This window comes from Bidens hawaiensis, unplaced genomic scaffold, assembly GCF_021521415.1.
Source record: "Bidens hawaiensis isolate Kalapana, Puna unplaced genomic scaffold, B.hawaiensis_p1.1 tig00036023_1, whole genome shotgun sequence".
Taxonomy (NCBI): domain Eukaryota; kingdom Viridiplantae; phylum Streptophyta; class Magnoliopsida; order Asterales; family Asteraceae; genus Bidens; species Bidens hawaiensis.
The window spans coordinates 127,000-192,513 of NW_027505393.1; the positions used below are offsets into that span (position 1 = coordinate 127,000).

The 65,514-nt window shown below is 35.8% G+C and overlaps 4 protein-coding genes and 3 pseudogenes across 8 annotated transcripts; 5 read left to right on the top strand and 2 right to left on the bottom strand.

Annotated features, from left to right (window-relative positions):
* Positions 1 to 3,891: 3,891 nt before the first annotated feature.
* On the top strand, positions 3,892 to 8,807 carry LOC143612912 (uridine kinase-like protein 4). Of its 2 annotated transcripts, XM_077086771.1 has the most exons (14): positions 3,892 to 4,057; positions 4,833 to 4,924; positions 5,054 to 5,123; positions 5,228 to 5,340; positions 5,453 to 5,549; positions 5,737 to 5,816; positions 5,944 to 6,138; positions 6,381 to 6,464; positions 6,569 to 6,629; positions 7,255 to 7,315; positions 7,392 to 7,485; positions 8,079 to 8,151; positions 8,247 to 8,329; positions 8,616 to 8,807. In XM_077086771.1, exons 1-14 carry the CDS (start codon positions 3,901 to 3,903, stop codon positions 8,763 to 8,765), a joined length of 1,410 nt encoding a protein of 469 aa, XP_076942886.1. In that variant the 5' UTR covers positions 3,892 to 3,900; the 3' UTR covers positions 8,766 to 8,807. The 2 variants fall into 2 exon arrangements, with proteins under 2 accessions (XP_076942886.1, XP_076942885.1); XM_077086770.1 differs by lacking the exon at positions 3,892 to 4,057 and having other exon boundaries at positions 4,803 to 4,924.
* Positions 8,808 to 11,472: 2,665 nt separating this feature from the next.
* LOC143612907 (uncharacterized protein At1g08160-like) lies at positions 11,473 to 12,458 on the bottom strand. The gene has a single exon (XM_077086764.1). It carries the CDS (start codon positions 12,381 to 12,383, stop codon positions 11,523 to 11,525), a length of 861 nt encoding a protein of 286 aa, XP_076942879.1. The 5' UTR covers positions 12,384 to 12,458; the 3' UTR covers positions 11,473 to 11,522.
* Positions 12,459 to 33,756: 21,298 nt separating this feature from the next.
* Positions 33,757 to 36,880, top strand: LOC143612914 (BTB/POZ domain-containing protein At1g55760-like; annotated as a pseudogene). Its single transcript, XR_013150022.1, has 4 exons — positions 33,757 to 33,875; positions 35,459 to 35,604; positions 35,800 to 35,918; positions 36,278 to 36,880. The product of XR_013150022.1 is annotated as a BTB/POZ domain-containing protein At1g55760-like (transcript).
* Positions 36,881 to 38,850: 1,970 nt separating this feature from the next.
* On the top strand, positions 38,851 to 40,660 carry LOC143612905 (uncharacterized; annotated as a pseudogene). The gene is made up of 2 exons (XR_013150021.1): positions 38,851 to 38,880; positions 39,983 to 40,660. The product of XR_013150021.1 is annotated as an uncharacterized LOC143612905 (transcript).
* A 1,531-nt stretch (positions 40,661 to 42,191) lies between these two features.
* On the bottom strand, positions 42,192 to 49,400 carry LOC143612915 (protein DNA-DAMAGE INDUCIBLE 1-like; annotated as a pseudogene). Its single transcript, XR_013150023.1, has 15 exons — positions 49,335 to 49,400; positions 49,188 to 49,220; positions 47,697 to 47,829; positions 47,505 to 47,638; positions 46,907 to 47,023; positions 46,291 to 46,356; positions 46,135 to 46,197; positions 45,625 to 45,669; positions 45,195 to 45,256; positions 44,960 to 45,053; positions 43,816 to 43,908; positions 43,667 to 43,736; positions 43,468 to 43,555; positions 43,263 to 43,347; positions 42,192 to 42,320 (listed from the first exon to the last, which is right to left on the bottom strand). The product of XR_013150023.1 is annotated as a protein DNA-DAMAGE INDUCIBLE 1-like (transcript).
* Positions 49,401 to 51,204: 1,804 nt separating this feature from the next.
* Positions 51,205 to 57,703, top strand: LOC143612903 (general transcription and DNA repair factor IIH subunit TFB1-1-like). Its single transcript, XM_077086761.1, has 19 exons — positions 51,205 to 51,307; positions 52,132 to 52,210; positions 52,710 to 52,771; positions 52,859 to 52,919; positions 53,113 to 53,236; positions 54,555 to 54,630; positions 54,827 to 54,922; positions 55,018 to 55,062; positions 55,149 to 55,205; positions 55,305 to 55,460; positions 55,551 to 55,616; positions 55,690 to 55,813; positions 55,917 to 55,973; positions 56,071 to 56,198; positions 56,269 to 56,562; positions 56,655 to 56,732; positions 56,817 to 56,864; positions 56,974 to 57,042; positions 57,617 to 57,703. Exons 1-19 carry the CDS (start codon positions 51,227 to 51,229, stop codon positions 57,701 to 57,703), a joined length of 1,788 nt encoding a protein of 595 aa, XP_076942876.1. The 5' UTR covers positions 51,205 to 51,226.
* A 2,214-nt stretch (positions 57,704 to 59,917) lies between these two features.
* Positions 59,918 to 60,397, top strand: LOC143612902 (uncharacterized). The gene has a single exon (XM_077086760.1). The coding sequence runs from the start codon at positions 59,918 to 59,920 to the stop codon at positions 60,395 to 60,397; it is 480 nt and encodes a 159-aa protein (XP_076942875.1).
* The last annotated feature ends 5,117 nt before the right edge of the window (positions 60,398 to 65,514 follow it).

A 65,514-nucleotide genomic window follows, 5' to 3' on the forward strand; every position in this document is an offset into this window, starting at 1 on the left:
CGGAGGAAGACTTCACCAAACCATACCGACCCGCTGCGTTTGCGGAAAAGTCAAAGTTCATCCCGCGAATAGCCACTGCCCCTTTCCCAACAAATATCAAGATCCCGAGCAATTTGGGAAAATACAATGGGATGATTGATCCGAGTGATCATTTGCTGAACTTTACAGCAGTCAGGGGAGTAAGCGGATAGACGCTCCCCTATTGGTGTCATATGTTCGTTTATTTAAAAATGGACATTTGTGTTCGTTTGTTTAAAATCTAAATGAGCATAACCGAACAAAGATAAGCGAGCATGTATAAATAAATGTAAATGAACATAAATATAAACGAATTTAAATGAAAACACTTAAATTAACACAAATTAACAAATATTTTTCATTTAAGTAAATGACCTATCCATATAATATTAATTATTTTATATTAATACATAAACGAACATAAATAAGCAGACATAAACGAACGTCATGAACATAAATGAACGAACAAAGCATGTGTTCGTTTAATTAAACGAACACAGATTTTTTGTTCATGTTCGTTTGTTTATTAAATAAATAAACATAAACGAACTTCCAGCCGAACGATTCACGAATTGTTTACCGAACGTTCGGTTCGTTTGCAGACCTATGAACCAATGCTGGGAGCATATTCAATGAGAGGTTTTAGTCGCTCACACATGTTGTCACCCACATCAATTTAAAAGGGGCCTTTTTGTAGGAATACGATCTAACAATAATCACGAAATGAAACAATTCACTTCAACCGGTAACCATCTCTACCAGTTTTGAAAATTCACAACCGACCGGCCAAAATTGTCTATCTCCCCATCACAAATCTTTGACAAGAAAAATATTATCCACTTGATCCCGCCCTATCTATAACCAATTATCCGACATTTTGTTGAAAAAGGTACCTTATAAATCAAATCAATACAAAATTCCGCAACTCCAGTGTCTCGTGATCGGAACAGTACCTGCATTTTCCGAATATTTGTCTTCTTGTTCGATATCAAAAGCTCGCGACTCATATCTCGCTCGAATAAAACTAGTTAAAAAAACTTGATTTGAAACGACCTGGTCCAAGCTGGCTCATTTTTGTAACCAAGCCAAGCTCAACCCAAACTCGGCTTGGCTCGACCTTAGCCTTGTTTAACTTTAAGATTGAGCTCGATCCTAGCCGAGCTGCCTCGTTTAGTTTCAAGCTCAAGCTCTAACCCACCCTGCCTTGACTTGTGAACAACCTTACTTGTACCCAGCTCATCCCCAATGTGCATAAAAAAACAATGTTGTTGAGACCGAACCGGTCCGACCGGGATTCGGTCTATTGACCAGTAGTTTTGGTTATGTGTAGTTCGCTCGTTTCTCAGAACCGCCCGATCTGATCGGAAAACCTGACCGGTTGAATCGGTTTTTTACTATAAAAAATATTTTTTTTTGAAAAAAACTTTACTTTCAGCCTTAACCGTTATTTTTTGGATGAAAATTGTTCGGCGGTTCAGATCGGCTCGATACCAGCTACCCGTCCGGTTCACCGATCCGGTTACGAAAACATTGAAAAAAAAAAAATAATAATCTGTTAACAACGCCAATGGTTTTGGACCTTTGATTACTGTCGCGTGGAAACAAACAAAATAATAATAATAATAATAATAATAATAATAATAATAATAAAATGGGCCCCACAACATCTACTGACCAGCCAGCTCTGTCATCATCATATTATCCTAATTGACGCCACGTCAGCATTTTCACGGGTCTTGAATAAATCTAAACCGATCATAATTTCCCCCCAAATTTCGTGCCCTAATCCAAAATAAGCACGCGCCTTGTCTTCTATAAATATTATTATCATGTCTCCGTTACACAATAATAATCTTCACTCAAATTGAAGTTATTAACAGTATTATTACAATTACAACTCCTTGAAACCTAATTGAGCACAAGGTATGCTTGCTATATATACATATTTATGTAAGTTTCGTTGTTAAATAATCATTTGACTGACTTACGATGACTCGTATTTTTTTTAAGCTCGAGGTTCGGTTCGGTTCGGTTATTATTTATTAAGTAGTTGCCTTTGGGACGTGTGTTGTGGCGGACGGTTAAGACATAAGAAACATTATTATGTAGCGGTGCAAAAGTATTATTAACGAACACGAATTAAAATATTATTAAAAACTGTGAGCAGTAGTCTAGGGGTGTAAACAAGCCGAGCCTAGCCTTGTTTTGATTTACGAGAGTCCAGGCTTTTTAAGTTTTTGTAAGCTTGAGTTTGGCTCGTGAGTTGTTTTTCAAGCTTGAGCTTCGGTTGGCAGACGGTATTAACGAACATATATTACAGATATTAAAAACGTTATAATGTAGCAGTGCGATAGTATCAACGAATGCAAATTAAAATATTAAAAACTGTGAGTAGTAGTCTATGGGTGTAAACGAGCTAAGCCGAGCCTTGTTTTGACTTACGAGAGTCCAGGCTTTTTATAAGCTCGAGCTTGGCTCGTGAGTCATTTTTTCAAGCTTGAGCTTCGGTTGGTAGACGGTTAGGTAGCAGTGCAAGAGTATTAACGAACACATATTGCAGATCTTAAAAACGTTATAATGTAGCAGTGCGATAGTATTAACGAATGCAAATTGCAAATATTAGAAACTGTGAGTACTAGGGGGTGTAATCGAGCTAAGCAAAGCCCGAGCTTGACTAGGCTCGTTTGGCTTGTTTTGACTTATGAGAGCCCGGGCATGAGCTCGAGTCGGCTGGTGAGTCATTTTTTTCATTTTTCAGGCTTGAGCTTTGGTTATTATTTTCTTACTAGTGGCTGCGCGTTGCAACAGTGCGATACTATTAACAACATAATGAGTACTAGGGGTGTGGAAATAAGCCGAGCCGAGCCGAGCCTGAGCTCCACTTGGCTCAAGCTCGGCTTGTTTGTAGTAGGGTGCTCACGGTTTGGGTTCGTGGTCAGTTCGTTCTCTAAGCTTTCGGTCGTTCGGTTTCAAAAGTTTAATGTTGTAGCATGTTTGTAAAATTCGCACCTAGGCGCCGATTAATAGCTATTTGGTCAATAAATTGAAAGTGTTCATATGTACCTTTGAAATATTACATATAAATTTCAATATGATTAATCCCTATTAATCTCGATTCCTGATTAATCGCTAGTCCCTACCCCACTGCCCAACTAGCGCCTGGCGAGTTCTACAACACTGAGCCGTAGTAAACGGATTGGTTTGCAGTTTATACCAAAAACCGACAGTATAAAACCGCGCCGGATTTTAATGTTGTAAATTTATATTTTTGTTTAATATCTTATATTACGTATATTTAAGTATTTATATTTTGTATTATGTTTTGTTAAAATATAACTAGTTCAGGTTGATTAAAATGCAACAGCAGCCCATTCTATAAGCCCATCTGTCATGCTAATTAAAAATCCCACTGCATTTCAAATTATCCATCTAATTTCTAACCTATATTGTTTTATTTATTTTTAACAATTTTTTTAGTTTTTTATTTTGTCTTTTATAAATGACTTAATAAAGACCCAACCATGTAATCAAACCGGAACCAAACCCATATTGTTTTATATTTTTATATTATTTTTTATATATTTTGAGAAAAATGTTCATGAGCCTGGGCTAGGCTCGAGCTCGTGTACAGTACCTTAACTTAGCTAAAGCTCGGCTCGAGCTCGGTTGTGCAATGTTGAATACATAGAAGTCCAAAAGATTTAAAACTTGAAAATTCACTAGGCTTCTCAACAAGCCTAAACCATCTTCCCATACGCTCAAGCTCGGGCTCGGCTCGTTTTTATCGATTTGATATCGAGTAAGCTTGCGAGGGGCTTAGCTCGTTTGCACTTCTCTGGTGAATTTGATTGCTCGATTTCGTGATGCAGATTATCATTGTGAATGGGATCTAATTCAATGAAGGATTTAACTGAAGCATCCTCAAGGGTTCACTTCTCTGGATTACACGGAAATGTGGAGACACCAAATACACAGGTTGAGCACGAATTGACTTCGATGACTGGAAAACCGCATAAGCAGCCGTTTATCATTGGAAAGTGTTGCAGACAAGAACACATAGATATTATAATATATTAATTGTTGTTATTCAAAATAATAGAAACTTTTCCTTGTTTATAAGGGTGCGTGGGGCATAACTCGCAACCATGCGAGTAAGCGAGTACCCTCCCCAGCACACCAGCCCGACCTCCTCAAGTAGTGCAAGCGAGCAATTGCTGTGAGTTGTAGAAATCATGGCTAGTATGACTAATTCACTACTCACTTGTTCATTCATTTAAAATTGATATATTATAACAATAATAAAAGAAATTTTTTTAGCAGTACACATACTATTATTGTTTTATGTTCATAAAAAAAGTATATATTATAAATCAAAATTCTTATTTTCTTTAGTACGATATTATATTTTAAATTTCGAATAAAATTGAACATACCCGATCTGTTGAACACACTTGAGCATCTCGGTTGTTTTTGGTTTACTCCGACCGATGAAGTCGTTGTCGATGATATCATTTCGGAGTTGTGGTATCAAGAAAAGCACTATAGACTACGATTAGATCTTGTGGAGCACATTGCTAGCATATCAAACTTGAGCATCCTCAAGTAGTTATGTTTTATAATTTAGTATTTAAGATTTTTTTATGTTTTTTATCGTTAATTATTGTAGTTTTTTTTAAATTAATGAAAACATGTTTTTATATGTTGAAATTGTCCCCCCAGGAGTACCCTCCCGCCTTTATAACCGTTGATGAGGGTTATTGTTCAAATATCAAGACTTGTTTATCTCGATATATTTAATTTTAATCACCAAGCAGGGGTTGCTGGAGGTGCATCATCTGGGAAGAAAACAGTAGTTGATATGATCATCGATCAGCTTCATGATCAGCGTGTCGTACTAGTAAACCAGGTTCGTTTTTGTTTATATTTTTAAATCTTTTTGTGGTCAATACAATTCTCATATATCACCTAGTTACTATATTTAATCACTTCAAAAGCTGGCTATCTAATTCATACATATTTATGTGTGTATTTGCAGGACTCATTTTATCACAGTTTGACTTCAGAACAACTTCAATTGGTTCATGAATACAATTTTGATCATCCGGGTCGGTTTTGTTTCCTTAATTCACAGATTTTTAATAATTTGTGAATCATAAATGACACATAAGTTATGCTAATGACATCATGCTTCTATGGTTTTTGTTTTCAGATGCTTTTGACACCGAAAAGTTATTATCGTCAATGGAGATGTTGAAGAATGGAAAATCAGTTGATATTCCGAAATATGATTTCAAGAGTTATAAAAACACTGCCACCCGAAGGGTTAGCTCTCTTAATTTGCTATTATATTTTTTACAAGTTGCTGTCGTTTAGTTGCCAACAATAATATTAATTTTTATATTTTGATCAGTTTAAACTTTAAACATTTTGGCAGGTGAATCCTTCTGATGTGATCATTTTGGAGGGAATTCTTATTTTTCATGATCCACGTGTACGCAATATGTTGAATATGAAGATATTTGTCGATACAGGTTTCAATTATTCATCGTCTGGTTTTTAATACTATATCCAAAATTTAACTCCCCAAGTGTCCTTTCATTTTGTTTTAATCCAGTGGGACTTTAGATATTTGACCAATATACAGGCATTTTCACTGGCCCGTGTGTCGAGTCAAAAGTTTGACCAAATTCAGTCTATAATATGTCGACTTTAACGCAGATGCTGATGTACGTCTGGCCAGAAGAATAAGGCGTGATACAACTGAAAAGGGAAGAGAGATTGGTATGGTGCTTGATCAGGTTAATTGCTTAACCTTTTACTACTTGACCTATTTGGCCAGTTTGACAAAAACACAAGCCAAGTTGACCCATTCATAAGTCAACGGGTTTAAATTAGCACTTTTATTGATTATAAACTTATGTGCAGTACTCGAAGTTTGTGAAGCCTTCGTTTGAAAACTTTATACTCCCAACAAAGAAGCATGCTGACATCATCATCCCGCGTGGTGGAGACAACCATGTAGCTATTGACTTAATTGTCCAGCACATTCGAACAAAACTTGGTCAACATAATCTATGCAAAATATATCCCAATTTATATGTTATTCACTCAACCTTCCAGGTAATATTTCGAAGTGCAAACTGTATTATGCATAATCAGCTTTATAAATTAAACATAAAATAAAAGCCTTATGGATTTTAACTCATTTGAACTATTTTGCAATTAAATTAAAGCTGGTTGCTAAAATCGTAAAGAAGTATAAAATTCAATTCCATTTCATGCAGTTTGCGCTTTATAAATCTCCAAATAATCTTATTGTCTCACTTTCTTTTATAAATCATATCACTTGTTCTTTTATGTAGATACGAGGTATGCATACGCTTATACGTGATGCTAAAACAACAAAGCATGATTTTGTGTTTTATGCTGATCGATTGATTCGTTTGGTGAGTTTTTTTTTCTTTTATCTGTTTATTTCTGTTCTAGTATGTGCATATATGTTGTATATATGCTGTAATATTTAATTTAAAAATTACTCCACATGCAACAGGTTGTTGAACACGGTTTGGGGCATTTACCTTTTACAGAAAAACAAGTGACAACTCCAACCGGTGAGCTTCTGCACTCACTAGTGTCAATCAATCAATCGTACCCAGTGGAATCCCACCAATAGCAAAGCTATAAGTAGGGTCTGGGGAGGGTGGGATGCAAGCACACGGTACCTCTATCCCAGAGAATAGAGAGGTGGCTTCCAGAGAGGACCCCAGCTCCAAAAATCATATGCATGAGAGGGTATAAAAACAAAAAATCAAAGCTCAGCACTAATACAATAATAATAATAATAATAATACATAAATAGATAAAAATATAACTAAATACAAAATAGAAATGTGTGGAGATGTAATATGAAAAGAAATAACATAATGGGGCGTGATCAAAAAGAATGTAAGGAGAAGCCCCTAAGATATTACTTTATCCCTACAAGTCTTTAACCTTAATTCTACGTCTCCAAGAATTCCTATCCTCAACCATGTCCTCAGAGAGGTTCAAGTCTAGCAAATCATGCCTAATCCTCTGATCCCAAGTCAATTTAGGTCGGTCTCTAACCCCCCCCCCCCTCTTTTCCCTCTATAGTGTAAACGGGTCATTTCTTTAATTAATTTTTTATATTATGGTGACAACATCCATCATGTAACCATGAAAATTCCATAACGATTTTGTTTTGTGTGAACGCAGGGTCGGTTAACACAGGTGTTGACTTCTGTAAGAGATTATGTGGTGTTTCTGTTATTAGAAGGCATTTGACAAACTCTCATCTTTGAAATGATTATATTTTGGAACTATTTTCAGTCTAATTTTCAAAATATTTGCACTGGTGAGAGTATGGAAAACGCATTGCGAGCATGTTGTAAGGGTATTAAGATTGGAAAGATTCTTATTCATAGAGAAGGCGACAATGGTCAACAGGTTTACCAATAATTTAACTTTTAACTAGGTGTGTAAATGAACTGAGCCCGAGCTCGAACAGAGCTCAGCTCATTTTGATTCAGTCGAGCTCGAGCTCGGCTCGTTTTGAGCTCCTTTTCTAAAGCTCAAGATCGTCTCGTGAGCTGTTTTTTCAAGCTCGGACTCAGCTCGCTGATTATTTATTAATTAATTCTTATACATATTTAGTTATTTTTATTTATTTTTATAAAAATCTTAAGCGGGCTGTGCAGTGTGAAATTAATACATAGAAGTCCGAAAGTGGTAAAACTTAAAAAGTACAAAAGGCTCACTAAAATCGACGAGCCTAAACGAGCTTCCCATACAAGGCTCGAGATCGGGCTCGATAACTAAACGAGTTCTATTTGAGTCTCAGGCTCGAGTTCAAGCTCGAAAAAGCTCGGTTCGTTTCAAGCTTTTTATCAATCCAAGCCTGAGTAGCTCGCGAGCGGCTTGGCTTGTTTGCACTTTGCACCTTGCACCCTTACTTTTAACCCCATAAAGCGATAGTTTTTCGTTTTGATAAATATCAAATATGGGTCTAAATTAAATCCTATGAAACTATGATGATGCAGTTAATATATGAAAAACTCCCACAAGACATTGCTGAAAGACATGTATTGTTGTTGGATCCTATACTAGGAACAGGCATGTTTAACAACTTCCATTTATAGAATTTATGCTATATTATATTGGTTTTTGACATTTTTTATTTTTTATTTATTTTTCATTTTTTTTTGCAGGCAATTCTGCAGTGGAAGCTATCAAATTACTTGTAAAGAAAGGTGTACCCGAGGGGAACATCATATTCCTGAACTTAATATCCGTAAGTCGGTCAGGCACTTTGTACTATGTTTGGTGACAGTGGCGAAGCTTGGACAAGAACACAGGGGGGACTCAAAATGTATTAAAAAAATCATAAACGTGGGGGGCTCAAATTTTTGGTCGGGAACTGGTAAATTTCACCACGTATAAAAAAATTCGGCCGAAAAACGGGTAAATTTACACTCGTGCGCAAAAAAGCAAGGGGGGCCCACCCCTGGCCCTAAAGAAGCTACGGCAAGGTTTGGTATCCTTAAAAAGTTAAAACTAATCAAATGTTTCGTCCGCAGGCGCCACAAGGAGTGCATGTGGTTTGCAAAGAGTTTCCAAGAATAAAGATTGTGACATCCGAGATTGAAACCGGGTTGAATCAAGAGTTTCGAGTTGTTCCCGGAATGGGCGAGCTTGGCGATAGATATTTTGGTACGGATGATGAATGAAAGCGTGTTTTCAGGTGGTCAGCGAGTCAATGGAGACGGTCAACTCTTATAGGATAGTCAGTTGCATATAGAATTCTAATTACTATTTATGTTTTTATTTGTTAATTAAACTTATTATTACTAGAACAAATAAGAAAAATGACCTTAAATCTGCGCTTTAGTATGAGATTACTGATCCTTTCGCTAGTTGCTATTAACGAAAGGCAATCTGGTAGACGCGTGAGAAAATGATAAAGAGGCGCAAAAAAACCAGGTTACGGACCCAACCTGGCGGTTCCTACCCGGAACTGGACCCAACTCTACTCGCGGGTATGAACTGAGGTTTGGGTTTCTCCCCGGAACCGACCCGGACCGCTGGAGGCGGGTCCGCCAATACCCGGTCAAAATTGACCCAACCTACTTGAAAAAACCCCGCGGAACGCTGGAGGCGGGTTTGCCAATACCCGGTCAAAAATTGACCCAACCTTGAAAAAACCCTGCCCAAAACCTGGTCAAATACCAACTATACCCGGCAATGCTTTCATAACCATATCGAACACTGAACTGGTCGGGTTACCGGTTTAACCAGTCAGACCGGCCGAACTCAAAAATTATGGAAAAAATGTTAAATGAAAAACATTTAAAAATTCCATAATAAACCGGCTGAACCGGTCCAATTGGTTGAACCAGTCCGATTTTGCGGTCGAACCGGTGTACCGGTTCGGACTGGCCGATTTTTTGAGAAGCGAGTGAACTATATCGACCGGTCCGGTTTTAAAAACATTGATGGCTACTGGATCCTACCCGACCCGGTTCCGGTTCCTGAAAATACCCGGTTTTCTTGATTCGTTTAAGTATAAAATTGCAAGTTATTATCAACTTATGCAATATCCGGTTCCTACCCGATCCGGTTCTGGTTTCTGAAAATATCCGGTTTTCTTGATTCATTTTAGTATAAAATCGCAAGTTATTATCAACTTATGCAATTTATTAGTTGTCACATTAATTTTCCAAATTGTATCATTTGAGTTTTTAGTACTGCTAGTTACATATAAAAGGGCATTTAGCTTTTGTTTGTGCTTTCTTTGCATTTATGTCATAATTTGATTAATTAATTCCATAAATTAAAGATGGTATCTGTCTTTATCAAATGAAAGCCTTTTATTATGGCAATTAGTACCCTTTTGCATTCTTTAGTTTTAAAATCAAATACCAACTCCTGCTGCTGATTTCTGATCCAATAATTCAAACTTTGCTTTAAAATCTTATTTATTTTTTTAATTTTTTATTCATGCCATGCATAACATAGTTATACCTTGTCTGTTATTCATGCCACATATTAGAATAAGATTACACTCATTTAAATTAAAGGGTTATTGAATTTTAATAATATTAACTTTCACATATTGGCTAGAATTAATCTCAACTTAGAAAATTATAGATAGTCCCAACTTTGCACATATTTTTCTCCAACAATCCCATAGAAACTGAAAGCTAATTCCACATGAGCAGCCACTAAATTTGTTGTAAGAAGACACATATTTTTTTTGGCATATGCAGCCCACGTCATCAAAATACGTTAAAGACAAAAAATGCGTATTTGTAAAAATTTCTTCTTTATAACTTACAAGAGTTGAAGATGGTCTAAGTTTGTTTGGTAAATAGGTTTACTAGAAAGTTTACATAATAGAAATTAATTAGTGTTTTAATCTTTTTATTTGAAAGAAATACTAAAAGAAATCTAATTTTAGAATTTTTCTAAAATTATTGTTTTAAGTTTTAACTTTTAACCCTATCTAAATGAAATATATTTATTTGATATAGAATTATAAAGCACCTTATCACAGCATCATTAATTATTACTAATTAAAGTATATCAGACAATTATTAGTTGATACATATTTGAAAACCTAAAAGACAAATTACAATTTTAGCCTGACTAAAGTATTCATGTGAAACAAAAATTGGCCAAGTCATGTGATGGAAAGGTAAAATGAAAAAAGTAGTCAATCAAGCAAATTGCTTTATTACAAATGGTCAAAAAAGGGGGTGGTAAGTTGTGAACAGTTGTCAAATACAATTTATGTAAAAGGTTATTTTCATGACTTGAACCTGTAACGTTTAGGATATATATATGTCGACAACCTTAACATTGGTATCATGGCATTCTATGAGATTTTGACCGTCCTGGATGAGTATAAAAAAAGATCCTTATATATGAAAACATTTGAATGATCGATGATAATTGTGATAACAATAAACAAAAACAAAGTTATTTTAGCAATAAGTAAATACACAACAAAGTTTAACGAAAAAAAAAGTTAAATGAATCAAAAGGTCTCCTAGCATTTTTTTTATATGTAACTTTATAAAAAAAACAAATCAAGGCAACCTTATAATAGCGGGCCCTCGGTGGTAGCCAAGGCTTGACCTACCTTGGAGACGGCCCTGATTGCTACAAGGTTCACTTGAATAGCAACAGTGGTTTGAACTTAGAATAAGTATTTGACATTTTTAATAAGAATTATTGTTCATTTGCCATAACAAGTATGATGATGGCAAAAAAAAAAACTCATCCTTAAACCCTAAATTATGATTTAATAATTAATATCCTATAACTACTTAAATGTACCATTTCAATGTATCCCACATGAACAAAAATTAATACCATCAAATTGAGGTAATTCAGACCTCAATTTGAAGACCCTTTTAACTCAAATCATAATATAAACCAATCAACCAAACAATAACATCTTGTCGTGACAAGGCTCGTTTAATTCATTGCTTCGTCTTGCATGTTCGAGCCATAAGCGGACCGGATGGAGGGCTGCTCATTTGCAGCTCACACCATCCATGCAACCAATAAGTAAAATGAAGCCCACCCAAACTTGCTCTCACCTTAAAAGTCCCCTTGACACTATACAAAACCTTATTACTCAAAACTTGTGTTTGAAGTTCCTTTGCATGGCTTGGTGGCAACGAAACCAAACTCGATATAAAGCGAATCACCACCACACCGGTGTCCTTTGGTCTTTGGCTAAAGGGTTGAATTGATTGGTTTGCTATCACGTCGTCTTTAAATAATAATTGCATAGACGCTTGCTCGAATTTAATGTTAAGTTTCTTGTTGGGGTTGGAGAAGTTGGCTATAAAAGTGAGATCACCATTAAAGCGTCCTGGTGAGTCGAAGTATATAACGTTTAACGTTGCATGACTCGTGTCAAGAATGGGCGTTTTCGGCTTGACAACAAGGAACATGATTAAAATAGTTACACCAAGGATAATAAAAAGTAGGGTGAATATTAAACAAATTATCGCGCAACACCACACGGCTGGATTCGTGCGACGTTGTTTTCTAAACAAGAGTCGATCGCGTGTTTTCATGGTATTATTTTCGTGTGAAAACTCGGGTGTTAACATATGTGATGATATTGTGGTGTTTGTTGGTTGTTGTCTTGATAAGACATGTTTGGTTAAGGGTGATGGTTTGATGCATGAGTATGAGTGTTGTCTTGAGAGGAAAGTGTGGGCGGTGGGTGACGGGGTGGTGGCTTTCGATTGCGGTGAAGGTGTGCAATAGACCGATGGCGGCTCGGGTGGTGGTTCGGATTGTGGTGATTGGATTTGGAGGTGTGACATGTTAAGAAAACTAAAGGTGTTTTTGAAGAGAAATAAACACCAAAGGAAACAATGACAAAAGGAAAAGAAAATGAATGATTGGAAGATTAATATAGAGAGTGTAATTAGATGGGATATTAAAGAAAAGATAAAGGGGAAAGTAAGTGCTTTTTTGTTGATTGAGACTAGACAATGGTGGTGGGGCTTGTGGGTGGGTGGTGTTTTTGATGTACAAGAAATGAGAGTGGTGGAATTGTGTTTAGGTTCTGATTTTGAATTTGAATTCTTATGTTGTTCGGGGCACGTAAATCGGCCCACGTCAAACTATCTCAGGTTCATTATGTGAGAAGTAAATCAGCAAGAAGGTAATTGACGCTTATGATCGGTTTCGAACCCACGACCCTAGGTTATTGTGATTTGGTTATTATTAAAGTTTGTATGACAAGGGTGGACGAGACATCCTACTCGCAAGCGAAGCGAGTGTCTGTCACACCCTCAAAATCCACTAACGGGGTTTACCGTCAGAGGGTGTGAACTAACAGGATCGGATTCATTAGTTATAATCAAACCATAAAAACGTTTACGAGTAATTAAATGCGGAAGCGTAAAACCATAGAAACCAATGTTGCGTCACGCGAGACGACTTAAAACCCAATGATAACAGTTTAAAATAAGTTTGCATAATTAAAAGTGTTTCAAGCAATGCATGATCCTAAACCGCGCGCCCGCCTCGGCTACCTGAGAATAACATACTAAAAGTGTCAACACGGGGTTGGTGAGTTCACAAGTTTATATAAAATAAAGCGTTTAGCGTTTGCGTTAAGCGTTCTGCGTTAAGCGTTTTGCGTTCAGCGTTTTGCGTTAAGCGTTTTGCGTTACCAGATAGTGTTATGTCAATTATATATCTATAGGTAGCTAGCCTATAAAACAAGTATTACTAAGTGTTCGACACCGAAGCTGACTGTTTATCATTTGCCTTGCCACCAGGTCTATCCCGACCATGGTATGTGTTTAGCCAAGATTACACCCACTCGACCTCCAGTCGAGTTTAGCGTTGGGTGGGGTTTGTCAAACCCAGTAGTACTACTCAACAATGACTCGCTATTATCCAATATTAAACGGTTCGATGTGAATGAAGGACTTTAGTTAACGCGTTTGCCACTTAGTCTTTACAAGTGATATATAATTTATACTAACAAAATCTTAAATGCGTTTTTCGGAGTATGTTATCTCCCCAAGTGAAAAGCGTTTGAAAACAGTTTAAAAGGGGTAAGTGAACTCACTGTTTGCGAAGTATTCCCAAAAATAAATCACCAAGTGTTGCGTGTCGCAGAAAACTCTCTCTAGCGTTCTAAAACAACAAAGAGATTTTCTAAGTATCGGAACTAATATCGAGTCTCTAGACCCGGCACATAATTCCTAAGCACAAGATACGTTTCGTGTTTGTTTGTGAATCGTGTGTGACTTAACAAGTACATTTGTGATACAATACGTGCGTGAGCAATTATTTACGTGTCATGTATTAAAAATGTACATCACTAGCAATTACTCCCCGTAAGGGCAATTTGGTCACACATAACAATTAACTAGCAATTATTCCCCATAGGGGCAATTTGGTCAAAACATAGCAATCAACTAGCAATTATCATGTTTCATGCATTTTCACAAAATTCAGCAGCTAGTTTCACTGAGACAGAAATTCTACTTGAAAGATTGTACTATTCCATCGATCATAGCATCACAATTAATTTACCAAAAATCATCACAAAAGCATATATGTCCTAGGTTTCCAGAACATATTTTATTATATTTTTATTCCACATAGGTTTCTCACAATAATCAAATCATTACAGCAAACTCATAACAGTCAAATTCATGCGCAACAGAATGTTATTTGAAATTCCCGTTAAACGAAAAATCCAATAAATGCAAGACCACTTGGGTTAGGTTCCTAACTCAATAAGTCAACTTCCAGAAGTGGAACCAACCCAATTGGTCTCGTAGTTCATTAGATATAACATTTACAAAACAACCCAACAGCAGGTCTAACAACTCAGCTTTGCACAACGTTTTTGTAAAATAATAAAGGTTAACTTTTACACGTCCAAAAATTGCAAATTTACATTCTTTAGAAACTATACTCAACCTAGTTTACTGTAGTTTCAATTATCTCAATCAATTTTTACTTTTACACCCCGTTACAATCAATCAAACATCAACAACACAATCTGTCTAGAAACTGTTTGCATCCAAACTCAACAATTTAACTATCTATGGACCACAAATCATTCATATAACATTCTAGACACCATAACTACTATCCATGCATATCAATTACACCATACATACATAGTTAGGGTTTTATTTGATCTCAAACTCAAAGACACAACAATTAACATGCAATAATATCAAAACTAGTTATCAAATCATCACCAATACACCATCAAATCAACAACAATCATATGAACACCATAAATAGGAAAAATCGGACCTAGGGTTTGTAATTTATACCTTCAAAACACCAATACAAGCAAGAGGAAGGTAGGAGATGGCTAGAAACGGATGTAGGATGCTTCAATTGTGAAAAACCAAGATCAAAACCAAGTGATATGTGTGTGTATGTGAGCCGATTGTGAGGAGAGGGGGAGCAAGGGGCTGCCGTCGGTTTTTGTGAGAGAAAGGAAGAGGAGTTTAGGGTTTTATAATATTATTAATAATAATCAAGTTACATCTAGGTCCCTCCACTTCCAAATGTTACTTTTCTAGCTTAATTAACTTAGTTTGCACATTGAGTTAACGTTATATAACATGTTATCACATAACACATAAGTCTAACACATAATTATCACATAATTATTGTTTTGACGTTTTTCGTTTATTCACCAATTGTTTGCGTCAACTCGTTTGCGTTTCGGTGCAATTCCCGAAAGACTACACATGTAGTAAGTGTCAAGCGTCATTTAAACCCTAGTTTAAATGTAATGAGGTATGCGTTAAAGATTCAGTGATCTAAAGTTTGGATTGACGGAGTTAACGGAGTTAACCTGAAAATGACGATTGTCACATCATTCCCATGTTAAAGAATTTTCGTCCCGAAAATTTGAGTCAAGTCGTGATGAGTGTCTGAAAAAGTAAGAAAAATTTTCAGTTTGTCATATCATCCCCTAGTAGAAAGAAATTTCGTCCCGAAATTTAATTCATACCTCCGGTGATTTCTGACGGTTTGCCGGGTTTCGCGGTTTTCTGTGTTTGGTCAGCCCTTCAAAAAGGTGAGGATACTTTTTCATCATTTGATCCTCGCGTTCCCACGTGAACTCCGGTCCACGTCTCGAGTTCCAACGAACCTTAACAATTGGAATTTTGCTGTGCTTGAGCGTTTTGGTTTCCCAACCCAAAACCTCAACTGGTTCTTCAATGAAGCGTAACTGTTCATCAACTTGCAGTTCATCCAAAGGGACTACTTGAGTTTCATCGGATAGGCATTTCTTTAAATTCGATACGTGAAAAACATTGTGTACACTACTGAGTTCCGCTGGTAAGTCCAGCCGGTACGCCACTGGACCAACGCGTTCCGTTATCCGGTAAGGACCAACATATCGTGGGTTGAGTTTGTTTCGCTTTCCAAAGCGAACCACACCTTTCCAAGGTGAGACTTTGAGTAACACTCGATCGTTCACTTGAAATTCGAGAGGTTTTCGGCGCTTGTCGGCGTAACTCTTTTGGTGATCTCGTGCTGCCGCCTTGCGGTTTCGGATTTGAACAATCTTTTCCGAAGTTTCAAGTACTAGTTCTGGACCAGTGATTTGGCTGTCACCCACCTCTGCCCAGCAGAGTGGTGATCGACACTTCCGTCCGTACAGTGCTTCAAACGGCGCTGCTTTAATACTTGCGTGGTAGCTGTTATTATACGAAAACTCTACCAAAGGTAAGTGAGGTTCCCAACTTTTTCCGAAATCCAATACGCATGCACGCAACATGTCCTCTAAGGTCTGAATAGTTCGTTCACTTTGCCCATCAGTCTGAGGATGGTAGGCTGTGCTCATATCAAGACGTGTGCCTAGTGCGCTTTGTAGTGACTTCCAAAAGTGCGAAGTGAAACGAGAATCTCGATCAGAAATGATTGAGACAGGCACTCCGTGTCTAGACACCACTTCTTTCATGTAGACGCGAGTCAATCTTTCCATTTTGTCCGATTCCTTAATCGCTAAGAAGTGTGCAGACTTAGTCAACCGGTCAACGATCACCCAGATGGTATCGCATCCCGTCGGTGTCTTAGGTAAACCCGTGATAAAATCCATTGAGATGTGTTCCCATTTCCACATTGGAAGCTCCGGTTGTTGTAGTAGACCAGATGGTTTCTGGTATTCTATTTTGACTCTTGCGCAAGTCAAGCATTTGCTCACGTAGGTGGCAATGTCGGCTTTCATGTTTGGCCACCAGTAAAGTGCCTTTATGTCATGATACATTTTATCTGAGCCAGGGTGGATAGAATATCGGGACTTGTGTGCTTCGTCCATCACCAGAGTTCTCAACTCTCCGTACCGTGGAACCCAAATCCGGTTCTCAAAATATCGGACCCCGTCCGATCTGGTTTCAAGTTGCTTGTTCATGCCCCGCATGAGTTCCGATGGAAGATTATCATCTTTCAAAGCTTCGAGTTGGGCATCGCGAATCTGGTCGAGTAAGTTGGCATGAATCGTGAGTTGCAATGCTCGCACTCGCCTGGGTTTATCGGTTTCTTTTCTACTGAGAGCGTCGGCCACTACATTGGCCTTGCCAGGGTGGTACTTGATGGCACAATCATAATCCTTAAGCAGCTCGACCCAACGACGCTGTCGCATGTTCAGCTCCTTCTGATCGTAGATATGCTGGAGACTCTTGTGGTCGGTGTAAATGGTAAACTTGGTACCGTACAAGTAATGCCTCCATATCTTAAGGGCAAACACCACAGCTCCAAGTTCCAAGTCATGGGTCGTGTAGTTTTTCTCGTGAATCCGTAGTTGTCGAGAGGCATAAGCTATAACCTTCTCGAGTTGCATCAGCACACAACCGAGACCTTGTATCGATGCGTCACAATGTACCTCAAAATTCTCTGTTCCCTCGGGGAGGGCTAGAATAGGGGCGCTATAGAGTTTGGTTTTTAACAGTTGAAAAGCAGATTCTTGCGCGTCACCCCAATTGTACTTAGTACCTTTGTGAGTCAAAGCGGTGAGGGGTTGAGCAATTTTTGAAAATCCCTCGAGGAAACGCCGGTAGTAGCCGGCCAGTCCTAGGAATTGCCGCACCTCAGTCGGAGTCTTAGGCGCTTCCCAGTTTTTGATGGCCTCTACCTTACCGGGATCGACATGGATACCATTCTCGTTGATCACATGTCCTAAAAAGTGAACCTCGCGAAGCCAAAACTCACATTTCGAGAGTTTAGCATACAGTTGTTCCTTCTTCAATAATTCCAGAATTACCCTTAAGTGTTCTTCATGGTCAGCTTCGTCCTTGGAGTAGACGAGAATATCATCAATGAAAACAATCACAAACTTGTCGAGGTACGCCTTGCATACTCGATTCATGAGATCCATAAATACGGCTGGTGCATTGGTTAGACCAAAAGGCATAACCGAAAACTCAAAGTGACCATACCGTGTTCTGAAAGCCGTCTTTGAAATATCTTCCTCGCGCACTCTTAGTTGATGGTAACCAGATCGCAGATCGATCTTCGAGTAATAACTCGATCCTTGGAGCTGGTCAAACAAATCATCAATTCGGGGTAAAGGATAACGGTTCTTGACCGTCACCTTGTTCAATTCCCGGTAGTCGATGCACATGCGGAAAGTCCCGTCCTTCTTTCTGACAAATAAGACAGGGGCTCCCCATGGCGATGAGCTAGGTCGGATAAAACCCTTATCCAATAAATCCTGCAACTGAGTGGACAGTTCCTGAAGCTCCGCCGGTGCGAATCGATACGGGGCTCGTGCTATGGGTGCTGCACCGGGTGTCAACTCGATTTGGAATTCGACTTGTCGTATAGGAAGGAGTCCAGGCAAATCCTCCAGGAAAACTTCCGGAAAATCTCGCACAATCGGTATCTCTTCAATTCGCTTCTCCTCCGCGGGTTTCTCAACAATCTGCGCCAAAATTGCCGGGTGACCCTTTCGTAGATACTTCTGCGCCTTCATGAGGGTGATGACGCTAGTGGTCATGCCGCTTCTCTCGCCCCGGATCAAAATGATCTCGCCGGAAGGGGTAGTAATGTGGACTATCTTGTCGTGACATATAATCTCCGCTCGGTTCTCGGATAACCAGTCCATGCCGACAACGACATCGAAACTACCGAGCGTAAAAGGTATGAGGTCGATATCAAAAATATGACCTGACAGTTTTAACTTACATTCCGCAAGTACATGAGTCGTTTCTACAGACCTTCCGTCGGCTAATTCTACTGGAAACTTTGCATCTAACGGGGTTGGAGTTAAGTCTAAGAGTTGACTAAAGGCTTTCGACACAAAACTCCTATCAGCTCCAGTGTCAAACAATACAGAAGCAAAACAATCGTTCACAGGGAACTTACCAGTCACCACGTACGGATCATTGCGGGCTTGACCCGACCCAATAACAAAAGCTCTTCCTTTACCATTGTTTCCACCACCACTGCCACTTCCATTACCTCCATTGTTGTCGTTCTGTTTCAGCTTAGGGCAATCCTTCTTAAAATGGCCCTCTTGACCACACTCAAAACATCCCTTAGTCGTCATAGGTGGTTTAGGAGCTCCCTTTGCTGCAAGGTCTCCTCTACATTCCTTTGCCTGGTGACCCATCTTTCCGCATCTCAGACACTTGACACGGTCACACGGGCCAGCATGATGGTAGTTGCACCTGTTGCACTTCGGATATTTCCCAGCATATCCGCTCGAACCCTTCCCGCTACCGTTGTTATTGTTGTTGTGACCCTGATTGTTGAAGCTTCGAGTGAATTCGGGCTTGCGGTAGTGGTGTTGCTGAGGGGGGTTCGAGGATGAGGATCTGGTATTGTCAAACTTTCTCTTCCCGCTGCTCGGGTTGCTGTTGTTGTCGTCAGTGCTCAGGTTGTCACGGGCTTTAGTGGTTGAACCCCTAGGTGGTAGCGCACCTTGGGTCACTGCTTGATCCGTTAGTTTGTGAACTAACCGAATCGCTTGTTGAATCGTGGCTGGTCTGGAAGACATCACCATGCCCTGAATTTGCGGTGCTAACCCATCAATATACATTTCAATCCTCTTACTCGGCGGGTCTACCATCCGCGGACACATCACAGCTAACTCGTGAGAACGGGTAGTGTAGGCTTTGATTTCCGAACCCACCATCTTCAATGACCAATATTCTGACTCCGACTTTGCAATCTCCTCTCTTGGACAGTACTCCTCTCGCATCATGTTTTTGAACTCCTCCCAGTTCATCGCGTTAGCCAGTTCCAATCCAAGGATCTGTACGTTCGAATTCCACCAAGTGAGGGCAGAATCCTCAAGTGTTCCAGTAGCGAATTTGACCCTACTGGCAGGGGGGACAATTACACATCTCAAACGCCGATTCGGCCTTCTCAGCCCAACGCAGGAAGCCTATAGCTCCCTCAGTGCCCTTAAACGTACTGGGTTTACAGTCAAGGTAGTTCTTGAAGGTGCACGTTCCAATTGGACCTCCAGCTTGATTCTGAACATGTGCGGCTAAAGCGGCCGCCGCATGGTCGTTCAGCAGAGTTTGGAGTTCTGCTGCAGTCAAGTTGATGTTACCACGTCCGTGTCCAGCGTTTCTTCCAGCCATTTCCTAGAATCACAGTATAAAATGTTAAACATGAATTTTTCTTTCATACACAACACACCATACATGTAATAAAAAGATAGGTAAGAAAGAAATAAGAAACATCATCACATCACAACCATATATTTATCCGAATAATAATTCATGATTAAAACCATTGTATTCGCTACAAAGTATTTTAAATCAATCCTTAAAATCATAGAAAATAATAGTTTGGATGGAGACAACCCCTCCATCTAGGTGTTATCATCACTAGATGTCATCATCTGAGGACACCTCTGAGTGTGCCTTCTCCTCAGCCGGTTCTTCCTGCGGTTCTTCTTCAGGTTCCTCCTCGGGATCCTCCTCAGGCTCCTCTTCGGGATCTTCTTCAGGCTCTTCTTCAGGCTCGGCCTCAGGCTCTGCCTCAGGTTCGGCTGCGTTCTGAGCAATTTGCATTTGTAAGACATCGCAACGCTCTAGAGCTATCTCGGTTCGGGTCCTTGCTACTTGGAGTTGCTCTTGCAAGTCTATCATCTCGGCTTGCATCTTTCTCATAATCTTCATCTGCTGATCACTAGCCTCTTGCATTTCCTTCATTGCCGCTGTCATTCGGGAAATTTCCTCCTTAGTCTCGGTTCCATCTTTTAACAGTCCGGAAACGTTAGCTCTCGTATAGCGCATGTAACCCACGTCACGCTCCAAGCATGAAACAACAGCTGCGAGAACTCGCTCTACAGGTTCGGTTATGGGTGGTAGGGTGTTGGGGTAAGCAGGGTGGTTCGGGTGAGGTAACGGGGGAACTTGTTCACGGTAGACCATACGCCTGATCATATTAGGGTACCAATCCCAGCTAACTTCGTTTTCGTACATGCCTCCGGATAAGCGATACCTCTTCGGTGCAGGCGCTTCGAGTTCCGGGACTACACGGGGTGGCGATGCGGTAGGTAGCTGCGGTTCCTTCCCGTGAGCATGAGTCATCGGATCGGATGATGATGAGGATGGCGTCGACATCCCTACAGGTAAGCCGTGTATGCGCGCGTATGAGTGAAAAGGGGTAAAGAGATAAGATAACAAAGACTACACAAATCTATGCAGTGCGTATCATTATAACTAATGGGTCGTCGCGGTTATAGTCTAGTATGCATGCAATTTCTAGTTCGCTATAACCAATGGCTCTGATACCAATCTGTCACACCCTCAAAATCCACTAACGGGGTTTACCGTCAGAGGGTGTGAACTAACAGGATCGGATTCATTAGTTATAATCAAACCATAAAACCGTTTACGAGTAATTAAATGCGGAAGCGTAAAACCATAGAAACCAATGTTGCGTCACGCAGGACGACTTAAAACCCAATGATAACAGTTTAAAATAAGTTTGCATAATTAAAAGTGTTTCAAGCAATGCATGATCCTAAACCGCGCGCCCGCCTCGGCTACCTGAGAATAACATACTAAAAGTGTCAACACGGGGTTGGTGAGTTCATAAGTTTATATAAAATAAAACGTTTGCGTTCAGCGTTCAGCGTTTTGCGCTCAGCGTTTTGCGTTAAGCGTTTTGCGTTACCAGATAGTGTTATGTCAATTATATATCTATAGTTAGCTAGCCTATAAAACAAGTATTACTAAGTGTTCGACACCGAAGCTGACTGTTTATCATTTGCCTTGCCACCAGGTCTATCCCGACCATGGTATGTGTTTAGCCAAGATTACACCCACTCGACCTCCAGTCGAGTTTAGCGTTGGGTGGGGTTTGTCAAACCCAGTAGTACTACTCAACAATGACTCGCTATTATCCAATATTAAACGGTTCGATGTGAATGAAGGACTTTAGTTAACGCGTTTGCCACTTAGTCTTTACAAGTGATATATAATTTATACTAACAAAATCTTAAATGCGTTTTTCGGAGTATGTTATCTCCCCAAGTGAAAAGCGTTTGAAAACAGTTTAAAAGGGGTAAGTGAACTCACTGTTTGCGAAGTATTCCCAAAAATAAATCACCAAGTGTTGCGTGTCGCAGAAAACTCTCTCTAGCGTTCTAAAACAACAAAGAGATTTTCTAAGTATCGGAACTAATATCGAGTCTCTAGACCCGGCACACAATTCCTAAGCACAAGATACGTTTCGTGTTTGTTTGTGAATCGTGTGTGACTTAACAAGTACATTTGTGATACAATACGTGCGTGAGCAATTATTTACGTGTCATGTATTAAAAATGTACATCACTAGCAATTACTCCCCGTAAGGGCAATTTGGTCACACATAACAATTAACTAGCAATTATTCCCCATAGGGGCAATTTGGTCAAAACATAGCAATCAACTAGCAATTATCATGTTTCATGCATTTTCACAAAATTCAGCAGCTAGTTTCACCGAGACAGAAATTCTACTTGAAAGATTGTACTATTCCATCGATCATAGCATCACAATTAATTTACCAAAAATCATCACAAAAGCATATATGTCCTAGGTTTCCAGAACATATTTTATTATATTTTTATTCCACATAGGTTTCTCACAATAATCAAATCATTACAGCAAACTCATAACAGTCAAATTCATGCGCAACAGAATGTTATTTGAAATTCCCGTTAAACGAAAAATTCAATAAATGCAAGACCACTTGGGTTAGGTTCCTAACTCAATAAGTCAACTTCCAGAAGTGGAACCAACCCAATTGGTCTCGTAGTTCATTAGATATAACATTTACAAAACAACCCAACAGCAGGTCTAACAACTCAGCTTTGCACAACGTTTTTGTAAAATCATAAAGGTTAACTTTTACACGTCCAAAAATTGCAAATTTACATTCTTTAGAAACTAGACTCAACCTAGTTTATTGTAGTTTCAATTATCGCAATCAATTTTTACTTTTACACCCCGTTACAGTCAATCAAACATCAACAACACAATCTGTCTAGAAACTGTTTGCATCCAAACTCAACAATTTAACTATCTATGGACCACAAATCATTCATATAACATTCTAGACACCATAACTACTATCCATGCATATCAATTACACCATACATACATAGTTAGGGTTTTATTTGATCTCAAACTCAAAGACACAACAATTAACATGCAATAATATCAAAACTAGTTATCAAATCATCACCAATACACCATCAAATCAACAACAATCATATGAACACCATACATAGGAAAAATCGGACCTAGGGTTTGTAATTTATACCTTCAAAACACCAATACAAGCAAGAGGAAGGTAGGAGATGGCTAGAAACGGATGTAGGATGCTTCAATTGTGAAAAACCAAGATCAAAACCAAGTGATATGTGTGTGTATGTGAGCCGATTGTGAGGAGAGGGGGAGCAAGGGGCTGCCGTCGGTTTTTGTGAGAGAAAGGAAGAGGAGTTTAGGGTTTTATAATATTATTAATAATAATCAAGTTACATCTAGGTCCCTCCACTTCCAAATGTTACTTTTCTAGCTTAATTAACTTAGTTTGCACATTGAGTTAACGTTATATAACATGTTATCACATAACCATAAGTCTAACACATAATTATCACATAATTATTGTTTTGACGTTTTTCGTTTATTCACCAATTGTTTGCGTCAACTCGTTTGCGTTTCGGTGCAATTCCCGAAAGACTACACATGTAGTAAGTGTCAAGCGTCATTTAAACCCTAGTTTAAATGTAATGAGGTGTGCGTTATAGATTCAGTGATCTAAAGTTTGGATTGACGGAGTTAACGGAGTTAACCTGAAATTGACGATTGTCACAGTGTCGATTTGGGCAAGTGGTAGAATTTGATGAGGATGAAGCGAAATTGATCATTGCCAACTGTATGTATAGCCGTTGTGGTTATTTAATAATTTTTTAATTGTAGTATAAATACTAACAAAAAATTTACACCATTTCTACCGTTTTCCTCTCTATTTAAAAAAATATATACTCCTAACCATGAATCCAACCAACCTCGTTAACGAAAACACCAATGTCAACGAGTGGGCTTACATAAGGGTTTACGCGAACCATGGAGAATCGAGGAGGAAGTTGTGTTGCCGATGGTGTGGGTCGATATCATTAGTGATCCAATGACCGGTCACAACCTTCAACTCTGGTTAAAGATTTGACATTCTCATACCCGCATGGATTGGGAAAGGTATTGTTTCATGGACCAGATATCGACGAAATGGAGAGACATCCACACAAGAGTCAAAAAGGTTAACTTTTTGACGCACCATGATGAACCGACTTATTGATTGGACCGAATAACAAGTTATGAATTTTGTGATCGCCGACTAGGAGTTACAGTAAGCTTCAACGCTCACAATTGTTAATTGTCAGGTCACTTTAACACAATAGGTATGTTTGACAAGAAGCTTTTAGGACCTTCAAGCTTTTAAGAAAAAGCTCCTACCTAACAAAAAGCCTTGTTTGGTTCAATGAGCTTGAAGCTTTTATATTAGGAGAAAAAACTCTTTTTCTAATGCTACTACAACTAACGTTAATTGAATTTACAATTTTGGTACTTGAACTTTCATCAACTTTTGTTAATTTATATAATAGTTACATATTTTACCCTTATTCAAAACTAACTACCCCCATGACTCTTTAAAAGTCCATAACTTTTTCACACGTTAATATTTTTTTAAACACATTACATCATAAAAAAGAACATTTTATTCTCTTTAATTTGAGTATGATATTGATATACTTCTTTACCGGTTATGATTGGCAACAAGTCGAGTCAGACGAGCTCGGGTCATGTGTAAGACCAAATTAGGGTCGGAACGAGTCGATAAAAAGGGTTAATTTAGTTCGGTTCGTGTCGGTACGGTTTTGGGTTGAAAGAGGCCAGGTCAGAACATGTTTCAGATTAAAACAGTGTCAGGTCGGAAAGGGTTTCAAATCAAAAGAGGTTGGTTTAAAAAACTATCTATTTGAAATTACTGCATATTTTAGCTTTGTTTCTTGATTTTCGTCACGATTACACGCTTTCTGCCTTTGCACGAAGTACACGTCTGCATTCGGGTTATGCGTGCACTAATATCAAGTGAATCACGTACCGACACTGATTATGCGGTTGATCTCAGGTTGCGCGCGCACTCCGCCGCACCGCGCTGGCTTCCAATAGTTTTATTAAAAGTTCCAGCTACTCTGTCAAATACCTAAGTATATCTAAAAAGCTCCAGCTACTCTGCCAAACACCTACATATATCTAAAAAGCTACAGCTAGCAGCTACCAGCTTCCAGCTAGTTTTGCCAAACATACCCAATGTGTTTAATTTTCTTGTAGTTTTATGTTTATAGTTCTTAATAAAATAACTATGTTTAATTGACGTATAGTATTGTTTGTTTAATCATTCATATGGTTCTATGTTTAGCAAGTCATTTTTAACTTTTGGTGTCTTTCTTCACTTTATTGAACCTTGGAGTTGTGGGGGCTTTAACCTTCCATAATCAATGGCTTTGTTTGAATCTTTGTGATGATTATTTAATACTTTTTTTTGAACAAATTGTTTAATACTTAGTCATTAAGAAAACAGCAAAGGCTACCCAAAATACTAGCATTGTAAACAAATCGAATGAACACAAACAAGACTTTGTTTATGTTTGTTCGTTAAAAAAATAATGTGTTCATGAACAGTTCACGAACACTTATCGAACGAGATTTTATGTTCGTGTTCGTTCATTAAGGAAAATAGTGTGTTCACGAACGGTTCACGAACACAAATACAATTGGCACAGCCTAGAGATTGAGATGGATGTATTCATCAATGTGAATAATGGAAGCCTGTAAACGAATCGAATGAACATGAACAAGGGCATGTTCGTGTTCGTTTATTTAACTTTAAAAGAACACGGACACTTAATCGAACAAATATTTATGTGCATGTTCATTTATTTAAAAATAGACATTTGTGTTCGTTTGTGTAAAATCTAAACAAACGCAACTGAACAAAGATAAACGAACATGTATGAACAAATGTAATTGAACACAAATATAAACAAACTTACATGAACATAAATTAACAAATATAAAACCTTTAAGTAGATGAACTATCAAGATAATATTTAATTATTTTCTATTAATACATAAACGAACGTAAATAAATAGACATAAACAAACATAAACGAATGTTCATGAACATAAATGAACGAACGGAACATGTGTTCATGTTCGTTCGTTTATTACATAAATGAACATAAATGAACTTCCCGTCGAACTGTTCACGAATATTTCACGAACGTTCGGTTCGTTTACAGGCCTACAAAATACAATAAATTTTTCTTGAAAATCATATACAAATACCATTTTTAGGGTTTTGAGTTTTGGATGATGACATCAAGTTCAATAAATGTTGGTTTTCTTTTTTTTATATAATTGAATATTTGTTGTGCTAGAAATTATTGTGTCTTTATGGTACCTAAAAGTGTGTCCTTTAGGTAACTTGTTTTATTGGTGTATAGGTAAAGTTTATAGGTTGCTTAAGAAAAAACAATATCAAATCAACTTTAGTATTAGATTATGTGTTGAACTTTATTCGTCTAGATTGGTCTAATGTATTTATATTACAAGGTGTAACACGTTTAAAACATATTAATCAAAATGACTAAGCAACGTTTTGTCATATCTTTAACCCCCTTAGATACTTTAATTAATGTGAGTAATTAAAACTATAGCGTTAAATTAAAGTAATAAACAATACCTTTACAGTGTTCTAAAAGAAAGGTGCTAAAGATTAATGAAATTGAGGAAATTTTTGATTGAAAATCGGCGTTTAAATCAAGAATTCGGGTCTGATAGTTGGGAAAGTCGTCTATAACAAGACAATCTGTTCGTTGATTGGGCCCTGTAAATTCAATCATAGTGTTAGTTATGGACGATTAAAGTTTAGGCATTTTCTTTCATGTTTCCTTTTGTTCATCTAATCCAAATTACCGTTTGTAACTCTTGGATCAACTGCTCATCATATGAACCTTTTAAAACATAACCTTTACAGCATGTGCTTCAACCAAGACAAAATTAGGGCAAATTTAATATAGCCACAGTCAACTTTCCTTCTTTTTTTTTACCATCTGGTTGTTACTTAACAGTTCCTTATCATTATAGCGTACCATATTACATTATCATTCTTAACATGCCAACCCTAATACTCGTGTAAGCCTATTAAAGGCCTTAGGGCTTCAATTGAAGGTATAAATGATACATGATTTGAATTGTAATAAGAGTATAAAGAAAACATACATGCTTTTATTTCATTAAATTTTATTTATGTTACATCCCCAAAAGTTGACGGTTTAACCGTTAATACAAAAAAAAACTTATGTTCCATTCGTCACCCATGGAGCTTGATCCAAAAGCTGACTAGGAACTAGAGGTGTATAAAACCGGTTAGGTCAAACCATGCTCAAAACCGGTTTGACTTAAACCGGTTCGATTTAGAAACCGGTTTAGGAGCATAAAAGGTCGAACTGGTTTAAATTGATTTTGTTCGGTTTACAACCTGTTTAAACCGGTTTGGTAGTTCAGAAGGGGAACTGGTGATAGAACCAGCGGACTGAGTCGGTTTAGGACCCGGTATGGTTGAAACCGTTTTTTTTTTTTTTTTGTACATCTCTACTAGAACCATGGAAAGTGCTTTAATTTGGTCACAGTTTTCATGATATTCATAACATTTTGATAATTTGGTCACAATTTGTATTAAATAAATTTAAGTTTTATAAAAATACAGAGATTATTTTAAGGGGTTGGAATGGGCTGTATAAACACTGTTCATTTGAGTCAAGACTCTTGAATCCGAAGGCTTAAATGGGCTTTTTAGTTTAATCTAATGGGCCTGTAACTTGACTTTATGTACTGAATTAATATCTTTTTAATGGTTTTATTAAAATACAGTTATTTGTCTATATATACAAGTTTAGTTAAATACATAGTATTTTTCTTTTCTAATATTATTTTTGTTTTAAATATGCATACACTTTAGTATGTAATGATATATTAAGTTACATAGACTACTATATAATATCTATTTAAAGAATATGTTTATCTAGTTTTACAAATTTATTCAAACTTAACGCATAAAGTTTGAGCTCGACTCATTTAGTTCATTTGATATGCATGTTTGAGGCAACTTGTAATGAGCCGAAATTAAATAGCCAGTTTATTTATACTGTTACACCAGTAACCGTAGAAACATTTGTCATGCATAAGTGTAGCAAAATTAAATTCTAACGCATAGTAATTGAAACTAGACTTAATAAATACTGTTTTCAAATTTCATTCATTTTATAATTTCAAAATAACTTTTTATTTGTTGTTGCGTTTACAATAGGTGGCATTTTTATTACACATAAACACTCAATTAAATTGATAGGTGTCATTTATTTATATGTATTGTAATTGACTAATAATATTATTAACTAAAAAGTTTAAGCTTAAATATAACTTTATATACAGCTATGCTAAATTAATAATATTAAACATATACTGTTGAAATATCCATAGTTTTTATTTCATAAATGTTCAATTATGAATTTTAGAAATTTATAAATGATAAATTTTAGAGTAAATTGCGTATTTGGCCCCCGTTGTTTGGCATGTTCAACCCTTTCGATCCAAAACGGAACTCTTTTAACATATCATGCCCTAAGGTTTGAATTCTACAACTAAGCTAGCCGGTATATAGTTAGTCATTTAGCAGAAACTTATGTGGTCAGTTGGAAGTATAACGCAAGTAAATACTATGGAGAGAATAAATGCCTTTATTTTTTTTTATGACCGATAGAGGTGGTTATATATGTGTCTTATAAGAGGTGACGAGAAAATTCTTAGATAAATTTAAAGGTTGGTTTTCATTGTAATTTTCTTGGAAACGATTTGATTCAATACTAAATGTTACTCGTAGATGATTAATTTCTTGTCAGTTCAAAGTTCTGATTCTATATATGTTCTCTGGGTCGGAGACGAATCAATTTATGTATTCATTTTTTATCGGTTTTCATGTATGTGTTTACGCATCTAACCATTCTTTGCCGAATTGCTTTAAGTTTATCTATTTTTATTTTATAATAAGTATTTTCATAAAACTATTTGAATCATTTTTTGTAATTTTTCATGTAGTTATTGGTTTGGTTATAGTCAAATCATGACTTGGGGTCATCGTTGATAGTCCAAATTAAATTGATGGGCAATTCATTGCACATTTCTTACAAGTCAACATGTTTACTTCTATAAATAAAATGTCTGATATATCTAAAATGATTATGTTATTATTATTTTACATAAGACAACGATAACAACAATCATACCTAGTAAAATCCCACACAGCAACGAATGGTGTTAGCCGAATCGTTTATATGTTGGATAACTTAGTTGTTGGATGTTATTTCAGACTCCAAGTCACAAGTAAGTGAATTTGAGGGACCAATAATAGCAAGTAGGTCATAGACTCATAGTTGGTTATGCTTCCTAATTGTAATTTAATTATAATTGCTAATGTATTGGCTAACAAGTTAGGTTAGTCTATATAAACAACGCAATTGTTTGACATTAAAGGGTGTGAGATGCAAATGAGTTAGGGTTCGTCTAGAGACACACACGGGATGTAACTGAGTTAGGGTTCATCTAGATGCAATCAAGTTAGGGTTCATCAAGAGTTAAACCAAGTTAAGGTTTGAAAGATATTGTAATTAGTCTTTTGAGTTAGATTTTCTGATTAATATAAACGAGAGTTAATCGTTTAGTTTATGTTTGATTATCGATCCGAGACTTGAATAGTCTCAGCCGAATCGTTCATGCGCAAGAGCTAGTATCCCCGTGATTGTAATTATTAGTTATAGAAGCAGCGGAAGCACATTCAACATCGCTATAGCCGTTTGTTATCTAGCATTCTTATTTAAGAATTTAGCGTAAGAAGTCAAATGCTTTGACTTTTAAATAGAGCGACAAACACACAACCTCCTATCCAACTTATAAATCCACACCATCGAGTATTAGCCACCACAAGACTTGAGACCTCAACTAAATGAAGATGGACACAATTTTACACAATAACACTAGGCTATAGACCATTTGGTATCAAATACATTAACGACTTTTAACATGCATAGTCTAAAGAACTGAAGATAAAGATCAAAATTTACTACTTACCATGATCATAAAATTGGATAATTAGAAAAAAAAAATGATATGTAGAATATTTGTAGTAGTGTAAATGAGCTCAATTTCAAATTAGAGCTAACTTAATAAACCAAATAATATAAAGTTGTTTAATGTAATTATATAAATAAAATATTTATATATTTACATAATGATAAACAAGTCAAATCTCAACCGAGCTCAAGCTTAAAGAGCTATTAACGAGTCGAATCTCTTGACTTAAACTAGTCGATCTTGTGCTTACATGAGCTCGAACTCGACCCGACTTGTTTATACATAAAAGAACTATACAATAGGCATAATGAAGTATTAAAATTGCAAACACAAACATTTTAAAACAAATAATTGTTTTACATAAAAGAATATGGAGGAAATTTGGCTCCATTTGATGATGTGGACTGTGTAACCCAATCAATTAATATTGCGACATGTAACCCATTCCATCTTACCCTTTCAGCAAATGGGCCACTATTGTGTCATCAAATGGTCCACAATTTGACACTTCATTTCCTGACTCCTCACAATATTTGTACAACTAAATTCTGAAAAACTTAATAAGACTGTTTAGAGCATCATTTCAAGCTATTTGGAGTACCATTGCAAGGTATGTTATACATCAATTGATTTGTATCTTCATTTCGATCGAAAACCCTAAAACATTAATTTAAAATTTGAAAAAAAACTTAATGTCATTAAGTTTTTTTTTACAGATGTCCAATAAAAACAAATTGTGTGAAAGTTGGGACCGATTACAGCTATTTTTTATGTTGGATTATTATCGGTCAACTGCATTAAGTTTGGATAATTAAAATCTAATTCACCTTAATAATGTAACTTTTTTTATAATCAATTTCGCGTTGCATGCTTACAGCATTCACATATTGTTCCCTATTTTATATATATATATATATATAGGGTTATGTTAAAATAAAAACCCACTTGAGTTGTGAAAACTTTAGAAACCCATTCTCAACCACATGTTTTTAATTAAAGATTAAATTTTGTGGTCCACAATTAAAATTAATAAATAATGTAAAAGTTTATTTACATTTTCTCTCTCCTGAAAACATATATAAAAATTACTAAAAAAATGTAAAAGAAATAGCAAAACATTTTTTTTATGTTTTCGATGTTTTGTATTAAATGTAACAATATATATTACATGTAACAAAAAAAAACGATGTTACATAGGGTTTTCTCAATTCAAAAGGGTTTTCAAACTATACTTCTCCTATATATATATATAGTTACACTAAAAATCATTACAGTTTCTCCTTCATTTTCAATTAAATAATACACTTTTATATTTTTATTATTATTATTTCTCTCTTATTCATTCATAACCAATTTTATAAAATATTAAAATATATGGTGTGAACAGTAAAACTTCAAATTGAACTTTTTTTCAAATTGAACTTTTTTTCACGTATTTTGAAGACAACTTTTTTCACGTATTTTTAAGACACGAGTTGTGAATGTTATTTTAGTTATATTTCTTGTAGCATTGGGATGCGTAGAGGATTGATGGCAGTGTCCACTGTCCACCCCAACTTTCTTGTCTTCAGTCAAAAGCAACCACCACTCTCTTTATTATTTCTACTTTTACCCCTCTTTGATTTCTTTTTCTTTCATATAAAAGCCTTTAGTATTTCAAATTTGCAGTTGTTATATGTATGATAATGAATTAATGATTAATGACTATATCAAATTGGGAGGCTATGTGTAGTGGTGAGCTATAAAATAAGGGGATTTTTCACACATGGTGCCACGTCAATGGAGAGACGATTTTCATTTTACGGATGCAATGGTGTTGTTGCTCTTTTTAATTGGATAATGTTGTACAAAGGATTAGATAGTTAGATACATTGTTGAATTTTTAAAATAGTGCATCCACTTTTAATGTGGAAGTATTATTATTGGAAGTTGAAAATCAAAATATCAATGTAGAAATTTGTTAATTGTGCATCAACTCCTAATGTGGAAGTGTTATCATTGAAAGTTGAAAATATCTATGCTTCCTTAGTTCCACACCAAAATTAACAATCTTGACTTCTTGACCCCACACTTGCTAACTTTTTCCTTTTGAGTGAATCAAAACCAATACTTAGCTTAAAGTACAACTTATGCCCATGCTTTAGAGTTGTGTTTTTAAATATGAATTAAGAGTTTTGAGTGATTAAGGGGTTGTGGTTTCATACACTATGTTTATTAAGTAAATGTGTAATGAGGTGTTATAGAGACGGATAAAGCCCTTGCACTATCCCATGGACATTATAGGGCGTTTTAAGTGTATTGTCATTTCTGTAATAAAACTCATATATGTCTTGAAAACTTGAAGTGGTAATGATTGAAAGCGCTTCAAGAGTCATTATCCATTACATATGTTTTTAGCTAATATAAAGGTGATGATAATGTAACAGAAAATGCCTCTTAAAGAACATTAATCATTACGCATCGCCCAATATAACAGGATTAGCATGCACCATGGTGTGGGATGTTATATTATATAGTAGGATTAGCGGTTGACTATTTTTTATAACATAATTAGACCAGTTTAATAATTGGGCCATGCGCATATTAACATGTATAATTCCACTAGTCGTATTCGGGTAATATAATTACACTATCTGTAACCGGAACCGGACCTGATTTGTACCCGGTAATACCTGAAAACCGGAATTGGTTTCATACCCAGAACCAAATTTCTCCAATACCCGAACCGGATATTTCAAATACCCAAAATTACCCGAAATTTACCTGAGAAATACCACAAAAATATCCTAAAAAGTGCAGCCCCTTAAAAAACCCGATCTATACCTGAAAAATACCCCCAAGAAAACCCGAATATAGGGTTTTTTTTAATCCTCGAAAATAGGGTATTTAAATATCAGACTTTAGAATGTTCGACTCGAACTCGACGCATAAAGTTTGTTTGTTAGACCAGGATCCAGACCAGAACCCGACCCGGGTATTGCTAATACCCGATTTTTAATATACTTAATCATACCCGAACCCGGGTATTAAAAAAAAACCCAAAGATAAATAGTGTCATTTTAACGATAAAAACCCCAAAATATACAAAATATAAAATAATATATAAATACATAATGAAAATGCATTTTTGTCCAAAAACAAAAGTTATTGGAATATTTATTTAAAACTAGAATGTGTTTAAAACACACGAAACAAACACATACCACCACCACCACCACCACCACCACCACCACCACCACCACCACCACCTTCATCATCTTCATATCATATAAGTTACCCTTAAGCCATCCCATTAATACCTTACAAGCTTCATCAAACCCACACTATTTAATCCACCATTGTGCATGTTCCTATACAATTAATATTATTATTATTGTCATTATATGTTCATAGTATTCATACACCATTAGCCAACCTGGGAAAGCACGGGGAGTTGTTATTCGATGGACTCTTCGAGTGTTTTTATGAACTCGTTGCCGCGCTTGCTTTCGCAAGGATGAATGACTCGGTTTATCGCGTTGAAACGGTCTCCCGCCTTGCGCAATGGCGTGTTGATGAATTCGGGTCGGGTTTTAACCGGAAGTCGGATTGTTTTAAGGTTGGAAAGTGGAACTGGTAAGTCATAAGTAGAGGTGCACAAATCGGTTTAAAACTCAAAATCAGTTCGGTTTGGTCAACAAAAGTCAAAAACCGGTTTATAATCGGTTTTGGTTCGGTTAACTGGTTTGGAACCGGTTTTGAAGAAGAAAGTTACAAACCGGTCCTTAACCTGCGGTTTCAATCAGTTCTAAACCGATTTCTACATAATCAGTTTCAAACTGGTGCTGTTTCGGTTTAATTTTCGGGTCAGGTCGGGTCGCTTAACCGGTTTATTTGTCTACCTCTAGTCATAAGTAGAGGTGCACAAACCGGTTTCTTACCATGTAACAATTGATTTTGGTTCGGGTTTTGACCGATTTTTGTCCGGCTTTAGCCGGTTTTGGTTCGGTTAAACGGTTTGGAACTGGTTTTGATGAAGAAAATTACAAACCGGTTCTGAACCTACGGTTTCAATCGGTTCCAAACCGATTTCTACATAATCGGTTTTAAACCGGTTCGGTTTCGGTTTGATTTTCGGGTCGGATCGGGTTGGTTAACCCGTTTATTTGCCCACCTCTAGTCATAAGTATGTGGTTTTATCAGTTTTGTTTGGTTAGTTAATTCTGTTATGTTTTGTAATAGTAAAAATATGATATTATAGTTTTTTCCCCCCCAAGAATTGTGGATTCGGGTTTTGGATCGGTTATACGGTTCGGGTTGGGTTTCGGTTATGGATGTTGTTTTGACAAAATGCCCGGGTGGGTGTCGAAAACTCGAAAACATGAAAAATCCGAAAACCGAATTGTATTCGTAAGCAGAAAAAAATATTCGAAGTGTGAATTCGGTTTGGTTATTAACTGTATCCGAGTTTTGAGTTTGATTTTTGGATCGGTTCGGGTTTTGGTTACGGGTAAAAATATTTAAATCTGAATATCCGATATCCGAACCAATGAACAGCCATCTGGTATCCAATCCCACACTGGATATGGGTAAAAATATTTAAATATGAATATCTGATATCCAAGCTGTTCTAGCCAATAATATTCAAAGTTTGACTGTTTTGGTCAATAATCATCTAGAGTAATTTTGACAAAATGTCGGTAGGGTGTCCAAAAACCCGAAAACTGGAAAAATTCGATAACCGAATCACGTTCGGAACCAGAAAAACATACCCGAATTGCGAATTCAGTTTTCGGGTCTGATTTTTGAAGTTGGTCTTTGGGTCGTTTTGGATTTTGGATATGGATAAAAATTATTCAAATCCGAACTAACCGCTGATATCCGATATCCAAACCAATGAACACCGTTTGGTATTTAATCCCATACTGTTTCAAATGGCCGCCTAGATAGAGGATAGACGGTTGTTTCGACCAATAACTTCACTGCCTGACCGTCTATGGTTGGAACGATCGTCCAGATATTGTTCCAAGCCATTCTAACCAGTAATTTTTAAAGTTTGACTGTTTTGGTCAAAACGATCGTCTAAGCGCTTCGGCGTTTTGTGGACTAACAGCTTAAATTAAATTTTGAATTTTGTAACATCTTTTGTGTATATATGACATCTTAAAAGACCAAATTAGTGATTTAAGTATCTTTAATATTTTTTTTGAAAATTGAAGGTATTTAGTTGTGGAAAAGAATCGAAAATTGTTGATTAAACTCTTCCCGGAGATCCCAAAATTAGCTCGTGAAAATACTCCGATTGCTTCGTTCAACATTCGTGTAATCTCATCGTTGGGAGGTCGCAAGACTTTGGTTCATCCCGGTAAGAATTATCGACTGCAAATTTAATTCTGTAATCTAAAAAAGAGCTAGCAGCGCAGCTTGTTGTCTGCTTGCATGTAAAAAATTAAATATTTTGTATCATAGATTTAAATAAGTATATGAGTTAATATGTTTATGCTAAAAAAATAATTTTGTATAATATTTAGCATGTTAATATTGTGTGTTTTGTATGCAGAAATTAAGGATAAACAGATAAGAAGTGGTGAAGGTTTTGTTTGAGCTCTTGATGTTCAATTGACTGGTAGATTCATCATTGACCTTGAGTTTCTTGATCTGAAGACTGCATCTTCAAACATAATTATTATTATTATTATTATTATGGAACGACGACTTTCTTGTTTCTCAATTTTGGAGAGCTTCGTTGTCCCACTCTGGTCAGATTGTTGTTGTCTTAACAAGATTTAGATATGGTTGGTGAACCTAATTTTGTGACTTTAGCCTTTACTTATTATGGCTTTTACTATTCATATGTTGTCAAAGTCTTCTTGTTAGTAGACTTTAAGGTCAAACACATTAATCAAATGTTAGAATTTTTTTTTAAGGTCAAGAAGATTTCTTTAGTGCAAAGTTAAGTGAATCACTTAAAAACAATTTTTTTATAATTATTAGTTTGCTGACCTGGCTTTTTTATACGACATTATTTATTAAAACAGGGTGGCGAATATCGCTCTATTTGGAGTGAAGGGTTTACGCAAAACAACGCAAATTCAACAACACTTTCGTCCGTTGGCAGAATGTTATCAGAAAGCATCCACACTGATATCATCATTTGTGCTTCCGATGGAACAATCGGGGCCCACCGGGCTGTTCTTGCAGCCCGGTCCCCAGTCTTTCATTGCATGTTCTCCCACGACCTCAAAGAAAAAGTAATGTCCGCGATTAACATCACCGACATGTCAATAGAAGCTTGCAAAGCTTTTCTTGGATATATTTATTCAAACATAAAGCACCAAGATTTTATTAATCATAGACTTGATCTTCTTCGGGCGGCGGATAAGTATGATGTTTCGGATCTAAAAGACGCGTGTGAAGAAAGTTTAGTAGAAGATATCGACACGAAGAACGTGTTGGAAAGGCTGCAAAGTGCTTCAATGTATAGATTGCCAAAGTTGAAGATTAGTTGCATTCAATATCTTGTCAAGTTTGGTAAGATATTCTATATTCGTGAAGAATTCGATGCGTTTATACAATCCGGTGATAGGGCTTTGATAGGTGAAGTTGTGAATGAAATTCTTTCGGCTTGGAAAGGGTTCTGAAACTCGATGACTTGTCGATTGTTATGTCTATTGATTTATGAAACCCGTATGGGATTCGTTTGTAACAAAATTATATTGTTTCCTTAAAACGGTATACCACAAGATTTATTTGTTACATTGTTTGTTGTCAATAAATCTTGGTTATTCGGGTGAATGAGCCACGTGTTTTTTTTTACTATCCAAGACTAATGGTGTGGGTGGGCCAGTTTTAGACTTAAACCGAAGCAAAATAAAAAACTTTTGTCATGTTTTGGTTAATTATTTATAAGTGTTACTTTGTTCTGATTCGTCGAGTTAACCGTGAGTTTGCGTCTGCGAATTTAGGTCCCACGAAAATCGGCTTAATACCGAATTTGTTTAGCCAAAAAGGCCAGAACTAATAAACTTGATCTTTTGCTACAATTTTCTGAAGGCAAGGGCAAAAAGGGTATAATGGGAAATGGGAATAAGACTGAATTTGATATGCAGATTACTTACAACTTGTAAGTTACATGTTACAAGCATTTGGAGTATTAATGCTAACATATCTGAGTTTTTATTTATAAAATTTGAGATTTTTTTTTTGGAAAAAAAATATGATTTAGACCCTTTAGTTGTGGTCGTTAGAGAAGAGAGCCTTATGATGACCCAATGAGAAAAGTTTTGATTCCGAATCTGTCATTAAGATAGTTAAATGGTCTTGGATTACATTTGGGCATAAGGACTTACGGAGTATAAGACCATGTGTAGTTGTGATGCCCCACCTTTGGGTGTTTTGCGACACGTGTCGTCCCAGTCAGCAATAGTGTTTTTCTGCAAAAGGTGGTGTAAAAAGTCTTTGCAATTATTACAAAATTTATTATAAATGAAATTAAATATAAATAGCATAATCATTTGATTGGTTGGAGTTTGTGGGGAAAAAATATGATTGGTTGAAGGATTATGGGGTGACGCTTTGTACAAAACACCCACCTCCAACTGATATCCCAAAGCATCCCCGGGATACGGTGTACCAGACGCTTTGAGGCAATTTAAGGAGGCTAGTGGTCTAAAAATTGGGTTGCTAAAATATATCTGCCGACATAAATGACGACTTGAAGACTAAAAAGTGGGCTGAATTTTAATAAGCCCAAGTATGTTTGGGCTGCGAGCCAAAGTTTACAAGGGGCAATGGTGTTTTTGTGTAGTGCTGTCCAAATCGCTCGCCGTTCGTTTGGAAATTGTTCGGAAAATACTCACTTGTTTTTTCGCTCAATTGTAAACTAGCCACCATACTCGGTTCGGTTCGGCTCGAATATTTTTAATTTATTTTATATATAATTATATATGAACAAATATATAAAATATATCGACAACACACATAAATATAAGTATACAACTATTTAAACCCTTTAAAAAATTTTCCAATCCCGTCGATTTTTTAATTTTATTTATTTACTTTAAGTTTTCAGAATACCAGAAGTTTATTTACATGTTCATTATATCTCGGTTCAAATTTATTTCTCATAAAAAATTACAACCTATTACATGTTGGTATAAAAACTATTAATTTGTTTACAAAATATATTATTTACAACCTTCAAACTTGTTTCTTGTTGCAAATTTTAAAGTTAAAAAGAAATAAATAATACTCAAAAATCACTCGATACTCGATCGAAAAATGTTCGGTTCAATTTTGGCTCGTTTCGATCTTCAGCTGGTTTGAAAAGATCGTTCGGTTGGATTGTAAATGAGCCAAGCAACGAGCAAATGGGCCTGAAACATAAAAAATAAGTACCATATAAAAAAAATGGGCATGAAACATAAAAATATTGTGGACTTTTAAACCGGTTTATATAAAAAACCAACCGGTTTGATGTTCCATAAAACCGCTCACATATTCCGGTTTAAAACACTTGTTTATATAAACCCTAACTTTACTTTTTTCTTTATAATTTCAAAACCCTCAATTTGTTAAACCCTGCAGCCTCCGCCGCCATATCGCCGCCGAATCTCAGCCTCCTCTCCGGCCGTTGAATCTCGTAAGTCTTATTACTATAGCTGTAATCTGTATATATTTTATTGTACCCAATTTTGCTAATTTAGCAGTAATTTTAAATCGCTAAATTATAATTTTAATCCCAATTTTAATGATAATTAGATGCTTTATATCTTGTTAATCATTGATTAAATGTTTTTAGGGTTTGATTTAATCATTTTATAATTTAGGGGTGTAAACTAGCCGAGCTCGACTAGTCGTTTGACTTACGTGAGCTTGAGCTCGGCTCATTTATTTTTTATCAATTTATTTAAATTAATTTGTATACATTTATATTTATTTTTATATAATTTGAGGAAAACCTATACACAAGGCTTAAATATCAATTATTTTTATATAATTTATATTTATATTTATATTTATCAATTAGTTTATTTAAATTAATTAATTTATTTAAGTTAATTAGTTTATTATTTATATTTATTTATATTCTTTTGTAATGGTTTATTTTAAATTAATTAGTTGCTATTCCAAAGGGGTAGCGGCGCAGCTAAGCCGCTTAGCTGCATCTCTATTGTAACTGGATCCTTTTATTCAGATTTCAAAATATTGAGACCAAAAAAAAGTATTTATATTTAAATTAATTTGTATACATTTATATTTATTTATATTTACTTAGTTTATTTTTATATTTATTTGTATACATTTATATTTATTTTTATATGATTTACTTTTATGTTTATATTTATATTTATTTATTTTTAAAGCTTAAGCTCAAGCTCGTGTAGTACTCTAAAAATACACAAGGCTCGTTATAGATTGACAAGCCTAAACGAGCTTCCCATGCGAGGTTGGATAAATAAACAAGCTTCCATACAAGATTGGATAACTAAACGAGCTTTATTTGAGGGTCAGACTTGGGTCTAGATTGAAAAAGCTTGGCTTGTTTTGAGTTTTTTATCGATCCGAGCTCGAGCAGCTCGGCTCGTTTACACCCCTAGTTCCAATCTACATGCTAAAAAAATTAAAAAAAATAAAATTAATTATTAGATATACAAAAATCATTGTGAATGATGTTATGTATCACAAATTACATATCCTATTGTTTGTTTATTTGAATTTGGATTTGTTAAATGTTTTTTTAGGGTTTTTGCTTCACAATGCAATCTAACAAGGCAACAACTTCCATGGAAGTTGAACAAACCATTTCAACCGAAACCAAACTCACAGCAAAACCAAACTTCAAACCATTAACCGCGCATGAGGTCTCCGACGGCCGGGTCCAGTTCCGTAGAATCTCCGTCCCAAAACACCGTTATACGCCCTTAAAAAAAGCATGGATGGATATCTACACGCCAATATACGACCAAATGAAAATCGACATCCGTATGAACGTGAAAAAACGAAACGTTGAAATGATGACGAGGCGTGACACTCCGGACGTGAGCAACCTGCAAAAATGCGCCGATTTTGTTCATGCATTTATGCTCGGTTTCGATGTTATTGATGCAGTTGCATTATTAAGAATGGATGAACTTTACGTTGACTCGTTTGAGATTAAGGATGTTAAAACGCTTAAAGGCGAGCATCTTTCGCGTGCGATTGGTAGGCTGTCGGGTAAAGGGGGTAAGACGAAGTTTGCGATTGAGAATTCGACGAAAACTAGGATTGTTATTGCGGATACCAAGATTCATATTTTGGGGTCGTTTGCGAATATTAAAGTTGCGAGAGATTCGTTGTGCAGTCTTATTATGGGATCGCCTGCGGGGAAAGTGTACTCGAAATTAAGAGCTGTTACCGCAAGATTAGCTGAAAGGTTTTGAGTTAATTTTGTTTGCGTGAACTGCAGTTTTTGTCCCAGTGATTTGTTTAAATCTGCGGTTAATTGCAAGGGAGTGGTATTAGAGATGATGCATCTTTTTAAGATTTAAGTTTGTAAGGAATTTTGAATTTTATTAATAAACTGAATGTTTTTTGAATCTTATTATGTGATTACAGTTAGTTTTTTATTTTTATTTTTTTTGATTATGTGATTTTATGCAGTTTCATTACCAAAAGTTTGAATTTTTTGGGTTAGTTTTGGAATCAGTTTCAACTTGAGTTTAACGCAAATTTTTTGTTCGTGATAAAAACACCCACCTTAACTCGACACACTTAAAGTTGTGTACCAAGGATGTAATCTATTTAACCCATTCTTTTAAACGTGTCAAACTGGATGGCGGGTAATAATCAAGTTGTAAACATGCTCATTAAGTTGGTGGAATTATGGATGGCGGGTAATAATCAAGTTGTAAACATGCTCATTAAGTTGGTGGAATTATAAAAGGTCGAACAGGTTAACGAACCAACCTTTTAATTATGAAGTTGTGGGTCTACACTCTACATATTTAACTAAACAGGTTAAACATGTCAACTCAAACACGACCCGTTTTTTAAACATGCCAACATAAAATATGATTATTTTTTGTGTTGTGTTTGAAAAATGCAACACTTAAGATTTTAGTATTGAACATCCCTTATCAAAACATAGCACAGCATTGGGTTTTTAGCAAAACATAGAAGTAAAATGATAGAAGAGATTTAAGTGTTTTTAAAGGAATTTTTATATACAAAGATTTTTTTTTTTTGGGGGGGGGGGGGGGTGGATTGTGATTGCACTAAGAGCATTCACATACTGCTTCCGCTTCTGATCCTCCATCCTCGTATCTCCTAAACTTTTAGGGAAACAACTATACTCCTCTAAATTTGATGGGTTACTATTCATCACTATAACCATTTTTAAGTATTTTTTTGTGGGTGGAAGAATATTCATCACTATAACCATTTTTAAGTATTTTTTTGTGGGTGGAAGAAGTAGAAATAATAATAAAAATTGAATAAATAATTATTATTTAACTTGAATAGTGAAATTTATAGGGAATGACATGTGAAAGGTTTCAAAAATAAGAGAAAAATGAAATCAATCGGGTAATGGGTTTAAACATTGAAAAAAAGGGTTGAACGAGTTAGGATCAACATTTTAATTAAACAAAGTTAAGAGTTATATGTCTGCCTATTTAACTAAACAAGTTAAGCATATCAACTTAAACACGACCCTTTTTATAGCATGTTAGACAGACCAACCTAAAACATGACTATTCGCGTGTTGTGTCAAAAATCCCAACACAACAATAAGCATACTCAAAGCACATAAGATCCTACTATGATATGAACTTACTAACCTTTAAATGTTTACAATATTCAAACCCACAAATAATTCATTCATAAAATAGGGTCACCTTAAATGTTTACAATAGACACATATTTTAAGGTTAGTTAAGAAGAAAAAAAAAACTATAATATATAAATGAGTATTTAGCCCTCAAAAAGATATCCAGCTGCTTGTTCTTCATTGCCATCAAAAAACTTTAGAGCTTGTATAACTGCATCTCTACTAAACCCCAACTCAACTAACTTCCCAATTTTGGCTTCAAATTCAGCTCCCTATATATATTCACACCATATACAAAAATTTCAATTTTCATACAAACCATTTCTAAATCATATATATATATATATATATATAAGTAGGCCCAATAGCATATAATAGCAACTTACTTTCACAAGTGTTCTGTTAGATCAGTAGAAAACATTACTATAGAGGGTAGGAGGGTAGAGGTAGACCCAAATTGACTTGGGATGAGATGATTAGGCATGATTTGATAAACCTGCAACTCTCCGAGGATATGGTTGATGATAGGACTTCTTGGAGACGTAGGATTAAGGTTAAGGACTTCTAGGGAGATGATATAGTTTGTTTTTGGAATATGCCTTAGAGTCATAACCTTACCTCAGTATAATTTGTTTCTGTTACTATTATTGTTTAGCTTACTACTAATACTGCTATTTATTATAATTATTCTATCTACTTTTTTTCTCGTTAGTACTAAATATTACACTTTCCCAATAGTCTATTTTATACGTTATTTACTATTCTACTATTATGTTGTTTGTTTTGGAGCCGGGGTCCCTTGGAAGCAGCCTCTCTATTCCCCAGGGATAGAGGTAAGGTCTGCCTACATCCCACCCTTCCCAGACCCTACTAATAGATTTGCTATGTGTGGGATTTACTGGGTATGATTGTTTTTGTTGTTGTTACTTTCACAAGTGTTCAGTTTTATGCGACGTTTTTCGGCGAAACGTTTTTTCACAATGGTAATAATGTGGTTTTTTGTATATTGTTGTTATAAGTAACTGGTTTTGTTTCATTTATTATCAGAGACAAAATTATTTAAAAAAAAAAAGGAGTAAAGATTTTATATTTAGTGTTTTGAAAGCGTAAATAATATATACGAAATTTTGAGGTTTTAGAAGGATATATATATATATATAATTGAGTTGTTATTTTATGTCATTTGTCAATAAAAGTATATAAATAAAACTCACATGACTGAGACCACCAGGGGCAGACCCTGCAGATGGTGTTGGTGTGTTGCTTCTCTCTGCAGCCGATCCAGACGAACCCAAAAATATAATAATATATAAATAAATAAATAATAATAATAGTAATAATAATAATAATTAAAAAACAAGATGACTTTCACTCAAATTGTGAAAAGAGCTATAAAAATTCTTTTTAAAAACTTAAAACATAACGAATAATCTTACTCTAGTTCCGGAGCTAGACGCTTCCTTTAACTGCTTCTCCTCGTCTAAGAATTGGCGCGGGATGTCCTTTTCTGTTAATTTAATAAAAAAATGTTCTAGAAAATTATCTTGTTATTGTAATACAATTTTTTTTAGTTTTTATAATTTTTTTTTATTTTTACAAAATTGAGAGAATAGCAAACCTGGCAAAAATGGTACAGCAACCTCTCCTCCACCAACTCTCAAAACATTATCTTTCAAATCAATTGTGCACTTTGAAAAAATCAACATTTCAAACTCAAAATTAAATATCATTTGTTTCATTAACCAAATAAAAAATAATGGAACTTACCTGGTGCTTACGAAGCATGTCTAATCCGAAAAGGAACTCCATGTTCGGTGAATCCAGCATGACAAATGAACACGGATAGAAGTTATTCCCGATCTACAATTATATGAAAGCCATTAGATGATATGATGGCAAACAAATGCATGTTTCAAAACTTGCGGTCCGCGCATATAAGGTATACGTGTGAACCCTCGGATGGGCAAAAGGGAAATTTACACTAATTTTGACTTTATTTTACTAATCTCGTGAAAATAACGTTAAAAATGGCGGAAGGTTAATCAGACATCATGTGGTGGCATTGATAGTCGAAAGACAAGGGTACATGCACCAATCGGCCGGTGTCCCGATGGTTGAGTGTTATGTGCCTTAGTCCAAGGCTTGGCCGGATCTGGTGTATCATAAGAGATTTGCCTTTTCTATTCCTATGGATTTGATCCAAAACAATTCTTGAATGGGGTATTCAACTCCAGGTATGAATGGAAAACGACATCTTTATTGGTTTTATTGGTTCTATTGCCTGTTTTTTATGAAGAGAATGAATCTTTTTATCGAAGGATCAGAAAAAAAAGGGTCCGGATCTCCTGCGGGAATGATTTGGAAGAGCCAAAACCAAAAATAGTGGTATTTGCTAGCAACAACATAATGGAGGCAGTCAATCAATATAGATTGATCCAAAATCTGATTCAAATCCAGCATAGCACCCATAGGTACATAAGAAATGTATTGAATCGATTCTTTTTAATGAATAGATCCGGTCGCAACTTCGAATATGGAATTCAAATGGATCAAATAAGGAGACTGTGAATCATAGAACTCTAATGAAATATACGATCAACCAACATTTATCGAATTTGAAAAAGAGTCAGAAGAGATGGTTCGATCCTCTTATTTTTTTTTCTCGAACCGAGAGATCCATGAATCGGGATCCTGATGCATATAGATGCAAAACTACTATCGAGCCGGGGGTCTCAATGGAAGCAGCCTTTCTATTCCTATGGGGTAGAGGTAAGGCTGTCTACATCTTACCCTCCTCAGACCCTACCATAGCTTTGCTATTGGTGGGATATACTGAATACGATGACGATGACGATGTGTGACACTAAATCCTTATGTTTGAAAGATCATATAATGAATTAAGGACATTTACCTTTATTGGAGCAACATGTATCCTACCAAGAATCTCTGACTGCCCAACTCCATGAGCAATGCCCTTATAATGTTCGTCTAAAAGCCTCAACAATCTAAACGAAATGAAAAACTAGTAAAATATTTTATTTTATTTTTTTATTTATTTTTGTAACAAGTTACATGATTATAATCATGTACACTGGATGCAAAACATATAACTAGTTTATCCAAAAATTTATAATATAGACGCGTACCCCAACCGCTCCGCACAGCTTTTTGATATTATGGTTGACTGGGCCCCACTATCGACAAATGCCTGAATTGAAAGAGTACTGGTTTAATGATTTCTTTGAATCTATTTGAGCATATGTATTAACAGTGAAGAAATAGGAACAAAAAAATATAGGCTTAGGTACATATATATCGGGCTAAAAGTTTAAAATTTGGCATATAAGTTTCTAAATTCCATAAGATCACATTTACCCTTGGAAGAACTGAAATTACTAGTTTTATAAATATGTAAATATGATATTATAACTATTTCATTGAATGAATGATTAGTGTGAATCCTCTCAGTGCAAAAAAATTATTAGTTTTATTAATATGTAAATATAATACTTTTAGTGTTTTGAAAAAATAAATATGATATTATAAAATTTAGAATGACATATTTATGATCATTACCTTCACGGGAACACCGTTGACTTCCATGTCAACATAAAGCATGACCTGCAAATTTGATTCATAAATGTTTTTCATGACAAAATATATAAAAATCTTAAAATATAGAGTGAACTACGGTTTTCGTCCCTGTGGTTTGTTCAAATCTACGGTTTTAGTCCAGTAGTTTCAAATTTGTGATTTTCGTCCCTGTGGTTTCATTTCACTTGCGATTAAACCCAAATTCACTAATCCCGTTAAGTCTGGTCGTTAAACCCATCAGCGTGTCCTTCACGTGAGGGGGGGGGACAGCTTTTTGCCCCTCACGTGAAGGACACGCTGATGGGTTTAACGACCAGACTTAACGGGATTAGTGAATTTGGGTTTAATCGCAAGTGAAATGAAACCACAAGGACTAAAATCACAAATTTGAAACTATTGGACTAAAACGGCAGATTTGGACAAACCATAGGGACGAAAACCGCAGTTCACTCTAAAATATATATTATAAATGTGATGGTTAAGAATACTTACCACCCTTGCAAAAGCTTCGGGGTTGTGTTCTAGTGCAGCAGCCCAGTTCTCGTCGATACCTTTCTGTAAACCTGAAGTTTTTATTAGACGATTTAAAAACGCAAAAAGATTAGCTACAATAACTATATATAATATAAAGTTGAAAATGTGATATACCTGTCAGATTGCAGCTTCGATTTTCTTTTGTGCTTCCACATCGAAAGGATCTGCATAAAGTAGCGCCTTTTTTTTCGAGACAAGCAAAATATTAGAACATAGCTCATACTTATAATGCTAAAACACAAACTTACAAATGATATATGCATAAAACCTCCTAACTTTTTGTTCAAAAATTTTAATATTAACATGACCGGTTTGACTTGCTGACCAACAACACAGGTGGGCTGATTCGAAGTCGCCCAAGGTGTATTTTTTGTGCATAAAACCTCCCAAATCTTTAAAAGAGTATATTATTACTAAAATAATATAAATTATGCAATCATCTGCAGAAAAATGCAAACTTTTGATAAAAACATGTTTGGAGACAAGTTAACCAAACCTGACCCGTTTGAACCCGAACAAAAAAAGCTGCCCGTTTTGACCCGTTCTCCAACCAGCCCGATCAGTTCACTCTGCCAAATCTAACACATTGAGTTTTTTTTTTTTAAAGATTGTTTATGTAATTTTAGTTACCCAACACATTCATATTTAAAGAAAAATGATGTGCATGAAAGTCTTATCGGGTCAACCCACATGTCCAGTTTCGACCCGTTACCCGACCCGCTAAACTCACCATCTCTTCTTCTTCTTGCCTACGCATTTCAGATCTCTGATTGTGACGTCTTCTTAATAAGTCCTGCAACTTATTCAGATCATTCCCAATAATAATTTGGGCCAACTCTGGATCACTCTGCAATTAACATTTACAAGTCAGAAACTCAAATTTATAATATATATATATAGAAGGTTTATGCACAAAATAATCTTAACATGAGAACGTAGGAAACGATACTAATATACCAAAAATGAGAACGTAAGAAACAATATCAAATACAATACCAATCTACATAAGTAATGTTTTATAATAGCAAAGAAAAAAACCTAATAATAACAACAAAAAAATCAAATCAGCAAAAAAATATTAACAGCAAATACTTATAACAACATAAGAAAAAAACTTAATAATAACAACAAAATGTAAATCAACAAATACTCATAGCGTCTCATAATCGGAAATCAGCAAATACGAACAAAAAATAGCAACAATTATAAAAACAAACCTAATAATAACAACAAATCGGTTCTCACTGTTTTCATGCTAAGAATAAAATATATTTGATCCTGAAACCATACACACACACACATATAAAAGCTAACAAAAATAATCTAACCTGAAACAAGTGAGCCATTAAATCTGAATTATTCCGGACTTGCTGCTGAAAAGCAGCTGGATTCACTGCAGAACCGTCTGGATTTAATACTTCATTACTAGAAGCCCTGAAAGTTAATAACTTCATTATTGATTCTTACATTTGTACCAAAAAAAAAAATAACAAAATACTAATAATAATAATAATAATAACCATAAATTGGAGAAGTGTTGGAAACCATCATAACTAAATCTCCATCAGTAACACCTAAACTACTCAGTGTCTCAAAATTCTTCATCTCTTTTCCATTGTGAAGCAGTTGCTGTTGTTGAAGCGGTACTCGACTCTGCTTATAACAAACATGTTAACATTGAATCTAAGCAAAGAATTTATGATTTTTGAAAGTGAAGATTGATTTCAATGGTGTTTGAACTGGTGATGATTATGCATGGAAAATTCTGATTATTTAGGGATTAACAAGAAAAATTTAAGTGTGTAAATGATCTGAGCCGAGCCCGCTTGCAAACTACTCGATATCGGCTCGTTAAAAACTCGAATCGAGCTGAGCTTAAACGGGCTCGAGCCCAAGTTCGAGCTTTTGTTAAGGTGCATTCAATAAACGAGCTCGAACCGGCTCGCAAGCCTAAACGAACTTGGGCTCGAGCCTAAACGAAGTTTATTTTATATATATATATATATAATAACTATTATTAGAAATAAACTTATTATAAAAATAATTAAATAATATACATTATATTATACATAGAATTAAAATGCAATGCCGGTGCAAGCGCGGTAACACCATTGGTTCACACATCACAGCAGCCTTAGGGTGTGTCACCTTAACAGAAAAACTGGTTTCTTTCTTTTTTGCTTTTCTAAATATAACTTTTTTGTCATAAGCTATGCGAGCGTTGATATTGGTTTGGAGTGTTTTTTTTTTGTCATAAGCTACACGAATGGCGATACTGCTCAGGCGTTTATTCATTTATTATTATTATTTTTGCTTTAGTGCCGTTACCATAACAAACTTAACTGATACTGACTTGCGAGTTTTTTTTAGAACGGCAAATTTCTGTCATCTATAAGGCTTGAACCCAAGACCTTCCAACCTCTTAGTGTAAATAATTACAAAAACATAAAACACATAAATAAAATAATAATTACCATTTAATAAATAATAATGAATCCGGGCTTGAACTTGAAAAAATACTCACGAGCCAGGCTCAAGCTTTAGAAATACAGTTCTAAACAAGCCAAGCTCTCTTAAACTAAAACAAGCCGAGCTTCAACCTAAACAAGCTCGGGCTCGACTCGGCCCGTTTACACGTAGAAATCACTAGGCGCTAGTCATGCGGTGGGATAGGGACTAGTGATTAATCAAGATTTATAGAAATTAACCGGGATTAATCAGATTGGAATTTAAATCTACGTTTTCAAATATACATATATATTCCAAATTTTATATATATAATTTCCAAGCTATTAATCAGGGATTTATCTGCGCTTAGTCAGGATTTTTACAACACAATAGTCAAAATTAGAGCTGGAAACAAGCCGAACCCTAGCCTCGTATAATTATATAAAGCTCCTTTTAAGGTTTTCTTAAAACATATAAAAATTAATTAATAAATAATAAACGAGGTGAGCTCGAAAACGAGTAAACTTCATCAACTTTGTGAGAGAATGCGTCCAGTTTCTCACCTCCAGCTCAAGCAAAGCTTTCAAATTTTCCACCTGTCAACAAACAAATAAACACAATAATAATAATAATAATAATAATCAGATTTTGAAGGTAACATGAAGCTTTAAAAGAAAGACTGTGTGCACAATGAATCAATAGTTACATACGGATTCGTTACGGTCTACTTCTAGTGCGATGATTTGTTCATCACTTGTCATTACACTGATCTTCATCTTCTTTAGTCTCGTTTGCTTCGCTTGCAAGATATCACAGCGTTCGTGGGGTCAAACTGGAACTAGTTGATGTAAGACTTTGGGTTTTTATAGATGTTTATTATTAATGTTTTAATTGTTTTAATTAACTTTTATCAACGAGTAAATTGCGGTATTCGTTCCTATGGTTTGTTTAAATTTGCGTTTTTAGTTCAATAGTTTTAAATTTGTGATTTTTGTCCATGCGGTTTCATTTTACTTGTAATTACACCCGAATTCACTAATCCCGTCAAGTCTAGTCGTTAAACCCATCAGCGTTTCCTTCACGTGAGGGACAGTTTTGTCATTTTTCTCCCCGATCCAATCCTAATTCGCCAGCCCCCTCACATGAGGGGCTGGGGTGTATTTTTGGGGAAAAAATGACAAAATTACCCCTCACCTGAAGGACGCGCTGATGGGTTTAACGACCAGATTTAATGAGATTAGTGAATTCGGGTTTAATTGCAAGTGAAATTAAACCATAGGGACGAAACTTGCAAATTTGAAACTATTTGACTAAAACCGTAGTTTTGGAGAAACCGCGGTTCACTCTTTATGGATATTGGTTTTAAATATTCCAACTTTCACCCTATTTGTATAAGTCATTGGTTTTAAGTTATTTTATATAACACTTTCAGCTTTCAATTTGTTACTTGTCATTTCCAACTTTTACCTATTTGTTTATGGGCTAAGGAGAGTAAAGGTTTCTTTGTTTAGGGTACTTCCGGGAACATATCTAGTGGAGATGCAGTAGGGCCAATAGCTCGAGCACGTGGCTACGAACCACGATGTTAGGGTTTCGAATCCCTCCTTGCCCACAACCGGCCGAACTTAGCGGACCTTAACTCCATTAGTTTTTGCTGATGTGATATTTTTATTAATAAAAAGCATGTTATGGGTCCCGTATCATCTTCTTTCTTCGACATAAAACCCCAACAACATCTATTAACACCATCGCCACCCAAATACAACCACCGACCATCATATGCAAAACCTCAACAATTTTGAGATTTTTATGTTGATGAAAGAAGACGATATGGGGCCCACAACTTGCTTTTTATTAATAAGAATGTCATGTCAATAAAAAAAAAACCCATGGAGTCAGGGTATGTTAAAAAGTTCGGGAATACCACAAACAAATATGATGAAAATTGAGAATGATTGACAACAAATCGAAAGTTTGGATTGTTATCAGCCAACAGGTGAAAGTTTGGAGTATTAAAATACCAAAATTCCTAACTTTTAACATAGAGCTCGAAACTAGCCAAGCTCGAGCTGTGTAAGTTAAACGAGCCGAGCTCGGGCTCGGCTCGGCTAGTTTGCACCCCTACTTTCAGGCATGGATGAACGTTTTCGGTACAAAGTACAGTAATTTCTCGAATTTTGCATGAAATACCGGTACCAAACTAATACCAGCACCGTCCCCCGGTGCCAAATATTTCAAATATTAAATATCGGAATCGATATCGATAGCGATGCCTGTACCGATTCCAAACATCCCTATTTCCGGGACTATATACAAACTTTACGGTTTACACCCCTTCCAACAGTTAAACACACCATCTCGTATCTTCATTCATTCATCCATCATAACCAAACCCGCCGGCGATACAACACCTCCACCCACAGCCACCACACACCGATCTTCACACAACCATTCAAACCCTAGATCAATCCACTCCATATCACACCTTCACGATTCACAACACATACATTCTAATTCATCAATTACTCACCACTACTCTCTTCATCACTCAAAACCCCTAATTATCATTATATTATTATCTAAACCTATTGCCACGTGGACCATGACGGATGCGCAGGTGGTTAAGCGTGCCAAGTATAAATCCTCCGTCAAGGACCCCGGCGTCCGTGGCATACTGAAGATGGTAAAATCAATTAACACTCAATGTGATTGTTATTAGTTTAGGATTTAGGTTTGCAGAGTCGATCCGGACCGTCCGGTACAAACAGCTCTTTAACGTCAGAAGCGCGCAAATAACCCAGAGTAATTATGCTAACACTAGAGTAATTATTATCACGCTATCGCTTTTGAACTAGAGTCATTATTATTATTACGCTACAACGATATAAAGTAGCTTAATAATAATTACTCTGGTGAACCAGAGTAATTATTGTTATGCTACTACAAAATGAAGTAGCGGAATAATAATAATTACTCTGGTTCAAAAACAACAGCGTGATAATAACTACACTAGTGTTAGCATAATTACTTTGGTTATTTGTACGCTTCTCATGTTTAGAGCTGTTTGTATTTGATACTAACACTAGTGTATTGAGATTCAATGTGATTGTTAGTAGTTTGTTGTTTAGGTTTATGGAGTCGGATACGGATCCGTTACAAACAGCTTTTAACGTTAGAAGCGTGCAAATAACGAGAGTAATTTTGTTAACCCTAGAGCAATTATTATCACGCTATTGTTTTTTAACCAAAGTAATTATTGTTATGCTACATCAAAATAAAGTAGCTTAATACTAATTACTCTGGTGAACCTGAGTAATTATTGTTACGCTACAGCAAAGTGAAGTAGCGGAACAATAATTACCTGAGTTCAAAAACTATAGCGTAATAATAATTACTCTAGCGTTAACATAATTACTCTCGTTATTTGTATGCTTCTCGCATTAAAAGTTGTTTGTATTGGTTATAACAGTAGGTTTATTTACTTATCATAATTGCACATATTTGCAGACTAGGGAGAGGTTTGTTTTTATGCCTAATAATCCGTCATCATCCATGAAGCTTAATGTGGAATTTAGGCTTATAAAAGGTAAGTAATGTTATCATACAATTGGGATCATTACATTCGTTAATGTAGGTTTGTAAGCGAACTGAGCGAACGTGTACAGGGGCGTGCTTGTGTCCGTTCATGTTTGTCTGTTAGTTCACAAATGTAGAAAAACAAACTTCAACAAATGGGCATAATTGACCAAACATAAACGAACACAAAGGAATATAAGTTAGCATTAAAAAACACAAATAAACATAAGCATTAATGAACACAAATGAACAAGTCTAATAAATCACAATTCATCCAAAAACACATGTAAGTTTGTGTGAAGTGAATTAAGATTTAGGGGTATATTTATCTTTATCTGATCGGTCATATTCCTTTGTTTAAATAAATGAACAAAAATTTTGTTCATGTTCATTCGTTCATTCAGTAAACGAACTTCCCGCAGAACGGTTCATGAACGCTTGGTTTGCTTACAGGCCTACATTAATGTATTTTATTGTTGTTGAATAAAATTGTTTTTCGGCTTTTTTAGGACACAAATCCAGTAAGGAGGGTGCCAACAGACCTGCTTTACTTAATCTTACTCAAGAGCAGGTTATTTTGTGTGGACATTATTCAATCATTTGTTATTTATGTGACTGGCCATTAATTGAATATATGATAATCTTTGTATGATCACAGGGTAATTATATATTTGAGTTTGAAAATTTTTCAGACAGGGAAATATGCAGAGACTTTGTAGGTGAGGTCTTTGATGTTTTCATCTCACTCTTTTCTTTTTGTTTTTTTTTTAATTTATGATTTAAACATGTCTCCTTGTCTTTATATAGCATGAATAAATGTTGCATTTTTACGCATGTGCTTCTTTGCTACTTATGTGACATAGTGAACTTTCCTTTTATGTATAAATTGGTTGTTTTATGATTGCTTAACAGCCAAAGCTATCACGCTTTCCGGGGAGGGTGGGGGGGCAACCTCTGTAAAGGCTAATCCACTTAAAGATGAACAGCTTAGTTCAGCAGAAATGGAACGCCGAATTAAGCTATTGCAGTCAGACAGGTAGGTTTCTTCTTTCAATACCTGTTATGTTTACCAGGCTTTATCTTTTATTTCGATAATAACAGTCAAACAAATGCACCCTAGATAGAGTGTGGCTCTTACTGAGACCCCTGTTCTAAAAACCCCATTTTTATATGTAAAATGTAGAAAATTAAGTAACACAAAGTGTGGCTAATGGAATCAAAACCAACAAGAAGACATGAATTACTAATAGTAATTGTAGAAGCTACTGTTTACATAAAGTGGTTAGATAACTATTTAGAACCGGTAGAAGAGCAAGTAGCAAAGAAACAAAGAAAAACCGTTGATAACACCTATAGCTTCCCTTAAAAAAGTCTTTGCGCCAAGGTAGATCTAAAGCAAAGCAAAAGGCAAAAGTATGGTTAGGCAAACAAAAAGTATATGAAAAACATAAGCGTAAGCAAAACAATGTCCCAAGAAAAAGCTACAACCAAAATATGCACACTTCCCTAAAAGTTCATAGCCTTTAACCTATGTCTCCAAAAAGTCATATCCCCAATCATGTACTTGGATAGGTGCAAGTCTAACAAATTCCACCTAATTCGCTCATTCCATGTAAGTTTACGTCTGTCTTTGCCTCTCCTTCCCTCCACCGTTATTGTTTTCATGGTTCTTACTGCCTGCTACCTGTCTACTTTTCACGTGACCAAACTATCTTACTCGAGATTCATATCACCTCAACTAATCCCGAATAACTTCATTTCTTATCTGACCCAATCTTGTGTACCCACACATCTAGCCGGTCAAACTATAAAATTTCCCCTTTAGTTTGTTGAGAGCCTTTTGTCACACAATACCCCTGCAGCTTCCCACCGCTTGCACCAGCCTGCCTAAACGCGGTGAGCTACATCACTATCTATGTCCCCGCCACTTTGTAAAAATGACCCTAAATACTTGAACTTAGTTGTCTGCGGGACTAGTCCTTCAATAGTGATTGGGCGTCCTCTTCGATTACACCACCGAAGTTACAGTGAAGATACAAGGTTTTAGAGCGACTTATTCTTTAACCTTTGCACTCTAAAGCTTTTTGCTGCTCCTTTAGCCTCTCATTTAGGCTCAGCTATGCTCTCCCTAGTAACACAATATCGTCTACGTAAATCGTGCACCATGGAATTTGCTTCTGAATTAGATACTTCTATTTTGTTAATACATAGTGAGTACATTTTGTGAACAATTACTTCAAGTTGACATATTAGATATTCTGCTTAATGTTTTTGTTTCACATTCAACAGTATATATTAATATATTATACGGACTTTATGCCACCAACATTTATGTAGCTAAAATGTTGCTGTAGTGAGTTGCAGCAGCTTCATAAGCAATTTGTGATTGGAGGCGTGTTGTCAGAAACTGAATTTTGGGCTACAAGAAAGGTTAGTTCTATATGGTATGGAACTATTGATTATTTTGAGCCTGCGTATATTATAATGTTATATATATGTGTGTGTGTGTGTTTGTGTAGGGTTTATCTGTGATATTTTTGTTAAAGTTGTACATTGGCATATGATGATTTAGTCTTACTGTTGTAAAACATGTAACATAAAGCTTACATTTGTCAATCAAGTGCAGAAGTTGCTAAAGGTGAATGCCAGCAGAAAAGCAAAACAGCGGGTCGGGTTGAAAAGTGAAATGATTTTCAATGTCAAACCGTCATCTGATGGTCAGGTATAACCCCATTCTCTCTCTATATACAGTATACACGCACATACAATAATCATGTAGTGATATTAATGTTGGCTCTTCAATTATTTTGGTTGCAGTCTAACAGAGTTACTTTTAACTTAACACCAGAGATGATTCACCAGGTATTTTCATTTTATTTGGAGTTTTTGCTTTTATTTTGCACATGTGTATTTTTTTTTTTGGATTCTCATCTTTTTTTTCTTGCTAGATTTTTGCTGAAAAACCAGCAGTGCGACAAGCGTATTTAAGTTTTGTACCTAACAAGGTAAGGACTAAACATTATCAAATTCCTGTCTTTATGTCAGACCGTTTATGTTTTCTGCTATCTAAACATACGTAAAATTATTTGTTGGTTTAACTACAGATGTCAGAAAAAGACTTTTGGACTAAATATTGGAGAGCACAATATCTTCATAGTACAAAAAATATTGTTGCTGCTGCTGCAGAGGCTGCTGAAGATGAGGAATTAGCAGTTTTTTTAAAACAAGATGCCATTTTGGCTAGTGAAACTCGCCAAAAGGTGCTCTAATATTTTAACATATTATTATTTTATAAAATAATGGCAAACGACAATGAAAATTCTCAGCTTTTTGATATTTTCTTGTTACAGATTAGGAAGGTGGACCCCACTTTGGATATGGAGGCCGATGAAGGCGATGATTACACACATATTCCGGTAACTTGGATATTTCTCATAATTGTTAAAAAAACTTTGTGGTCAATGGGTCAATGTATACATGTAATTATAGGGTCATGGGTTAGCTAATGAAGATATCAAGGATGAACTAGAAGCACAATACGAGCCGTATAAAAGATCTTTCCTGCAAGATATTAACCGCCATGCTGCAGTTGTTCTTGAAGGAAGAACTATAGGTAAGTTTAAGTATGTATATTATTTAATTTAAATTAATGATACTTTAAGTATTTGTTTGATTACTTAATGAGATATTAATCTATTCTGTTGGCTTGATTGTAGATGCTGAGACCCGAGATACAAGATCTGTTGCCGAAGCACTTGTTAGTTCAAAACGAGGTGAGTGCGCTTCACGTCTTTTAAGGCAGTATTTATATTTTTTTAAAAACTTTTTTTAAACATATAACTTTTTTTAAAAAAATTGGTGTCAAAACAGTTGAGTTAGCTAAAGAAGCTTCTGATGTCAATACACATCAAGAACGGTTAGATAGGGTAACTCGAATGGCTGAGATTGAAGACCTTCAGGCCCCACGTGACCCACCGGTTGCAACCCTTTGTATAAAGGTTTGACCTTTAACATATTACTTTTTTTTTTTTTGAAATTCTATGTTTTTATACGTTAGTTCTTAAACAGGATCCACGAGATTACTTTGATTCTCAACAAGTAAATGCACTGAATCAAATATCTGGATCAAGACAAATGAAACCTAGGTTAACTACTTCTGAAGCATACAGATCTTTACGGGCTTATATATCTGAAATTAGAACCGCGGGTCTGAGTGATCCCATTGTTAGACCCGAAGTGGCTTTTAGGGTCTTCAATAGTCTGACTCAGAATATATCAAGCTCAAAATATCAACTTGGTAAAAACCCAAACGAGAGTATATTGGATACATTGCCAAGCGTCACAAAAGACGAGCTTTTGCTTGTAAGTTCTTTTAATATGTATTTGTAATGTTGTCACATACTCACATTTGTTCATTCACTTAATATAGTTAAAACTTTTTAATTATCTTTCAGCACTGGACGTCTATTCAGGAATTATTAAAACATTTCTGGTCCTCGTATCCGTTTACAACATCATATCTTTATACAAAGGTAATATTATGTCATATGTCATAGTTAGCATCTATATATGATACTAAAATTAATTTGATAAATCACATATATTCGTATCTATAGGTGAGTCGGCTGAAGGATGCCATGTCACAAATCTACCCAAAGCTACAGGTATTTATGATTATTATTATTATTATTATTATTATTATTATTATTATTATTACTTTATTGAAGAGTTATTTTGTATGTTATAAAATATGATATTTTGTACAAATTTCAGGAGATTAAAGAATCAGTTCAGTCAGATTCCCGGCATCAAGTTTCCCTCCTTGTTCAACCAATGCTGCAGGTTAATTAATATAAATGTTAAACCGATACTAACAGTATTAACTAAACGCTAAAGTTTATTACTTTTTTATTCGAGTGAACTACGGTTTTCGTCCCTGTGGTTTGTCCAAATTTGCGATTTTAGTCCAATAGTTTCAACTTTGCAAGTTTCGTCCCTCTGGTTTCATTTCACTTGCAATTAAACCCGAATTCACTAATCCCGTTAAGTATGGTCGTTAAACCCATCAGCGTGTCCTTCACATGAGGGCAGTTTTCCTCATTTTTCTCCCCAAATAAACCCCAGTCCTAATTCGCAAGCCCGGCTGGGGTGTATTTTGGAAAAAAAAGGACAAAACTGCCCCTCACGTGAAGGACACGCTGATGGGTTTAACGGTTAGACTTAACGGGATTAGTGAATTCAGGTTTAATTGCAAGTGAAATGAAACCACAGGGATGAAAATCACAAATTTGAAACTACTGGACTAAAACCGCAGATTTGAACAAACCATAGGGACGAAAACCACAGTTCACTCTTGAGGTTCTTTATACTACAAATAACTTAGAATATGTTGTAACGCAATTTACTAATGTTGCAGGCACTAGATGCTGCTTTTGCTCATTATGAACTGGACCAACAGAAGAGATCCGCAAAGAGTGGCGAGAAACCGAACGGGTATGCTTAAAATGTCTTTTTGTATCACCTTTAACCAATCTTGATTGGTTATTATTACACACACATAAATGTACATTGAACAAAATTTTGCTGCGAGTCATCTTTCGGTCTAAAAGACCCGTTTCTGTTATTTGGGTGCGCATACATTGGTATCTCCTTTGTAATCGTGACGACGTGTAAATCATTTAAAAGTTAACTTTTTATAAATATCATTGATTTCCAGGAATTTGTTTGTAATGTTTGTTCGTGTTCTAAATGTATACTCAAATCGGGTCGTATCTAAACCGGTTTTGAATGGAGACAATCTTGAACTGCTATGGAATGATCGGATTGGGTTGGAATCGGATCACACGAAACTGGTTATCAATTATATATTATTTTGGTAACTGCAATATCCGTAGGCTCAATACCAACGGATAATTGTGATTGACCACATTCGGGATGCCGTTTACTAGAGTGTTTTAAAAGAGATTAGAAAGTGCTTGCTTTGTGGTTTAACTAACAATGAGGGGCAAAGGGGTCATTTGAACATAAACGAATACAAATACAAAATAGATTACCTAGCTTTAAGTCCATGTGACATGTTACTAACGTTTAGAAAGAAATCATCCCCCCCCCTAGTTATCTTTCGATTATTACACAACACATACTTTTTATGGCAATCATACGATTATTATGCAAGTCGCATTATTTTATGGTTATCATTTGTTAATTATGCAACACATATTGCTATGCCTGAGACGGCCTTATATGTGACGATATTACATGTTTGAATACTAGACTTAACGCGTATCTTATTCACGCATCCATTGAATTGGCAAACGTCAATCATCAACACGTTTGCTATTATCACAAACAACGCTTTTGTTTTAAGGGTTTGGTGATAATAAAGTGTGTTTGGCCATCGAAAAGCAACTTGGATTGCTAGACCTAACGTGTGTCATTATCACACGTCAACTATATCGGGCATGCAACACTCGTTAGCACACTTGATATTAACGTGCGTTCGCTTTTATCACAAGTAATATTGATGTTGTTCTTAGGGTTTGGTATAATTGATTAGGGGTTAGGTGCAATTTTTCTTTAATCATAAGTTTCATTCTATGGACATGTTTGCACTTTAATCCATCATAACCATAAGTTTATCTTGATATGTACCTCAAAAAAATTATCATATTATAGTGATGTTTGATGGTTATTCTGGTACTTCCAGATTATTTTTTAACTACTAAAGATAATATACATACCGGTTTTCTTTAAAAGTTAAAAACCCTGAATACCTTAACTTCGCCAACAAAATTGAGGGTAACCCGTGCTACCCCTCAAGCCTCCTAAATCCGCCCCTTCTTTCAGATTGTCTGTCAATGTTAGAGGTGTACAAAACCGTTTTTTTTTTACAAACCGACCCAGTTTGGTTTTTGCATATTTCAAACTGGTCTCGGTCAAACAGGATCGGTTTAGAAACCGGTTTAAGCATAGAAGTAGCCAAACTGATCCAGACCGGTTCCGGTTCAGGTCGGTTTTAAACCGGTTTGATTGTAAAATACCCAAACCGCTATACGAACCGGTGGTTTGGTAGAAACCGGTTGTCGATGCCCTGTTCTTTTCTTTACAATTAGATTCTTATCTTCTTGAAATTCACGTTAGTATCGGTTATGTTCTTTACATCGGTAAAACATGGCGTTGGTAAACCCGAACTTTGTTGGTAAAAACCTGACGTTGATAAAACTCAAGGCCGGCTCTCAAGGATAGCAGGGTGCTCGACTAAAACCGCCCAACACCCCGCTAGACCCGTGAGTAAAACTCATTTAAGCCTATTTTTATAAACAATTTATTTTTACACAACCCAAATCATAACCAAGTAAACCCATTTAAAAATTTAATTGTTTAAACTTTAAGCCCAACAAAAACCCTTTTACTTAAAACCTAAAATTTTTTTCGCATTCGACCCAAAAAATTTTAACGTTCCTCGAAAACAGCACTGATAAACTCGAACGCTACAACGCGTGTCAACACCAATTTGATTGGTATTTTAAATTTAGCAAATAGCAATTAAGAAAACAAACAACAAAAGGTTGGCGCCCCCTAAATGCTCCATATGGTCCCATACTTAATACTATATAAATTAACATCATTTGTAAATTGTTTCTATACAATCCATTAATATTAATAATATCATTATCACTAATCCTTTCTACATTATTTGCTAAGCATTCTCTTAAACATGGCCGGAACTCTAACCACATCCACCGGAGCAACATCATTTAACTTCCTCAACAATACCCGCGTGCCGGCCTCAGGGTCAGGCGCACCTGTGCATATTAAAAGTCACTACGCTGCTCCCAGAGCATCACTGCACGCAGTGATGGACGAGCCATTGGTCGAGTCTACAATAAATAAATCGACGAGTTTGTACGATGTTTTAAATGTGGAGCGAAATGCGACGCCTTCCGAGATTAAGTCGGCGTACCGGAGACTGGCGAAGCAGTACCATCCGGATGCCTCGGGCTCTAAAAAGGGCGATGATCGCGATTTTATTGATGTTTGTAATGCGTATGTCACGTTGTCGGACCCCTCGGCCCGTGCATTGTATGATTTTAAGTTGGGTTCGGGTTTCGAAAGGCGATCGGGAGTGTATAGCGCGGCCGGAGCGAGTTTCGGAGGGTATGCCGGAAGGAGATGGGAGACTGATCAATGTTGGTAGAAGTTGTTATTGTTAGTATAATTATAATTAGAATAGAATTTGCTGATTAAACTGTCATACAAAAAAGAAAAAAATGAATGAAACCCCCCTTAAAGCTACGTTACAGTGACAGAGACATGACAGTTACATTTATATTGCACTTCTAAATTTGACAAGACTTAATATAGTTAAATTAGGATTTCATTTAAATACTTTAATCCAATCTTACAATCAAATAACTATGTTTATACTATTCTAATTATAATTATACTAACAATAACAACTTCTACCAACATTGATCAGTTGTTATTGTTGGTATAATTATTTTTCTTTTTTTTTATATAATTTAGAGAGTGATTCAGGGTGTTGTGAGTGAAAAAGTAGTGATTTTTCTGTATATTTGAAAAGTTACTGTTCGTCCCATATAATTTATTAATATATTTTGAGAGTGGTTGTGAGTGAAAGAAAAAGAAAAGATAATGTAGTGAGTTTTAGTATAATTTTTGATTTGGAGATAGGGAGTAGGATGAAAATGCTCTTAGGGGGGCGCCAACCTTTTATTGTTGTTTGTTTACTTAATTGCTATTGGCTAAATTTAAAATACCAGTCAAATTCGTGTTGACACACTGCTATAGCGTTTGAGACTTTGAGTTTTATTAGGACCGCCTTTGAGAATCGTTAAAATTTTTTTGGCTGAATATGAAAAAAAATTGGCCTTTAAGTAAAAGGGTTTTTTGTTGGGTTTAAAGTTTAAACAATTAAAATTTTAAATTGTCTTACTTGGTTATGATTTGGGTTGTGTAAAATATTTTTGTTTATTAAAATAGTTTAAATGAGTCGAGTAATTGGATTTCAACATTAATAATACATTTTTTTTCATTATATATATATAAATTTTCGGGCCTAGCGAGGTGTCGGTCGACTACCATACCCTCCTTGAGAGTCGGCCTTGAGTTTTATCAACACCGGTCATTTACCAACAGCGCTCGGGTTTTACCAACACCTTGGTTTTACTAATGTAATGAACGTAACCGATACTTGCCAATTCGTGTCAACTTGCCGTCGTAACGCTCGGGTTTTATCAAAGCCCCATTTTCACCAATGTAACGAACATAACCGATGCTGACCAAATTCCCGTCAACTTACCGCCGTTACGTAAGGTTTTTCAACAACGATCAGGTTCTACAAACGTTTGGGTTTTCCCGAAAACGTTCACCCTTTACGAATGACAGGATTACATTAAATTATCCTCACAACATATGGCAAATAGGGGGCGCCAACCTTTGGCTGTTGTTTGTTTTGTTTATTGTTATTTCCAGAAACAGGATTGCTATGTTCAGATGAATGTACAAGTTTCAATGCAGGTTGTATATGTTGAAGAAGAAGAGGTTGGGAATAAGAAGTTTGGGTTCTGGAAAAGAGTATACAAGGAATTGGGCAGATTGTTTGGCTATCCAATTGGCTTGTTTGTCCTTTATGTTTATGTTTGATAAACAAATTATTATTTGTATTAGTTAAAGAGCCTAATCACATGATTACTCGCAACTTACAATTATTGGCAATAAGTCATATCTAAATTGGTCTGTTAAATTGATTCAAAAGTCAAAAGGTTAAATTAATCGAACGACGACTTTCTTCTATTTAGGTTATTTTACTTTTCAAATTTGGAGAATCATGTTGTCTCATTCTGACTAGCCTATGTTGTTTTTATCGGACCCACGCTGTCTTTAGTGTTTGGCTTGAGGGTTCTCCGGGAAACAATACCGTCGACAGTCGTTGTGCCGCCATAAGAGCAGAACTCTCTGGCGTAACACACGGTGGGACGAAAACCCGGGTGAGCTCGGAATTCGAATTGACTACATTACACAAGGCCTAACTCGGATCTTTTATTGTTGTACTAAGATTATTGGCCTAATGTCATAGAAAAGGCCTTTTAAACTACAAGAAATTTTGCTTAAAAAAATGAACGAAAAAATCAACATTCGTGATATTTATCTTTAATCTTTTAGAGGGGGGGGGGGGGATTAGGTTGGTATCGATTCGGTTTGTTACGTTAATTCGTACCATATTGAAAACTTGTCGGTTGTTTGTGTAAGTTAATGGTCAATGGTTATCGAATCATAAGATTAAACACTAACTTTTGAGGTTAATTGTATAACTAATTAAAACTTGTAAGGTAGAATATGTAAATTCTTTTGTTACATAACTAATTAAAAACTAAGCTTTTAATCTATACTATAATACAAAAGTTTCATGGTCACTAAAAATATAAGAAACATGGTTAGGGACACGTCCGTTACATAATCAATTTTAAGTTTAGAACGACAGAAGCACATGATTCAATTGTAGATAATGTTTGACTTGTATAATGGGTGTCACAAAAAAAGTTAGAAATATTATTATTATCACATTTAAATTAGAACTAGTATTCTTCCTGGCGTGTTGAAATCCGGACGATAATAAAACCCAAGCGTTGATGCGGAAAGCAGAAGCAAATTCTATCGGTTTCGGTTACGTGTGTTATTATATCACAACTAAGACAAAAAATAAGACAAAATAATTATAAAAGTTGGGATGGACCAATGGTGTGGCGTCGGTCAGTAAAACTCGATTATTAGTAAAACCCAACCGTTATCAATCCCGGACGTTGAGGTGGTGAATCTACACAAATTCGGTCGGTTTTCGTCATGTTTGTTACGGTACCGGAACTAAAAAAACAAAATCAGCATTTAGTCGGTTTTCGTTACGGTACTGTAATTAAAACAAAGCGCAGTGAGTCTACACAAATTCGGTTGGTTTCTGTCACGTTCGTCACGACACCGTAACTAAAGCAAAATAATAAAAGAGAACAAAACAAAATTGACATTAAGTCAGTTTTCGTTACGTTCATTAGAGGCCGAAACTAAAACAAAACACCACTAATACAGTGTCAACGTTATTGGTCCATCCCAATTTTTAAATATAATAATTTATAAATGCTTAAGTCAAAATTTTATTAATCTTAAAATAAATATGGATTACTAGTTTATTACTACTTTCATAGTTTCATTATAGTGCAATCCACAACTATTCATGGTTCAAAATAATTTAACAATTTTGATAAATAATAAATATATAAGTGACACCACCCATCAACAAAAAAGGGACGTATAATAAATAAATTATTATACGTTATTTTATTATTTTAAATATCAAAATTGACTTTCTTTAGTTTCAACGTTGACATTCGTATTCATATGTCAAAAGCATCAAGATTCAACCTTCTAGATGGTCCGTTATAACAGGAGAAATACGTTACGTTTAGGGTTGTTCAAAAGGCTTGAGGCTTGAAGCTTGGGCTCGTGGTTCGTTTGTTAAAAGCTCGAATAAAACTAACTATAAGAAGTTGATTTGAAATACCCTGAGCTGATTTGGATCATTTTTGTATCACTGTTTCGTAATAAGTTTTATATCAGTTGAATCATATCGTTCTTCCAATTAAAATCCCTAATACATCGGTTTGAAACTCAGAAAAAAACTTAACGACGCTAAGCGTTTTTTAACGGGGGTCCATTGAGACAAAAATAGTTAAAAGCTGGGACCGCTAGTAATGATTTTTAAAGTTGAAATTATTATCGGTTAATAGACAAAAATTAGAATTATTTATTTCCAATTTGTAAATTAAAGTAATGCAATCCTTTAACTCATTAATGGAATGATGCCAAGTGTAAGTTGATAATTTTGTTTTTGTATATGATTCCAAAAGAATAACATTATTGGATGAAGTCTTAAATAGGTGTACACAAGTTTGAGATGCAAGTAATATAATTAAATAGCATAGCTAACTTTTAGTATTTTTTAAAAAATAGTTTGTTGTTAAATTATAAGATGGGACTTGAATATCGACATCGATGATGCGCGTTCAAATATGACTGTCTCGTAAAGGGCGGGCTTAACCCTTAAAACAACCGGTAAGGCTATTGTTTTGTGACCAGAAGGTCACAGGTGGAAACGTCTTACAAAAAGAGTGTAGTGCAAAACTACATAAATTAGATCGCGGAGCAATATGGCTTCTCCTGACTCTAGGGTTGTAATTGAGCCGAGTCGGGTCGAGTCAAGGTGTGCTCGAGCTCGAGCTCAAACTTAATCGAGCTGGCTCGAGCTCGACTCGTTTTCTTTATCGATCTGAAAAACCAAGCTCGTCGAGCTGGGCTCCTTTAATTTTTTTATTTTACAAATTTTAATATATAAAAGACAAAAAAATATAATTTTAACATACATATTATATAAAATTTATAACTTGATATGTTTTACTTTTGTTATTTTTTTATAATATGTATAATTTTTATTTATTTATTTATATCTTGGTATGCTATTATTATATATAGATATTAAAATGTAGGGTTTAATCTAAATGAGCCAACGAGCCGAGCTAACGAGTCGAGCCAAGATCGAGCCACGAGCCGAGCTGACCTTGGCTCGAGCTCGGCTCGTTTAGAAATCAAGCTGAGCTCATTTAGAATTAAGCTTTTTTCGGGCTATTTCGAACGAGCCACAAGCCACATGCTTTTGGAATAGACCTACCTAAGGGTACACCCTTTGTCTTGTAAAGTAGTTAATTTAGTATATTTGTATGAAAAATGGGAAGATTTAAATGAGATAGTTTAAAGTTATAAAAGTTTGCTTGCCTACAAGTATTGTTAAAATTTTTTTATATTTTTTCTTTTTTGTATGACAGTTTAATCAGCAAATTCTATTCTAATTATAATTATACTAACAATAACAACTTCTACCAACATTGATCAGTCTCCCATCTCCTTCCGGCATACCCTCCGAAACTCGCTCCGGCCGCGCTATACACTCCCGATCGCCTTTCGAAACCCGAACCCAACTTAAAATCATACAATGCACGGGCCGAGGGGTCCGACAACGTGACATACGCATTACAAACATCAATAAATCGCGATCATCGCCCTTTTTAGAGCCCGAGGCATCCGGATGGTACTGCTTCGCCAGTCTCCGGTACGCCGACTTAATCTCGGAAGGCGTCGCATTTCGCTCCACATTTAAAACATCGTACAAACTCGTCGATTTATTTATTGTAGACTCGACCAATGGCTCGTCCATCACTGCGTGCAGTGATGCTCTGGGAGCAGCGT

Coding starts and splice junctions, on each gene's coding strand:
- LOC143612912 (XM_077086771.1), top strand. CDS start 3,901: ATGGGATCTAATTCAATGAAGGATTTAACTGAAGCATCCTCAAGGGTT. Junction 4,058..4,832: donor GCCGTTTATCATTGGAAAGT/GTTGCAGACAAG, acceptor ATCACCAAGCAG/GGGTTGCTGGAGGTGCATCA. Junction 6,630..7,254: donor ACAAGTGACAACTCCAACCG/GTGAGCTTCTGC, acceptor GTGTGAACGCAG/GGTCGGTTAACACAGGTGTT.
- LOC143612907 (XM_077086764.1), bottom strand. CDS start 12,383: ATGTCACACCTCCAAATCCAATCACCACAATCCGAACCACCACCCGAG.
- LOC143612903 (XM_077086761.1), top strand. CDS start 51,227: ATGACGGATGCGCAGGTGGTTAAGCGTGCCAAGTATAAATCCTCCGTC. Junction 54,923..55,017: donor AACCGTCATCTGATGGTCAG/GTATAACCCCAT, acceptor TTTTGGTTGCAG/TCTAACAGAGTTACTTTTAA. Junction 55,814..55,916: donor TCTTGAAGGAAGAACTATAG/GTAAGTTTAAGT, acceptor GCTTGATTGTAG/ATGCTGAGACCCGAGATACA.
- LOC143612902 (XM_077086760.1), top strand. CDS start 59,918: ATGGCCGGAACTCTAACCACATCCACCGGAGCAACATCATTTAACTTC.